Source organism: Jatropha curcas, chromosome 4 (assembly GCF_041381405.1).
Source record: "Jatropha curcas cultivar XTBG-Jc1 chromosome 4, XTBG_Jcur_1.0, whole genome shotgun sequence".
Taxonomy (NCBI): Eukaryota; Viridiplantae; Streptophyta; class Magnoliopsida; order Malpighiales; family Euphorbiaceae; genus Jatropha; species Jatropha curcas.
Genome location: NC_143154.1, coordinates 24,483,511 through 24,555,599, shown reverse-complemented (window position 1 = coordinate 24,555,599; position 72,089 = coordinate 24,483,511). Strand labels below are relative to the sequence as shown.

Genomic DNA, 72,089 nt, shown 5'->3' with positions numbered 1-72,089 from the left:
AATATTTAATAGGATTCATAGAAAACAAGAACAAGAGGAAGAAGTCATGTGTGTATAACGTTTATATATTTTGAAAAATGAGCTGCAGAGACGTCCAGATTCATGGTCGGTTCGGTTATTATTATTTATGTCGGCCCGTCTGAGAGTTGAGTCTGCTTACATTTGAATTTTATAAGGTAGGTACTTCCTTTTGTTTCCACATCAGTGGAATATAAAGTTAATTTTTTTTTTAAAATAATAATGATAATTAATACGAAAACACTAGCAATATTCGTGAACTGTAATGAAATGTAATGCAATATATGTCAATGGTGTTTTTTTCTTAGAGTAATATTATTTATATAATAAATGTTTATGTAAATTATATTTTATTATGACGGATCAAACATTACTAAATAGTTTGATTTGAAAAGACCTACCAATTTTTTTTATTTTTTATTTGTAATTTAATTGAACCAAATATCAGAATTTCATGTCCGTTTTTCTAATTAATATATATATATATATATATATATATATATATCAATTGTTTATCTTTATTTTTTAAGTACATTATCATTATATAATTTTATTTGTATAATAATATCTCAAAATATATCACATTAATTGTATATTTTTTTTTATTAATTAAGATATATTTTATTCATCAGTTTTAATCTTTAGATGGATTATATTGTTAGGTTTTGTTAAAATCTAAGTAAAGAAAATTATTGTATATTTCTTAGTAACATCAAATTTTTTATTCTATAATACTATTGCAATATTAAAGTTATGTTTCAAATATTAAAAGATACTTTATATAATAATACTATAAATAGGGTTTATCATTTGTCGTTTTTTTTTTTTTTTTTCAGGAAACACAAATTATTTTTTATAAATTATTTTTTTATATACAAATTAAATATTTGAGAATCAAACAAAATTGCATATAACAACAACAAATAGCCTTGATTCCAAACTTCATAGTTTATATTAATTCATATATATTTAAAGGAGAGCAACCTAACATGAAACACAACAACATGGTACCAATTAATTGAAGCCCCACAAAGGTTATTAACAAGTTAGGTATATCACGTACATATATATATACATATACGTATGAGAATACCACAAACAAGATTTTTATTTTGGATCTGGTTTAATTTGCTGACCTTAAATTATGTATACCAAGAAAAAGACTACGACGTTTCCCTTTTTTGTTTGTGAGGTGGTGTGGTGTCCACTCCCAAAGAAGTGATGGATTGGCCAATGGGCAATTTGTTTATCTTGTGGCTAGTAAACTTAGGGCACCACTTCATATCCACTAGTATTTCATAACAAACACGCATGATTGGATGTTTTCTTTTGTTTTCTCTCTTGTCACTTTTCTTGATTTGATTTATCAAATAGTAACATTTCTTTATAACTTGTCATTTTCTTTTCTTTCTTTCGGTTTGTTTCTGTTAAGATTATCTTCGAGTAGGTTATATATTATTATGAAGTTACCTTTTTGAGCAGATTTAAAAATAAAATTTTAATTTGTTTTATATATGTTTAGAAACTATTTCTTGAATGTTGTAAACAAAATTCTAAATTATTCAAATTTTTTCTACTGTCGTATTTTGTGACAATTGTGGGTATGGATGGACCATTGCAAATGGATCCAACTTGTGATTATGGATTGAGTTGAAGAAGATGCGTAGAAACTCCTCAAAGTATCTTTTTTGAATTTGAAACGGCAATATTGTCTTATATAATGTTTCGCAAATGCAAACAATTTATCTAATAATAGAAATACACTTCCATTAAGAAATTCTAGATATTTTCCTCTGTTTTGTTTGTTTTAATGTAAACACCCAAAACTTGAGAGCAAGGATCATGCTTTACTGTCTTATTTTATTTATTTATTTATTTATTAAGCTAAGATATTAACTTTTTTTTTTTTTTATGTACGTGGTTTTATATTTGGATCGAGAGAGTGATAGTAAGTAAAACCTTTTACCAATGGGGACTGAATTTCTAACTGAGTTTCTAATATTAGTAGAGAACTCAATTTCTTACAGGCTTTTGTGGATACATGTGGTAGATTGGTGAGTTCCTTCACCCGATCCCTGATCTCTTCCTGTAGCTCCCACACTTGTGTCTCCCCCAAATAATTATAATTTAAAAAAAAAAAATGAAGCCCATAATTTCATGGGCCAAGAAAGTAACTAATTTACGAGCCCATGCCCTTGAACACAGATAAACCCAGATGATTGCAAAACGTGGAATGACGCTTTTGAACTTATTTTGTTTGGATAGGGTTTTAAAAATAAAATAAGCTAAATTAAATTATTAAATTGTTTCGCAAAAAGGTTTAGAGAATGGGAGGTATTTTCATGGTTATTTTGGGGGGTAAAAAAAATCGTCAACACCCCCCATTTCTTAATCCACCAAATATTTATATTTCTTCTTAATAAATATTTTTATTTTAATGTTATTGAGAATTTAATTTAAGAAAATTATTTTAATATTCAAAAATTAATATTTATCAAAAACAATAGCTCTAACCAATTTATTTATCTCATATATAATCTTAATTTCAAAAATTTCCAAACCAAACAACACAGCATTGTTAAACATTCATTTACTTTAGCTTCTTTCTAAATATGAAAAAACTCTATTGCCTTTATTATAAGTTTTTATTTAATTTTGTTATCAATTATTTAAAGAGCTTTAACTATATTCAAAAAAAAAAAAAAAAAAATGAAGGGCTTCAACCCTTCACTATAAATAAGACATTCGACTATTACACTACTAGTCTAATAATTGTTCCCTTAAATAATTATTAATCAAAGAAGCCAACCAATCACCAATTCAGAGATTTGGAACCCAGATGTTCAATTTTTTTGACTTGAGCACAAGCTCATATAAATCTTAAAGCAAACGCAAAGCTTAGAGATATAAATAATAACCAAACTGACATTACTAACAAGAACAATAACAACAAAGAGATTGAGCTCATTCACTAGCACTTGAATAGTGTGGTACACAATTGTACAATACTTGATATTTGGGTGAAGTTCAATGAAAGCCATACAAATAGCATTTCTGGGCTGATTATGCAATTAGCACAGCCAACTCCACCGCCAAAAAACAATACATTATATGTACACAAAAATAATCAAAGGTTAAACAAAGAGACAAGCATACAACAACAGATTACTGTGCTGAGAAAGCACTGCATTTTAACCATACCCTTAAAATGTTTACTCAGAGTCATCAGAATCATCCTCGGTCGTCACGTCTGAACCTTCCTCTTCGCTATCACATTCATCTATTCTAGCAACAGTTTTGGTAGTCATCTTTGTTAGAGCTGCAGTCTTGCTTGCCCTTTGTGACCTGGTACCTTCAGTACCATTAATGGTCTGAACAACTGTGGTCAGTGAGGTTTCTTCATCAGAAGAAGTATCCTCTTCGTGTCTCACTCGTCTTCTTGAGCGCACTGGTTTAGCTGATCGTGATGGAGCTGGTGTTTGGGGGATGGCAGAAGAGATATCAGCATCCAAGTTAATGTCTAGTTCCAACCTCTCTGCAAATATAATTAGAACCATATCACAAACTGATATACACATTAAAAAGGGTAGGTTACATACTAGCAACTAAAAATAACAGCAGATGCATGGACTTACAATTGAATGGATAATTCATTGAATCATATTATGAAAACCAATTCAATGTTATAACAACTTAGCAGTCTGGCCATTGAAAACCCAATGGAGAATAAGTAGTATGTATAGATTGGACTAAAAAAGCAACTAATGCTTCTTTCTGGAAAATGATTACAATTTTTCTTTTTCAAATTTCCACATTATTATTATGGGTTCAGTTTCACTCAGTGACTGAACTTACCATAGAACCTTGATTGTCACTAAACTTAAATTTGTGTTAAGAAAATAACTCAATCTCAATTTTAATTCAACAAGGTCACTATTGCCAAATTTTTATTAATTTTAGCAAAATATTTTCATACTGATTAGATAAAAACAAGTCAGCCTGTATTTAATTGTAAAATTTGAGTCAACAAAATTTCTTTTTGTAAAACCTTATTACAAATATTTAGTTATTATGTCAGAAATCTGGAAGAAATTCATACAAAATCTAGCAAGAGTGACCTTATTGAAATGAAAGCAAAGTAGATTATGTATGAGATGAAAAGTTCAATATGAAATTAATGCTGCATATATGTTGTCTTTAATCTGAACATAGAAATATGATATAAAGCCAAATGAGGCTAGAGATGCATCCCTCCAAGCTCTTTTCAAGAAAAAGACGACTTTACCCAAGAGAAGATTAGCTTGATCTTGCAACAGTTCCTCATTTGGTTGTTTGTCTAGTGACTTGAGATGTTCAGCCATCTGCTTTAACTCTTTCACAATATCTTTCTCTGCTGATACAGAGTCAGCCACAAGATTCAAAACCCTCCTCATTAACTTTATCGCTCCTTGTTCTGATGGCCGAAAATGAAGCAAGACAATTATTCTGCTTAGCGCTGAGATATATGACTTCTCAGCAGATGTTTTCTTCTTAACATTGAAGCTTGCCACCTCAACAAAGCACAAGAATACCAAATTAACATGTTTGAAGGAAATCAAGCAATATTGAAACAGATTATCCTTAGCAAATAATATCCACAAAAACTAGGATCTTAAATTTTAGTCAGCAAAGGGAAAACAGTAACTGCTAAAATAATCCACGTGAAGAGATCACCATGAATGCAGGTTCTAGACCAGCAAAACATTACATCATTTACTATCCAAATTTAACATAGTAGCTTTAGTTTATTTTTTTATTATTTTAATGATTTTACTTTGTTCTTAGAATGATAATTTCCTAGTTAGTTTAAGTTTAGTTTTCCTGTTTTTAAGTATTTTTTAGGCTTTTTAGATTCCTATTTGGTAGTTTTAGTTATTCCCTATTTAGGTTTCTTTATGACTTTAGAAATAAGCTTGCTATGTAACCGTTAAGGAAACAGTTTATGGATAATGCAGAATTTTTCTTCACTCGTGTTTTCTTAAGTTTCAAGTTAAACTTGTCATCTTAAGATGCAGTCAAGTGCTAGCCTTGTTCATAGGTTTCCATGTTTGACTTTTAAGACACAAAAACATTTGAAGAAATGATATCAAGCTGATTTAGTTCATTGAGGTATAGGAAATCATTTCCTAGTTTACAAAGAGAAGTGTAAAGATATATCCTATTCAGACATTGTTGATACGATTCTTATATTCTCAAGCGCTCTACTCCATCCAAGGACAAAATCAAGGAGGCTACTGCTCAAACTTGATAATGGGTGGGATTGACGCCCATGGAGATAGCTAGCCAGGGAGAATTGGGTCTAAGATAATAACAGCTAGAGATGGCCATAGTTCCCGGAACCGTCAGTTCGAACCGGTCCGGAACCGGGCCGAACTGGAACCGGAGAATTCCGGTTCCAAATTTTCTGGAACCGGAACCGGCGGTTCCAGAGAACAGGTCGGAACCGGACTGGAACCGCCGGTTCCCCGGCCGGTTAGAACCGCCGGTTCGAACCGGCGGTTCTAGCCAAACTGTCAGGTTTTTTTTTTTTTTTATTTTGTTGTGAAATCTCTTAATTATGTTCAAGTCTTTAAAAAAATAAATTTAATTGAAGTATTTTTTAATTTTTTAGGTGTATCTTTTAATTTTTTACGTTCAAATATATTTTTTTTTTAAACCGGTCTTCAAAATTTAAAAATATGTTCAAACTTTTTTAAACAAAAAATAAATTCAGTTGAAAATTTTTTTTAAAAAAAATAATTATGTTCAAGTCTTTAAAAAAAATAAATTTAATTGAAGTATTTTTTTAATTTTTTAGGTGTATCTTTTAATTTTTTATGTTCAAATATATATATTTTTTAAAACCGGTCTTCAAAATTTAAAATTTAAAATTATGCGATTCGCCGGAAAACCGATCGGAACCGTCGGTTTGGTCACCGTACCGGAACCGGAACCGTTCGGTTCCAAACCGGAACCGGAACCGTTCGGTTCCAAACCGGAACCAGAACCGGAACTTTTCGGTTCGGTTCCGGTTCTAGTTTTTTTGGAACCGGAACCGCCGGTTCCGGAACCGTGGCCACCCCTAATAACAGCTTCAGAACATGGAAAAACGAGAAAAACTATATACTTCAAATTTGATCATTTATGATTGTCAGGACTAAATATAGCATATAGGCATCAGTTGAAAAGGTCACCTCAGCAGCAATGCGTATTGCAAGTCCCTCCTCTCCACATTCAAATGAAGGTTGGGAAATGCTTTCTATAACTTCTGGTAGTTCTGTGCTGGCATTTTCATCCCCTATTTCAGTTTGTTTAGCAAACAAGGGGGCCTGCATCATTTGAAGCATAAATCGTGATGCTTGGACTGCCCGCTTACGCATGTTGGATACCACAGAGGAAGCACCACCAGCATTGCCATAGATACCTGGCCACATTGAACGCATGACTGGAAGAAAAGCCTTCGATAGACATTTCTGCATTTTAAGAATTGAATTATTTTATGAAAAAAAAAATGGAATGGTAAAGATTTTTAAGATAATATAACATCACATGTTAAACTCTTGCCTTATGGTTAGCTGAGAGGGAAGGATAATGCTCAAAGAACACTGATAAACACTGCTTCAACCTTGTGAAGTAAAAAAGAAAAGAAGTTAATGGCTATCCATATCAGATGATAATAATGCTACTCATCAAAACCAATTGATGCAACATTCACCTTTGCAGGTCCTTTGTTTCATTGCTGAAATACAAAATAATGAGTTTGGCTAAGAGCAAAGGATGTAAAGAGGTTGATATGCTTGGATAGTTCTCACTAAGAAGAAGAATCTTAGCAAAACCCTCACCAAGAATGGCTTGCACAGTCTCATTTTCATCACCATCTGTAGATTTTTCCAGATCATTTCTGTCAAGACCAGCATATAAGAGATCAAGCAATTCAGTGTCTAAATCTTCATCGGCATCTGAAAAATTTACAGGATTAAATGCTTTTTTGCTATCCTGAAATTGAGACATATGCTCCTTCCCTAGTGCCTTGTCAACTTCTTGGGGCCCATGCCACATGCCAAGATCAATTAAAGCCTTACATGCCATTATGCTAATTGGATCAGGGCCCTTGGCAAAAGAAAGTCTCAGCTGCTTAACCATTTCCTCACTTGGTTTCCTCTCTAACAAGCCAAACAGGCCAAGACACCTGATGGCAACCCTCTGCACATCCAAGTGAGCGTGTTTCGCCTGCATCCATATCTCAGACCACTAGTTAATATCTTCGAGGAGTTTTTAGAAACATTATAGGGACACTAAGAAAGAGTTTTTACAAACATTATAGGGACACTAAGAATTGGACATACTACAACGTCATGCACATGCATAATGGTCTAAATTGGATACCTACCCATCATGCCTATTCGTGAAGACAAACCCAAGGTAAACATCAACAAAAAGCATAAGAGAGAGAGAGAGAGAGAGAGAGAGACTGCATGCCTAACCTGATTTAAATATATATGTAAGACACATGAAGCACCTATATTGCAGACATGGACATAGATGTGTCGATTCTTAAGAAATCAAGACACAACACACCAAGGACTCACTATAGGATCTTAAATAAATTCCAGAGGAAATTAATCTAGAATATCTACTAAAGTGTTTGATATCAATGTTCAAAGCATTCATCCAAAACTAGTTGCTTATTCATGATAAAATTAACAAAGAGAATTACTATTACTCCTAATCATCTCTCTTCATTGTTTACTCTTTTTAGCATGTATATTTTCTTGATTTTATTAATATGCACCAAAAACTATTTATTTTTACTTTTATTTTCTTTATATTAGACGCAATTTGATGTGTCTGAAGCATGTCGAGCAAGTGTCTAACAAAAGCACATTTTAGGTAAGTCTTGGACACTATACCATTCAATAATGGTGTATAGGTGCATCATAGCGAAACAATCAATTCCAAGATCTATCAACAAACAACAGAATTCTAATCAACTAAGCTTTACCCTTAAACAAATTAAGGCCATGACCCAATTGCCAAAAATCTTGAAGAATGTGTATTGGCATATTTAGCTGAAAACAAGGGAGGACAAAAAAAAGGGAAATGCAATATATTCGTACCCCAGGAAGCAATAAAGATTGCAGCAATTCAACAGGCTCAATAGCTTTCCCTTGAAGCCAGTACAATGATTTTGTGTTTTCCAAGAGAAGACCAGTGACCGCCAGGCAGTGCATCCACTGCATGAAGTCTGCTGTCCTCTCCCTGCAAGGTCGAGCCAGCTCTTCTACAACGCCAAGAACCGCTTCTTCAAATTCACCAGAAGCAGCATGGACTTTTCTAGCCAAACTGGACACTGCATCAGCCCAGTCTTTCTCACCACCAAGGTTTATGCCATCTCCTATGACAACCTGGTTTCCTTCATCATCCGCTTCATGATCAAGTGGCTTGTGCAATAGTTCCTGTACAAATGAACTGGCAACTTTCCTGCTTGTAGAATCAGAAAAATCAAGCATAGTACCAAGCAGTAGTAGCTGCCGACATGCAAAATGGTAGTTTGCTCCTAAAAGTATGAAGGTCAAATTAGAATATGCAATAGCATACAAAATACAATTAACATTGGGTACCACCTACCAGCATCTATATGAGCTTTGACCAAAGCTACATAATCTGAAACAGTTGCAGGAAGTATCTTGTCCAGAAGGTCATTGTTATCCGAAGCTTCAGCTGCATATACTGCAGCTTCAGTGCCCATTGTTGCCGCAGCATCAGATCCTTTTTCCTGTTCAAACACATTAATCGGAGGAAAATTCAGAACCATTGAATGATGTCTTTGAGCAATAACTTTGCAACAAGTATATCAACAAATCAAGCAAAAGGCGCAAACACTTAGAAAGTTTATTCGAATTCACAACTAAAGATTGAAATAAATATAATTTTGGCTAAGCTTCAGTAGAATTATTGTAATGGTTTCATGACCAAAAAGGGAAAATGAAACAGGCCAGTCAGCATCCCTGTTTTTTCTGTTTGCCAGGATTCAGAATTCAGATCTAGCTCTATCCACTTAAAATCATCTTAAAGAGGTACTTATATTGTCTTGTCTTCACGATTTATTGATATTTGGGAGTTGATATTTCCAGAATGTTCTAAGAAACTACCAACAAACCAATTTTAGACAAACACTTTGACCTGTCATGTGTGAGGAACAGTCTTCAAGCCAGACCAAGTAATTGGTTAATGCTGGGAAATAACTTTCATCTAAATGTATTGTCTTAATCTCTTACAAAAAAATCTTGCAAAACACCACCTTCAAGACACTGAAGGTTACCTTTCTGAAATTTTGACTAATTTTTCAAAAATATTTGAGAAATAAATGGTTTTCCTTGAATCAAGGAATTCATCCATCATATTGTATCTTCCCTTGCCAGCCTTTATTCTTGCAGTATTATTAGCAGTTCAGCAAAAGATGTTCACTTACTAAGAACTAATAAAACAATGAAAGCCTAGAATCCAAAACAAAAGCCTATTCAGTTAGTAATATATGAATTAGTTTCCCAAAAACTTTGAACTTTTCAATTCACAGTGACATCAATGGTTGAATAAGAGAGCAAATAGAAAGATTAATACTGTAAAATTCAGCCTTCCTCATTGGGGGGGGAACAAAAAAGAAACGTTAGATATGATTCTCTCATGGCCACTCCTCTCCATCCCTCTCCAAACATAAAATGAAAAGAAATCCAGAATGCAAAATATCCAGAAGAAAATGGTGATAGAAACAAAGCAAAACTCACTATAGACTTACTTGTGCTTCTTTCTGCAAGTGCCTGCACACAGTCTTCCAATAAAGAGCAAATTCTGGATCCATTAGACGGATGCTTGTATTGTATGATTCTCCTGTCAACAATATGAGATGCCATTAGGATGTTGGTTAACAATGCAAGCCATTAAAGTGACGATTCCTGAACTTGCAAATGAGTCTATCTAAGAGTAGCTATAGGAATCCAGTGATTCAAATGCTAGAGAAAAATTGATTATTTAAGCCTCTTATGTAACACCAGCTTTGAAATCACTAGCAGGAAAAAAAAGACGCACGAGCAACAAGAAAATAGAACAATAAGGAGTATGCGATGAATAAATAGATGTTGTTAAGACATCAATAGATATTAACATTTCCTATTTTATTGAAATTACTTTAATGACAATATTTAAGTTTAATGGAAATTAAAAGAATTATACCTTCTTCAAGAATATTTGATAACAAGCCATAGGAAACAAAATAAACCTGATTTGAAAATCTATTCCTAAATTTTACAAGAAATTTATAAACAACATAAGAATTTTATTGTGCACCATAAGGTCTGCATTTCAATGACCTCCAGTAATCCGCCTTCCCATTGAACATACTATATTTCATTTCACCCAGCATGGGAAGTGTTTGACCATCAGGAAAACATAAACTGGTTTCTAGATTGTATGTTTAATCAGAGAGAAATTATGGTTTAATAGCTTGATAGGAGTATAACCAAAGTAAAACTGGACAACTCCTCCATAAATCATGCCTCAAAATGCAGTTTGCTTTACATTTATGCGAAATCAACCAATGTTCCACTTTTTATCTGTTAAATTTCAATCGAAAGAAAATCAATGACCAGAGTTGAAGATAGGTTCCTCCTCGATAGATGTCAAAAACTCAAATTTCCATGTTAAGTGTGTTTATGAATAAAACAACAATATTTTCACTCATGTTTAATTTAGCAAAAGATATATAAAACTTTGCAATCTGCAGTCCCCAGCCCACACTCGTATTACGATTGAAAAGGACCAGAAAATAAAAAAAACAAGAACAAAAGAGAAAAAGGTGCTCTTGTGACTATTTGAGCAGAAAAAAAAAATTAAAATCTCCACTAACCTTCATTTTCAGACTGGGTCAATGATATGTACTGCCTAATACTTTGATCATCATGTAACTTCAGTAATCCATCATTTAAAAGAGCAGCCATTACAGATTCCCCAACCGATTCATAGGTTTCAACATCAAGGTATTTGAGAAGTTCTACAGGGTCATTATTGCAGCACTTAGAAAGCCACTCATCTTTCATCAACTTTAAACATTCTTTTGAAACAGCTACAGATCGATCGGCAAGCCCTCTCTGAAGAATTACTGTCCTGAGCTTTATGCTGTAAGAAAGAGGCAGAAAATACAAATGGCATACATTAGATTATGTGATCAAAAAGTCGCCCTCAGTGAATTAGAAATGGAGATAGACCTCTGCTGAAAACCTTGCACTCAAACAATTACTGGATATTAGATCATATAACTATTAGCAGTAAAATGAACCACTGCAAATCACAAAGATTCTACAGTGAAGATATATCTTCATCGACCAGAACAATTGTAACAGCTAAAGAACCCTTGGGAAGTGCTACTGTACATTTCTGAAACTACAACATCAATTCACCTGAGACTTTGGAGGGGAAATTTATCAGCTAGAACACAGTAAGCAGCTTTCCGGACTGACTCACTCACATCCAAGGTGCGATTGATGATAGCTAGAGAGGTAGCATTTGAAGGTGGCAAAGCTAACACAATTGTCTTGCGAACCTCCTGCAAATGTGCCACAGTTAGGCTCCAACTAACAAATTTTCTTTAAAAAGCCAATCAGAAGAAAACATGCAGCGTTTCTACTATGATAGAATATAACAATTCAAAATTTCAAATTGTTTAATTCAAAGCTTTACAAGACAAAATCTTCATAATGTGAAAAAAATTATTTCTCCTTGTTCATAGTTTGGGAAATAGAGGATAACAATCATAAGACTATAAAGTGGTTGATCTACAAAAGACGGAAAAGGCTGAACCTACGACTAAGCCATAGGGAAATGTTTGTCCACCAGGAAAGTCAACCCATCCCCTCGCGCTCACACCAAAAACTTCACTATATCAAAAAAAGACTCAAACAATTTGCAGACAAATATTATCTATGATCTGATTAAAAAAGAAAAAGGTTTGCAATTATGACATGGAAGGCCAGACCAAAATCCATTCATTGAGACACAGTCTACAATGGTCATTTATCTGTTGACTGTTTCGAATATTTGTCCTTTCAAGTTCATATTAGAGAAGAATTGCGAATATTTTATTCACCAAATAAATGAACTAATATCCTGCATTTCCACACAAAAAAAAAAAAAATGATACTTTTCCTTTCACGCAACTTTAATATAGTAAACAAACATAGACACCTCTAGGAATCAAAACAAGTACCGACAGAGAGCAATTAATAATTTCATCTCATGTTGAAAATCACTAACTACCAATCAACCTAACTATATCATACATTATTTCCAATAGTTTAATATGTGGGAAGACCTAAGAAAGCCCATGTATTCTGAGATCAATTGAGACTATTACATGTCATCTTCCACTCGCGTTGCTCTGTCCTCACCCACAAAAACATTGTTGAAGACATGGGCTCTCAAATGATAACCCTCTAAATAAACTCCTGGCATGTAATTCAAATTTAATATGATTGGATATGATTGAATCAATGGGTAGACTCACCGCATTCTGCTCTGAAGTAAGCATCTCAAGGAATAACTCAAGAATGTCACAGTTGTCGGTGTCATTTACAAAGCGTGAAAGTGCTCTAATGGCATATGTACGGATAACAGGAATCCTGTCCCTAACCCTTGACTTCATGCATTCTATAACCTCATCCCAAAGATCATTGCTTACTTCTGCATCATCCGGCAACCTCATTATGATCTACAAAAGCACAAGTGCAATCAAGAAAAAGAAAGGAAAAAACCATTTAAAAAAAAAAAAAACATATTCCCCACAAATTGATGCATAAATTTTCATAAGATCAAAAGTCATTACGGATGCCATTAAAAAGGAAATGTAAAATGCAAAGTAACAAAGGAATGCTAATTAAGAAGCAGAATGAAGAGAGAAACTTCAATTAAAGTGGAAAATTCTGGAGAAAAAAAAGTTGCAATATTACAAGTATAACACAAAAAATTTGAGGGGAAATAAATAAAAATTAAAGTAATACATACCTCGGAGATTATCTGACAAGCCCTAAACCTCGCAGTCTTGTTAGCTGCCATGGCAGCAACTAGTAGAAACTTCAAAAACTCTTCCAGAAATTCATCACAAGCAGAGGCATTGTTCGGGTCGCGAGTGCTTGCAAAGACTGAGACGAAGCGAATGATGCGCTCAGCAGAGGTGATGCGGCGTTGGACATGGAAAATGGGTTTTAGGGTTTTGGAGAAGGCAAAAGTGAATTGAGTCGGAGTTGAAGATTTTGAGCGGAGATTGGAGAGTTCTTTGAACTTTCTGATGTGTATGGCGTTTGAGGCCTTGGTTTCGTCGAGAATTTTGGCGATTTTCTGCATTAGCTGCTTCTCTTCTTCGCTGACCTCCATTTCTCTCTCGGTGTCTTGGCGATAGCCGATAGATCTGTCTGGCGCATAAGCTTCTCGGTTTTGGTTTTTGAATTCGAGCGGGAATTTCCAGAAATTTTATGGTGGGCCAATATTATTAAAAGATCGAAAATCCTTTATTTATTTTACTAAAAATTTTATGCCTTGGTAACAAAAAAAAAAAAAAAAAACAAAACAAAAGTGTCGTGTTATTTCCAGAGCGACTTTTGTTAATTATAGAGTAGACATTTTGTTATACCATCAAAGTGACTTATTTGTCCTTACTAACCTAACAGAGATTCTAACGTTAAACTATTCCTTATGCCGTTAAAACTCCAATCTCTAATCTCTTTCTCTTTCTCCTCCCTCTTCTTTTTTAACTTCAACAGAAACACTTGCTAGGCATAGGCATAGTAATTTTTTTTTTTATATTCAAGGTTTTCTTGCTATGGAAGACAATATCCATATAGAAATTATTATTGACAACAATGTAAATTTTGATTCGCAGAAACCAAGTAAAATTCTAAAAATTGAATTTTTGAGTATTGAATAATTATGATTGGGGGGTTTTGTGTTTAATTTACTAAAAATTTAAAATCTTGTAATTGTAAATAATATAATAACTTGAAGAATTGATGATTCTAAATAAGTGTGTAGTTAAAGTGTTTGATTATTTGCCTAAATATCATGGTGGAAGGTTTGTTACTAAGGAGAACTAGGATGCTTTTGTAGATGGAGGGGGAAATTTTTATGCTATTTATTATTAAGTGCATCGATGGTTCCAGTAATAAAATTGATGTTATGGTATTGGTGTTTTTGATGATGATGATAATCAACAGCATTAATGGTATCAGTAATGATGGTAAATATAATGATAATGGCAATTAACAAGAATCAACAATAGATCAAAATAATTAATTTGGCATCTGTTACTTGTCATATTAAGTGATTTTTGCAAAATAAGAGTTGAAAAGAAAAATGTTAATTTTTTTAAAAAAAGCTCTAAACACTATGATCTTAAGTGCTTAATCAATTATCTTGTGGACAGACGATGCCGTTTTCTTTTTTGAGTAGTGTAGGAGTGGGATTCTACTTAGGAGGTTCTTAGACTTTTTGTTTTTATATACTTTTGTTAATAAATTAGTCTTAGGTAATTGGTTTTATTTTAGTTAATAGATAAACATATATAATTTAACTCTTGTTCTCTTATTTTGGTGAGTGGCCTAGCTATTTTAATCCATTTGCATCAACATATATGTATACTGCCATGAGAAAATGAGCATGACTAAGATTCTAAGTTTGTCTTATTAGATATTCAATAAAATTTGGTTATTTTTCTTTTTTACTCTTGAGCTTTTATAAAAGTTAGAAAACTGTTAATTTTGTCTCGAAATTACTATGAGCTTTATTGATGTTATGATCTGTATTCAAATTTTCATAATGCAAGCTTAGTTTGACTAATATTTAGTGAGTTTTTCCATTGTTTTCATACAAGGATGACATGGTGTTAACATATGGGTCTTGAAATTAACATGATCAGTATTAATGACCTATATATAAATTTTAATCATGGTACCTTAGTTTGATTACTTATTAGTATTAATTTGTTTTCATTGTCACACAAGGATATGACATGTGGGGTTAACGATTCGGATGAACGATCTAATTTCTTAGAATCTAATATTTTTATTTTATCAGGAGTAATGTTGCAGGTTCAAATTTTAAATTATATTTGAACTATTATGATTATTGTTTTCTTACTAATATTTAGTTAATTATTTTTTTAGATGCTACCCAGGATAACTCGCATTTTTAAACTTATTGTGAATGGCAGTTTAAATTGCGACTCGCAAAATTCAGGTAAAAAAAATGTAAACATAGAGTTTATTAAAATTTCTCATTTATGTATTATTCATTAGTAATTTCTCATTTATGTATTATTCATTAGTATTTTTTTATGCTTATAAATTCATTTGTCTATTTTTCTCTACATAGACAACATGGAGGAGAATATAAATAATGAATTTTTTGAGGAAGGAAGCTTAACTTGTGAATTGCAACAAGTAATCTATGAGCATAATAATAAAAGTGATGAACATGAATCAATCGAAGAACTGCTCAACCAGAAATTTCAAACAGACGATGAACTTCTTGATTATGTTTGAACTTTTTTCTCCATGCGAGGATATGTAATGTCCATCAAAAGTTCTAGGAAAGTTAGTTATGTGTCTATTGGTTGTGATTTGGGAGGCTATTATCTAATAGAAATAATGTTCCAATTGAGTTTCGAGAAAGAAAAACCTCAAGTCGTCTTATAAATTTTCCTTTCGAAATTAAAGGAAAAAGACAAGATGAAGGTATTTGGAAAGTTGAAGTGAAAAATTTATCCCATAATCATGAGTCTTCTGAAGATATGTCTGGACATCCTTCTAGTTGTCGTTTATCTAAAAAAGAAAAGTGTTGAAAAAATGATTAAATCAGGTATACCTCCACGCCATATTTTATCATCTCTTACACAAAAAAAATCAAAGTCTCTTGGCAATTTCTAGAACTGTGTACAATGTGAAGATTAAAATTTGTAAAGAAGATCTAGGTTCCTATACTATGCTTCAAGCATTATTTGAAGAACTTGGAAAAAGGTGATTTTGTGTACAATGTGCAATGCAATGAAAATGGCCAAGTAATCCATTTATTTTTTGCTCACCCAGCATTAATTACTTTAATTAGAAATTATGCAAATGTGTTTCTGATGGACTGTACTTATAAGACCAATAGATATAAGATGTCATTATTTGATATAATTCGAATTTCTATTTCCAATACTTCTTGTTATTCTTTTTTTGCATTTTGGGAGAAAGAAAGAGAAGACGATTATGTGTGGGCTTTGAACATATTTAAAGAGATACTTGGTGGTATTTGTCTACCTTCTGTGATTGTAACTGATAGAGAATTAGCTTTGATGAATGCTATTATAGTTGTTTTTCCAACAAGTGTAAATTTGTTATGCATATGGCACATAGAGAATAATATCTTAGCAAACTGTAAAAAATATTTTAAAGAAGGAGATGATTGGAAATATCTTTTGTCCTTCTGGAATATAGTGATATAGTCTCAAATGATTTAATTATGAAGAAAATTGGAAACAGTTCCAAGTATTATATAAGGAGAGGAAAGATGCTTTAAGTTATATCTAAGAGACATGGATTGGATTGGGGAGCATTTTATTAGTGCTTGGACTGAAATTATTTACATTTTGGAAATCGTGTCTCCTCAAGAGCAGAAGCTGCACATACAAAACTTAAACGATATTTGCTAGTTTCTACAGGTGATTTTCGTCAAGTAAAAGATAAACTTTATCTTGCCATTAAGAACGAATTTCAAGAGATCAACGCTCAAATTTCAAGTGAAAGACTTCGAATGCCCCATTATTGTAGTTTTGTTTTCTTCAAGGAAGTGTAATTATTCGCGTGTCAATATTTGCAATGCGAGAACTATATAAGCAATTTGCGATGATGAAATATGGAAAAATGCAACCTTTTTCCATTGGTAACTTCATGGCAACTATGGGTCTTCCATGTGCTCATCATAAGAAGATAGATTGAAAAGATGGATTGATTCCTCTTGATGTCATACATTCACAGTGGAGGATTGACACAAGATTGCTTTCTTGCATTATTGAGGGATAATAATAAAGAAGACGAGTTCAAAGAAATACTTGATGAGTTTCAATGTAAATATCAACAACGGCCTCTTATTCAAAAAGAACATGCTTGAGAAACTTTATCTCAACTAATAAGTGTAACAACTCTTCCATATTTGGAACCGGAAATTCATTCTCATAATGGTCGACCCTTAGGTTCAAAAAAAACATTTGGATCAAGCTCTACAAAACGCAATCCTTCAAGTTTTGAAAGGATCGAGAATGCAAGAAAATATAGTATATGCAAGGCTACTGGTCATAACAGTCGTACTTGTAAACAAGCAAAAGAAACTATGATGGTGAAAAAGAAACTCATATCCTAAATGAGGTAATTTAATTTTTCATTCTTTAACTTTATGCCAATGTAGTAATATATAATTATTTCCTAAAATTGTTTTGAAGTACCATAGTTTATATAATTTATTTCGTATTTACAGAAAGATTAAAATGACTTTTGGTAGAAGGACAAACATGGGTTGGAGATTCTCGTGAACTTTTTGTAAGTTTTTTTTAATAAAAAAAAATTTCCTATATAAAATTTTGTCCTTTTCTTTTGAATTGTCTTTTCATATTTTTTTTTCTTTTTGCATATTTTGCTTGCAATTATGGGTCTTTGACAAGCCATAATTTTATATTTATCTTTAACTTTTAGAATTTTGAGTAAGTAATTTTTTTATGTTATTGCTAAACAAAACATTATTAGTGTTAATCCCGTAAAACTATGGGCTGCTATCAGCTTTTGCCTTAATAATTTTGCCAAATGATGTACCATATTGACAACATTGGGTTAATTTGTTTATTAACTTAGAGTTGTTTTGACAATGAAATGAATACATTTAGTTATTGATTCTATAACTACCATTGGAGTTTACCAATTCATTTTAAGTATCAGGCAAATTGAATTCTATTTTTCCTCTTTTATTGTTATTTATTGATTTATGTTTTGTTGCTTGTTTCATTGTGGTTTGGTTGTTTAGTGCTGGATATCAGTTTTATTTTGATTTTGGTTACTTTGTTTGATTCTAATGTATTGGGATTGAGAATTTCATTTTGTTATGCATATTATAGTGGTCAGCACTTGTTTATTCAACATTTCAGCTTCATTAGTTGTCTATCCTGGTGAGATGATAATTAAGCTTTTAAGCTCTTAGGTACTTGTGCATATATTACACAAGTTGAGTTTTTAGTTCTTGCAGCTAAATTAGATGCTCTCTGTTCATTTCTGATAAACTATAAAAAAAAAAAAATTTATGATAATTGTTGTTAGCATTAGTAGGCAACCCAAATACCCAATAATTCAAGTGTTTCTTGATTATGATAAATGCAAAAGAAAATAGATTGAACTTTCATTTGGAGTTCAACAATTTGTGGTTAGCTGTGCTGTTTATCCATAATCTCATTTTCCTTTTTAAAAAATATTTTGGGTCTTTGGCTGCTATCAGTAGATTCCATTACAATGACATTCAATTCTTGCTTAAAGCATCCCTAGCATGAGTGGTATCAACTATCTCCAGTCTATCTATTTGTCTTAATTTCTTTCAGCAGCCATTTTATGCAAAAAGATACATCCACTATTAGATTGCTAATGCCAAAACCCTTTTTGTTTTCGTATGTGTGTCTATGCACAAACGTATGTGCTGCTGAAGTGTTTTTGAGTTTCTTTTGTTTTCATTGGGAGGGTTACAATTCATCTAGCTTGAACCCAAAGTCTACTGTGTTTACATGTGAACATTTTCTTGAATTTTCATTTGTTACTACGGCTAGCAAGTGTTTGCATTGAAGTTTGGTTGGAGTTAACGAGGAAGAGAGGGGAGAAAGAGAGAGAGATTAGAGATTGGAGTTTTAACGTTAGAATCTCCGTTAAGTTAGTAAGGGCAAATAAGTCAATTTGATGGTATAAAAAATTGATTGCTCTGTAATTAATAAAAATCACTTTGAAAATAACACCACCCAAAAAAAAATTATGCCTTGATAATACAAACATTATTATAATTAATTATTTTAAAGTTTTACTTAGATTTCAATAATTATCATTGCAATAAACTCGATTCCAATATTATACTATATGAATCATCCATTCAATGAATCACTTATTTTGCATTAAATTGTATTATTATTTTTACTTTTGAATTAATCATATATTAATAGTGTTAATATTTGAAATAATAAGTTTTTGATCGGTTTATAATTTTGAATTTATAAGACAAAAGTTAATTTTTTTTCAATTCATACACAACAGTTGTGTAATCCTCCCATTGAGGCACCAAATTGATAAAAACAATTGTAATCGAGAAGACTCGAACTCAAGACCTTTTATTCCTCAAATAAGTGAAAAGACCAATCAAACCACCTAATTGGCATAAAGGGCCCAATTATAACATATAATTTATAGAATAATATACACAAAATAAAAATAAGTGAGGAGAATTTCTTAAAAAAGAAAAATAAACTGTTACAATTAAATTACAATAATAATAGCCTATTTTTCATTTACTGAATCTACTTATAATAATTTTATTGTCAATATTTATAAATATATATCTTTTAATGTAAATCACCGAACAATCATCGATAGGTCATTGATTTTTTAATAGTAAGCTCTAAAAGCCTTCTTCTTACTTGATTTCCAATATTAGGTAGATATTAGTTTGTTATGTTATACCTAAGGGTGTAAATGCGCCGAGCCGAGCTCGATCCTATCAGGCTTAAAAATAAATGAGCTTGAAAATTTAAGCTTGAGCTCGACTTGAACTCGATAAAAGCTCGACTTGAGGCTCGAGTTCAACTCATAAAATTTTAAATTCGAGCTCGACTCAAGGCTTGATGCTCGAGTAACCTAAAATAACATTATATATAAATATACATAAAAGCTTGATAAGGCTTAATGAGCTTTTAATCTGAACATCTTTAGGCTCGGGCTGAACTTTTTTGAACTCTTTTTGAGCCAAGGTCAAATAGTTTGCGAGTCAACTCAACTGATTTACACCCTTAATTATACCACACCTCTTATATTAGAATGAATATTTTATATATAAGTTCAAAATTTTCAACAATGACTTATTTGGGAGGTACTAGATGAACAAACTGAATAGTTTAAACGATTAATAATTATAATGATTATATAATGGTTAGTTTTCTTTTAAAGTATTGTTTCATAACTATAATAATAATAAATTGTAATTACATAAAATTAAAAATTCACGTTTTCTATGGCAAAATTAATTAAATACTACAATTAGGTTAAATATAATATACAATTATGTTGAATATGTAATCCAAAATTAATTTACTAAACTCCCTACATTGTAAGTGTAGAAACAAATAATTATTAAATCAATAATTAATAGGCTCGAGACTAATTTAATATATATTTTTTAATAATTACGTTTTTTTGTTTTAGTTTTCAGTAGACTGGATGTAGTTTTTGATAAGCTTTGTTGCTCCTAAATCCTACCTGCATTTAAGCTTTATCAGAGTCTGCAGGCCAGAAAAATAAACTTTCCATTGGGCCTAAATGGAGTTTATGTAAGTTTCAAACTTCCAATAGGGCGATATTATATTAAAATTTTAATTTCATTTTCGTGCAAAATAACTGATTGTCATTGACATGTTTAATTCAAATTAAATATTAAATTTATTTTATTTATTTATTAATTTACTTTATATCTTTATAAATTTCGAATGCCTTTTTATAATTTTTTTTTTTTTTGAGATTTTATTTTCCAAGTACTCCTTTAGATTTCTTATTGGCCTTTTAAGATCAAAAGTCTAGCTCTGCCATTATTCTCCTTAAGTAATTTCTAATTTGTTCTCAATAATATTTTTTTTTTTTTGCATTAATTTCATAAGCGAAGGGAAGGATTATTATTGTTATATAGCTCATAATGTTATTTCGACTAATTAATTTCTCCATGAATAAAAAAATCTATTATTTTTAAATTTATATTGAAACTATTAGATATGCTTCTCCAGATTTTTTTCTGAATAAATGTAAAAAAAAAAAAAAAAAAATTCCTGTAGACCTTGGAAAAAATTGATCTAAAATAGTTTATCCATTGACGATCTTTTATTTTTATTCCTTTAATATCTGGGGAGAGGATTGGAATGTACATGCATTGTGTGTCCCTTAACTTATATTAAATACCATATGGAAGCTGCATAGTATTATTTAGGAAATGGATTTAACTTACAAAAAGTTTACAGTAGTTTGGTTAGTGAAATTATACATATTAAAATTTTATCTCATGATATATACATATACAAGGGATTCAATATTTCACGTCCTTTTTAGAAACATTGCTAATGGGGAAAATAATTAGAAAGAGAATAAATGAGTTAGAAAGTAAATTAAATATTAAATCATAGAATATTCAATTAAATTAAAGTATTTGAAAATTAATTGTCATACAAAAAAAGTCAATTTATTCCTTATCATATGAAGAATGAGAAAATGAAAAATTTTATTAATATGATTAAAAATAGGATTTGTTTAATTAGTTTGGCTTCATTAGTTGATTATCTTGCTTATGTTGCGATGTAAATTAATGAGTGGTTGATAACATTTTTTTTTTTTTTGAGAAATTGATTATAAATAATAATGATTTCTTTTTTTAATACATTGATATAATGAATCAATTTTAGTACATAGAATAATATATTTTTTATTCTTAATAATAATGAATTGTTATTTTAATTGAAAAATTGATTAGAAAACAATTTTAATATGTTATAGTAAGTCCATTTTTCTATTTCAGTTAAGACAATAGTTTATTTTCTTTTGAATAAAAGCATGTTTATGTCAAATTCAATTTATTTGCATAAAAAGAAAAAATAGTTCATTTATAATCTAGTCCAATCCAAAAATAGTATTTATGATGAATACATTATATTAATATAGAAAAGTATTAGCAGTACAAGTTGAAAGGGTCCTATATTATGTAGAGAATGATGTCAAACAAAGATTACTTTACATATTCCTATACGCTTTTTTTTTTTTCACTTCACAATCTCTGTATTTCTTATACGTATTAATATTGATTGAGATGGAACAATTGAAACTCATTCTCCATTAATCAAAGGTTTTAGATTCGAAACTCAAATATGAAAATTGTTACGTTGAGAGTGTTACCCCTATATAGGCTTTAGAGTACTCGAACTGAATGTTGTTAGTGTAAATATTCAATTTTACTGTAACCATCGATCCCTCGAAGAATTGGCCTTAATGCTTAATAAAGAATAGATAAGAAAGCTTGAAATATAGGTCACTAGACTTACTACATGATGGCCTTAATGGTTGATGCGTGGCCATGAGTTGAGAATGTCCGGAAAAAGTCCTACCTATAAGGAGCATTTTCCTTTACAACCATTGGTTTAAAGTCCATGCAGAGTAGGAGAGCATCATGCAATTAAGCGATTGCTTCAAGAGGAAACTCTCTATCTTTACGCACCAAATATCCTACAACATTGGTTTTGGATAAAAGATATTGTGCAATAGAATATGTTCTTTGGGCTAATTGTAATCTATGCGAGTATCATCATCCCCCCCAATGAGGTGTTGAGAGAATCAAAGACCACGCCTGCTAATTTGGCACCAGATGCCACCAATAACTGCCCTAGAGAAAAGACAAGTTGAGTTGCAATTGGCCATCAATCACCACTAAATTACTCTTGTTTAATAATGCTATGCTATGTAATATATCTCCAAATGGTTGCCCAACAATGACAAGACCCTATGCTTTTCTTTGTTCATCAAACAAGGTCAAGGCAAGAGTTTTTAGTGCTTATCGTTCATTGTCCATATCTAAGTCCAGCAAACTATTATTCTTAATTAAAAAAAAAAAACAGAAAAAAAAAGAAGAAAATTAGGTTTGAGCATTTGTTGAGGCTTTTGAGTATTGAAATTAATGACTCAATAATTTTGAGTTCATATATTGTATCAAATTAATCTATTTAATATGCTGATAACTTAATTTATAAATTTAACCTTGAATTTTAACCGATTATTATTGTGGCTCTTTAAACTTTGCAATGGTTCAATCGCGACTCTATAATTTTACATTTCAATAATAATTATACCCTTCGCCAAAATAAAATATCTTTATAGGACTCAATCGTGACCCTACATTTTCACATTTTATTTTGTCAAATGACATAATTATTATTAAAATGTGAAATGCAAATTACGATGGAGTATTTGCAAAATTTAGGAACACAAATATAATTATTGAAAATACATGATCTGATTGTCAAATTTATATATTAGTTCATATATATATATTCAAATGAGACAGTGACAATGTTAACCTATGCATGGGATGTTGATGGGGTGATGCTTCCATTGAAGCCACAAAATTGGAAAGGTCTTCCTGGCCATTTATGTGCCTTAGAAGTATAGCAATTAGTAAAAGACAACTTAGAGAAATTACCTTCCAACTTCATCAATGGACAGCTCAACCAAGGGATCATTTTCAATTCACTTCTCTAACAACAATAAGAACAACATTAAACACCTAATTAATTAATTAGGGATTAAAGTAAGATTTTAATTATATATATATATATATATATATATATATAAGGTGAGGAGGACGGTTCCGGAAGCTGTGATGCCAGGATTAGACATAGCAAACTGTTAATAAACTTTTAATTTATTTGAATCAAGTTGATAGTTAACAGTGACATGTTATAGGTATTAATATACGAATTAATTGGCTGAATAAAAAATTTACGTCTGAAATTTGTTATTTTAATTTCGTGGTACTCTCAATTTTTATTTTGACTTATCAAATACTTCAATTTATAAGATTACACTTGTTGAATACTTCAACTTGCAAAATCACTTTATCAAACATTTTAACTTGTAAAATTATATCAATTAAACACATATAATTAAAAAATATGAATCATACATTTAATCAACATTTTTCATATAAAAACTAAACACCGTAAAAACGATTATTGTTAGTATAAAAATGTATGCAATATTACCAAGATTCATAATTTTAGGGGCATAAATGAGTTTACTTTAAAATTAAAGGTGCCAAACTGCTACAGTAATAAAATTTAAAAGTGAATTTATGTTAATTTGGTCAAAGTTAAAAGAAGTGATCTAATGTGGTTTCAAGTGTAAAAATTACAATTCTCTTCTAACACGTTAAGAATTATATAATCAAATGTTACAATTAATAGGTAAGAATTATAAAATAAGAAAATTATATTTGTTACATACTCGTAAAATAATTTTAAAATTTAGGCACAAGTTGGAGTATACGAGTCTTTTAAATGAGAACATTCAGAGGATGTGATGCCAGGATTAGACATGGTTTAGTTCCAAGTTTTTTATTTATAGATATAATTATATTTAACAAGATAAATTACAATCGTAAACATACATTAACGACCTATCGAATCAAATAAAAGTCAACTTTCCAAGTTGCCCTTTCAAGCTTGTCTAATGACTTTGTGGCCTTAAAAAATTAATATATTTGAAACAATGACTGCCCGTTGGTTCTGCCCATGCTATTATTTTTATTATTAATTATAATTTTCAAGTTTATATTTATAAATATGTTATTTATTAATTATTTGTAAGAATGAAGGGTCATTGACCTATTAATTTCAATCGCTTTCTAGCAATCTCCAAGGGAGATGTTTGACAATTTTTCTCAAACTTAAATATAATTTAGTTTATTTAATTTATTAAAATAAATTATAAATTTGAAAAATATATCTTATACATGTTAAAAGCAATAACTAATTACTAATTAATAATAATTATTAATTGTATTAAATAGCTAAAGCAAATAGATAATGAACTAATAGTTAGTAGAAAAGTAAATTATGTTTATCAAGTGAACTATAGACTAATAATCAAAAATTTAATATTGTGTCAAATTGTCCCATATTATTTAGAGTTTTTTTTTTTCTTTTTATAATTTTTTTTTAAAAATTGAATATATAATTGTCGATTTAAATAAAAGAAATATTATTAAGCACATTGGAATCTGGTGCATGTGAACAGATAATACAACCGAAGTATCAACAAGTCAATTTTTTAGAACTGAGAATCTGCAGCCACAAGCCTTCAACTCCTCAAATTGTAGCAATTTCAGACTTTAGCCTCTGCTTTTGTCAAAAAGGTATAAAATACTTTTGTTTAAGTAAAAATCATCATTAGTCTAATAAATAATAACATTTATTTTATCTAATAAAATAATTATTTTTTATTTTAAAGTATAAATTAATATCTAATTTGATTTCAGTAAGGGTGAAAATGCTAATTTGATCCTGTAAACTGCACTTACTAGAACAATAAAAAAACTTTACGCTCTACAATTTGAATGATTAGTATCTCATTATTATTATTTTAATTTATAGAAACATATATTGTAAATATCTTTCATCTTCTACTAAGCTCAAGGGGGAAAGGTAGTTGCACGTTTGGTAGGTCTTCTATTTTTTGGTAGTTTTATCTACCACAAGAATGACTGTAAAAAGAAGAAAAAAGAAATGATGGGTCCAGATTCATTCATGCCCCCCAAACACTTGGGTATGTAAAGTCTTTGTTGATTACAAATTAACTTTTTAAGATGATCAAATCACATGTTATAAATTTCAACCAACTTAAAAAAAAAAAAAAAATTGTAGGTCATATAAAGAGAAAGTGCCTTGCAAATTTAACAATAGAAACAAAATTATTGTGAGAGAAACATATTAACCTTGTGAGTATTTTCACTTCTTTTTTACAACTATGGCAAGGTAGAAAAGAAAATGAGAGGAATGAATTTGTTTGGATTTAAAAGAAATAAAAGGAGTGAAAATGAGGGAAAAAACAATAAATGATGATAAATGCAATTTCATTCTTTTCCTTTTTTTTTTTTTTTTAGTATTAAGGGAACATGGAATCGAATTTGAATTTATTGTCAATGTCAAATCTTATATGTACCCAATATTAGCAGGATTGACATTTCTGTTTGATGGATTCGAAGGCAAGTCAATATGTTGCTCCTACTCTTGCAAGAGTATAGTATTTTCATGCTAGCTTTCAAATTTGGAACTTGATTTCACATCTATTATTGAATTTCTATCGGTAATGAAGTTTGGTTTTTATTTTTTATTTTTTTAAAAAAAAAACACTAGCTATGCTTTAGTGTGCCATTTTTTTCCCTTAGTTTGCTTTTGATGTTGAAAACTATTTTCATAAGAGTGATTTTATTATTTAAAAAATTTTCCCAAATCATGGGAAAAGAATTAGTATATGTTAGTGGATCTATAGATGGTTTTTTTTTTTTCACTTTTCAATTCATCCATTTTCCTTTTCCCACACTTGGTCACTTTCCCAAACAAAGCAAAATATTGAAGCATGCAAGACTTAAATAATGAGGAAAAGCAGTAGTTTAGTGCTAGCAAGTATGCAACCATTCATTTTCTATGCTCGATTCCCCACTGGACTTGGCTACCAAACCAATTTCAAATATGTGATATTACTCTTTCCATCAAGGGGGGGAAAAAAAAAAAAAGAGTAAAAACGGGTTGGCGTGTCGAGTTCGATATAGATTTGCCTAACACGTTACACAATTATGATCAACATGAACATAACCCATTTAATAATTATGAAATTTGTCGACACGAACACGACACAAAAATTAGGCATGTGACACGAACACGACATGTGTAACCTGCTTAATATCATAAACATGTTAAATAAATCGTGTTAATCTGTATATGACCAATTTAACCTGCATATAATATTTTTAAATTTTAACCTATCTAACTCAAATTATATTTAAAAATAACTTTTCATATATAAAATGCATAGATTCTTCAAGATTCATGACTAAAATAAAAAAATTAATACAACAATAAAGTTTAAATAGGTTTTAGTTGGAGTATCTATATTTAACACTAAAATTATCTATTTACTCTTAAATAAATGGGTCACTCGCTAAATTCTCGTATCAACCCCCAACACTACACATTTATATTCGTGTTATAAATAAATGACTCATTTATGACACGAACTTGTTTAAGCTCAACCCAAACTTGTTTATTTTGCACGTTAGGCAAATCCTGTTAGAGTGTCAAACCATTTTGACACCCCTAAAAAAAAAGAGTTGCTTGAATATATGGTTTTTAAAATTAAATGGATGATAACCTTATATCTCTTCTCAACATATACAAAGGAGAATCAATCTTTTGGGCCATGGAACATTGTATCTTTTCTTTCCTTTTGTTCAATGCATATAGAGCTAATGGAAAATTTTAACAAGCTGAGAAAATAAATCAACTTTAAAGACCTGAATTTTCATAAATGAGGTAAAAAAAAAAGTCAATAAAAAAAAAAAAAGAGAGAGAGATTTGGTTGTTAACATAAAAGGAACAATTTATAAAATTATAAGGTCAAATTCCAATAAGTCAATAACACTCCTCCTCTTAAAGTTACACGTCATTATAAAATGGAGATTTTTTTTATTCATTGAGAAGGTCAATCAACCCAAAGAACATTGCAAACTACATAATAAAAGGTAATCATCTTCTTTGTTTATTAAAGTTTCACACTCGAAATTGAACCCTCTTACTCCCTACAAGTAGAAAGATCAATCAGATCACACCTAATTGGTTTGAAAGATATATATTTAGTTGGTAAAGTATAGAAGGAAAAATATAAAAAAAATTATGAGGTTAGATTTTGACGAGCGGCCCTCTCTCTAGTAATTATAAGTCTATTTTGTCAAGTTTTTTAGAGAGAGTTGTCTCGCACTCTTTAAGTAGTTTTTTACATGCCCATCTATAACTTACCTTGATCTCTAGTATATAAATTGAGGTAAAAATTAATGAAAAATAGAGATTTAGTTGTTAAGGATAAAAGGAAAAATATAGAAAATTTATGAAGTCCGATTCCAACAACCATCCCTTCTCCTAAAGTCATAAGGCTATTTTGTCCAATTGTTTAGCGTTAATTATCTTGCGCTAATAGATATTCTTCACGTACCCATTTATGACTAGTGCCGGTTTCTAGCTTAGGAGTTGGTAAAAAAATAATAAAAAATGGAGATTCATTGTTAAAGCTCAAAAGGAAAAATACAAAAAATTATGAGGTCAGATTCCAATAGACAACCCCCCCTTATTCCAAAGTTAAGGTTTATCTTGTACTCTAGGTATACTTTACCTACCCACTTGTGACTTGTGTCAATTTTTGGTATAGAAATTAGGGTAAAAAGTTAATGAACAATGGAGATTTAATTGTTAAAGTATAAAGAAAAATACATAAGATCAAATTTCGATAGTCATCGTTTTGCCCGAAATTACAAGGTTACTGTATCAAGTTCTTTAGTAGATTTATCTCATGTTCTCGAGTGTTTTCTACCTATCCATCCGTAACCTTGTCGATTTTTGATATATGAATTAGATAAAAAATAAATGAAAATTGGATATTTAGTTGTTAAAACATAATAGGAAAATACCCAAAATTATGATGTTTGATTCCAATAGGCATCCATTCTCCTAAAGCTTCAAGATCATTTTATGAGCTCTTTAGGACAGTTGTATGTTACCTCGTAAGGTGATTATTTCATTAAAGGTCGTTGGAGTTTTATTTATTGGTATTTGAAATTTATTCATTGTTAATTGATTTAGAACTGTTAACGTTTAGCTGTTTTATAAATTGTTAAAAAGTTAAATTTTATATAAATTAATTTTTTAAAAAATATTATTTTAATCTCTAAAAATTAATTTAAATATTATTTACTGATTACTGTCAAAATAATATTTAATATTTTACTTAAAAAGTCGTTTCAGAAGCATTGGCTGCCAGCACTTCTCTACCATTTCTTACCTTGAAAAGGTATATACATCGTAGGTCCTTGATAGTAATTTAACTTTTGTCCTTGAAAACCCATAAAAAGGAGTATAAAAATATTCGCATGACAATTTTAGAAGTAACGAATTGTAAGGAATAACTAATTTCATAATACTAATAATTCATTAAATTAAAATCCAAAACGAAGAAACGATGTAAAAGAATGTACTCAGCAAAAGGAGAGAGAAATAGACAGAGTGGTAGCATTTGTCAGTAGTAATCAACAAAAGTCAAAAATTCAAAACGTTAAAGCCAGTCTTCACGTCTTATTGTGGGATCTTCTGTTAGCGCTTACGTTAAAGCATCATGATTTTGCCGCGTGTAAGGATTGATCGTCCTGAAAAGCCAACTTAATGCTTTAGGCGTTTGAAGCGTTACCGAGTTAATGAGCAGTGGCAATTTGCTAATCAATCAAATAGTAAATCCACGGGTAGGCATGTCCGGTTGATCGAAACACCGATTTCGATTCACGAAATCAACGGTTTAAAAATTTTAAAATATTAAACTTTAACTGGTTTTTAAACTGTCAATTTCAGTCCAATTTTGGTTTCGACCGATTTTGATGCGGTTTTGATCACGATTTCTGGCTATATATATATATATATATATATATATATATATATATATATATATATATATTTAAAAAAATCGCTCTAACGTTACATCTTTCTTTCGAAAATATTAATATGAGTTTAAAAAATATTAGTAAATTTTATTTTACATAAATTTTAGAATGTTCATATTCATATAAGAATAAAATTAATTAATTTTATAAAATAATCAAATAAATTATCACTTTATTTTGTTTAAATGTTATTAATTAAATAAATTATAATTAAATTTTTGGTTCGAATCGAACCGAAACGGTTAGTTAACCGACGGTTAGTTAACCGACGGTTTATGATCGGTTCAAGTTTATATTTTAACATTCACGTGAACCTTAACCAGTCATTGAATTGCTGGTTTCATTTAAAAATTTTGAACTGACTATTTCAATCCGATTCCAATTAATTTATAATACGATTCAGTTTCAGTTTGATTCCAGTTCAAAATAAACCGGTGGCATGCCTAAGTACAGGGATTTACAATTAGCAAATCCCTCAATCTATCTATTCTAAAAAAAAAAAAAAGTAAAACCACGCGCTAATTTAGCACGTGTCATAGAGTGTCGCTAAGGTTACGGATAGTAAATTATTAATTAGCAAAAAAATAAATTTTTATCCCTGAACACTCGCAAAAATTGATCTCATTGGGAGTTTCGAGGTGGCAGTGGGTCCCGTCTAATAGGGAACTCGAGGACAATTCGCATGCGACGACACGTGGCGGTTAATGCGATGCCGCAAATTAAAAAAAGGACCACACGTCCTTCACCGTACGACAGCATGCCAGGTTCAGTGTCACCGGCTAAGCAGGTACTAGGTTGTGTTTTTCTTAAGTAAATTATTTTCCAATCCCCAACTACCCACCCATTCTTGCCTGACACTTTAGATACTTTTGCTTTTTTTGTTTACTTTAAACATTACTGTAGCAAAATAGCATTAATGATGCCAAAAATTAAAATTATGATAACTGTAGATATTATTACGGTAAAATTTCATATTTCATATATTAAATTATATCAGGTTCATTTTATTTAGCTTATTTAAAATTACAATAATTTTTTTTAATACTGTAGGAAAAAAAAATTCATTGCTTTAGTATATAGGATGTGTGACTGGAATAATTTTTCTAATATCCACTAGAATAAATCATTTAAAAATAATTTTATGCTTGTATGAAGTGAAATTCTCATTCCAAACCATCATTATTATACTTCACAAACTTTCAACACTTAGAATGTCAAAGTAATTTTTTTTTTTTTTGAAAAAAGAAAAACAATGGGACAACATATCTTCTATTTCCAGATGATATAAGAAACAGTCACAGTCCAATTTAAAGGGGCAAGAATTTTGATCACTGACTTTTGACAATTCCAAGTCATCTGAACCTGTAAAATCAATTTTTTTTTAATTTTCCATCTAACGAAAAATAAAATAAAAAGAGGTTTGGATGAAAAATAACTTTTATTATTTGAGTAAGAAATGAGAATCAATAAACCAGTCTAAAGCGTGTTGAATGGATTTTTAAGAAGGAAATGTTTGGATAGGATACATGTGGGATTTCCACTATCTTACAAAGTTTTATTTGTTTGTTTCTTTTTTACAAGAAAAGTATTGTCTTAGAGAAAATGGCCTGGATTGGACACCTTAACTTAACATTACGATTGCTTTTTCCATGCTAGTAACACCGTTCATTTTTCACACTAATATAATTCTCAATTTAATGAATGGACTGTGACTATCCATTAAGAGATAAAACGGCAGTGTTATATATTTATCTTTCTAAGTGGATCAAATTTTCAACATCATTTAAGGGAAAATAGCGTAAAATTACGGTAAAAATTTTTTAAAATGTTATAAATATGCATTTGGTTGATCTAACAAAAAAGAAGAGTGAAACGTCGACAAAATCTTCAAACGACATCAGTTTCAGTTAATCATTTACAAGAAGTCAATCTGTTAGAAAAAGATCTAATAAAAAGCCTTTTTTTCGTAAGAAACAAACAAAGACCCAATTATTTGACAAGTTGGCTGTGTAAGAGGGACGGAGAATTTTACAAGTTGATTACGGTATCTGTCAAGTCATGAGGAGGTTTGATTGGTAATAAAGAAACGGATACAACCGGTAAAAACAAGTACCCGGTAAAATGATTGTGGTCCCTCCGATTAGATTCCCTCCACGACCGAAGCAATAAAATCGGAATCCTAGCTCTCTTCAGAAAAAAAAAAAAAAAAGAATCCTAACTTCGCTGCACCTGCCAACCTTAATTCATTTCCTTTATTTTTTTATAAATATTATATTTTTATATAATTATAAAAACTCACTAATTATTAGCAGATTTCAACTATTAGCTTTTATTATTTTTTAAAAATTATTTTTGCTGAGTTATTTTACATCTTCAACACTGGGAACCTCGCTATAAAAGCTGACCTATACCTCCCTTTTATCACGTCTCTTTGTATTGCATAGTTCTTCTTCAAGCTCAAACAGATAGCAAGAAGAAGAATAAGAAGGAGATTTTAGTCCTGTAGTTGATATGTCGCTTCTTTCAGATCTCATCAACCTTAATCTCTCTGAGACCACTGACAAGATCATCGCGGAGTACATATGGTGCGTTTCCTTTTAATACTTTACTGTGCTTACTCAACCATAAACGCTTATACATGTACATAGATATTTTTGAATTTATGTGGTTAACTATGTATTTGAGTCAATAGGTATACGTTATTTTGATTTTTTTTTTTTTTTTTTTTTTATGATCCGTTCTCCTGTTAGTGTTTTGTGATTTCTACTTCTCTTGAAGTATAAAGAAGATTTTTTTTTCTTGTTAATGATATTGGTTTTTGGGATTTAGAGAAGTTTTTCATTTTCCTGTTTCAGATTTTTTTTCTGTTGTTCTAGTTGTTCTTTTATAAGATCCAAGTTTTCTTTTTATGTAGTTTTAAGTGGTGATTGTGGACAGAATTTTCTTTGTACTTCAAAAAGATTTTGCCAATTAGAATTTTATTTTCAATCTAATTTTTCTTCTGGAAAGAAAACAGGGCATTTTGTGGAGGTTGAATTAGATTTTAGTTGAGTTTTTATAGTTATTCTTTGTTTTGGAACTTATTGGGAATTGTTTGGTACTGTTATCGTGGCTTTTTGCACTTAATTGCAAATATCCAATTTATCATTGCTTTTCTTTAATTGCTTATCTTGTTTTGTCGAATTCTTGAACAGGATCGGTGGATCTGGCATGGACTTGAGGAGCAAAGCAAGGGTAAGCAATCTGTGCATAAAAAGAAATTGGTTTACTATTTACTATTATTAAGGTTGTTTTAATTGTTCTAATTTAAATTAATTTGTTGTCTTCTGTAAAGACCCTCTCTGGACCAGTCAGTGATCCTTCAAAGCTTCCAAAGTGGAACTACGATGGTTCCAGCACAGGCCAGGCTCCTGGAGAAGATAGTGAAGTGATCCTCTAGTAAGGATTTTATCTTTATTGATTTTTTTACCCTTTTCCTTTTTGTTCTTGTCCAAATCCTTATTGGTTTACTTTCCTTGATGTAATGCAACAGTCCTCAAGCTATTTTTAGGGATCCATTTAGAAGGGGCAACAACATCCTTGTGAGTTCTAATTTGCCACTATATTATGTTTGTTACAGCTGGGGTTTATCTTGAACTTTCATAGCTCAAGACTTCATTTTTTTTACATGGGTTGAATTAGGTCATTTGTGATGCTTACACCCCAGCCGGTGAGCCAATTCCAACAAACAAGAGACATGCCGCCGCTAAGATTTTCAGCCATCCTGATGTGGTTGCTGAAGTGCCTTGGTACACTATTCAACAGTATTTAATTGTTTACATCCTTTTATATAGCCTCCATAAGAAGGCCAAATGATTGTGAGCACTATAATAGGAATAGCGGAAGATGCTTGATTGCATATGGCAATTACATCTTCGTTATACTCTAATTTTGTTTCTTGCTTTATAATCCTGTGGGTTAACTTTTAAATCTGATTTTGTGAAAAACAGGTATGGCATTGAGCAAGAATACACCTTGTTGCAGAAAGACATTAAATGGCCTATTGGCTGGCCCATTGGGGGCTTCCCTGGCCCTCAGGTATTTAAACTCATTGCCATGCTTTAGAATTTTTGAGCCCTTTTCCTTTTTCTTTACTTCAACAAACCGTTATGTACTTGTTTTAATGTACGACCACAGAGTTTCTGAATTCTTTGGTGCTACCAATCACCGTTTGGTGTACCACCACTAATTAGGTTACATTTATTACCTACCTATCATAGGGACCATACTATTGTGGTGTTGGTGCTGACAAGTCATTTGGAAGAGACATTGTTGATGCACATTACAAGGCTTGTTTATATGCTGGTGTCAACATTAGTGGTATTAATGGAGAAGTTATGCCTGGCCAGGTATGAATATGGAACTTGTTTTCAATTATTACGACCAGTTTTTAATCTTTAGGTTGTTTCCAATACTGAAATATTTTCATGTTATTTAGTGGGAGTTTCAAGTTGGACCTGCAGTTGGTATCTCAGCCGGAGATGAATTGTGGGTTGCTCGCTACATTTTGGAGGTAATATGATTTTGAGTACTTGATTACATAAATTTATACTATTATTGCAGTTTGCATTGTTGGCTCAAATACCCTACATTTTGTTTTACAGAGGATTACAGAGATTGCTGGAGTTGTGCTTTCTTTTGATCCTAAGCCAATTCAGGTAACTTTTTGCTAATCTGGTTTTTAGGGCTTAATGCATAGCTTATTTAGCTGTTCTTGGTTTGTGTATACTTATATTTCTGTTTGGTTTTATAGGGTGACTGGAATGGAGCAGGTGCACATACAAATTACAGGTATGGACCTATGCCATTTTATAATATGTTTCTTTGAATCTGTTATAATTGGACACCCAATTACTCTTCAATGTTTGTTCCTTCTTGTGTCTTTAGTACAAAGTCAATGAGAAATGATGGAGGCTATGAGGTCATCAAGAAAGCAATTGAAAAGCTGGGGTTGAGGCACAAAAAACACATTGCTGCATATGGTGAAGGCAATGAGCGCCGACTCACGGGGCGACATGAAACAGCTGACATCAACACTTTCAAATGGGTAATGGAAATGAACATTGCAGCACATTCATTGTATATGATAATACATTTCTAAAACCAAAAGTTTTTACAATGAACTGGCCTAATAGACACAAATTCTTGTCATTGGACAGGGTGTTGCAGACCGTGGAGCATCTGTTCGCGTTGGCCGGGATACAGAAAAGGAAGGAAAAGGGTATTTTGAGGACAGAAGGCCTGCATCAAACATGGATCCATATGTTGTTACTTCCATGATTGCAGAAACCACCATCCTGTGGAAACCATGAGCGAAACTCTGTCTGGAATCAAGCCATTTTACATTTCAAACATTGTTATTTCTAGCCTTTTGTGGGAGTATAGGAAGAAATGTCTCAGTGGGGAACTTTTAGTCCAATGTGATTTTAATTTATTTCCTAATTTTTCCTGCTGTTTCGCCCTTTGTATGGGGAGATTTAGCAAGGTTGTTTGTTTGCTTCCTCGCTTAGTCCATTCAGCGTTGTATTGTTGAATAATTAAACGCTTTAATACCAATAACATTATTAAAGGTATTATGTTTGTTATTTATTTTAATTTAATTAAAATAATATTTTTTTGGAGTTATATGAAAAAAGAAAAGGGAAAAAAGATGTTAGACTTGTACATAAGGCCCACGACTCTATTCAAATCAGTATGTCGAGGAAAAAAAACTGAAATTAGAGAATTTCAAAACAATAAAACTAATAAAATTGTTGAGATTAAGGTTTTATTAGCTCATATAGCAAGTATAAGAGTCATATGTATATGTACTGTAATCATATTAGGTATTTAAGCTTTGCTAATTAGTGTGTGACAAACAATTGTATTATTTTTATATACTAAATTAAAAATTTTTTTGAAAGTTTCTTATTTTTAATTGGACCCTCTACTAAATATAAAATTATATATTAACCGAAAATATTAACTATCTTAACCAAGTATATACAACGAACTTTGTTATTTTAACCTCTTCAAAGTTTACTTCTTTACGGTGTAAATCTCCATTTTGGGCTTGTAAATCTCCATCAATAGGTTTAAAACATATTGTTTACCCAGTTTGAAACGGACTTTATCTCAAGGTGACATTCCACCTCTTACTTTATATGATGGTCTTTCTTCATTTTTTCCCAATGTGGGATTTTTGTTCCTTCATTCTCCAATATATCTATTATCATCAAAATGACAAAGAAGCTTTAAACAATATGATAAACAAATTTAAAATGTCTACTTTCCAGTTATGTCAAGCTTCATAACACCTGGAAATGAGATTCCATAGCCATCGAAGAGCTTAATGCATGCTCGTTCTTCACGGCTTTAGCTAAAAAAAATTTTCAGTTATAATCTTTAAAATAACAAGGAAAAAGTGATAAAATAATATTATACTGAACTAGCAAAATATGGAAGAGAAAAAAAGAAACATTAAATGCCAATTTCTATTAAAGCTTACTAAGTCGAAAACTCTCCCAAATTCATTAAGAAAAATATTCTTTTTAAATAAATCCTTATGAATAACATATGATCATATAAAATGAATTGTATTATTCTCAATCATTTGGAAGTTTACGCCTTTTTTTTAAACTTTATTCTCCTCTGTTGGATATTTGATTATGGGCCCATGGGCTCGAATGAGCTTGAGCGTTCAAATGATTTGTTGGGCTTTGAGTCCATTATGGGCTTTGTAAATCTATATCAATGAGCTTGTGATATATTATTGATCTTCTTCGAATTGATGGACTTGTTTTAAAATACCTAATTCATCCTGGCTTTTCCACCTTATTTTATATGGCCTTTTTTTCCTTCGTCTGCTTCCGACGTGGGACTTTGTCCTTCATTCTCCAATGCTCCCCCTTAAGTGCAATTGGGAAGTATTTTCTCTTTGAGAGGCCTGGTTGTGCTCATGGTTTAAGTGAGCTTAGCCTTCAGATGGATATGTTGGGCTTATAAGTGAACATAAACCTAGTTCTAAAAGATTATAACAAAGAAATAGCTTGATTGTGCAAATCCTAAATTAGTCAAGAAATATGGCAGACCCTAAAATAGCCTTAATCTTCCAAACACCCCAAATTCAAATTATGTAAATAAAAAATAGAAATTTTAGGTCTCGCATCTGCACATTAGGTTAATTTAACTCTAAGTATTGATTAAGTAAAATATTGCATTTCATAAACTTTTTCTGCGAAGCGTTTTGCTTTATTATGAACTTTATCTCCTCTTGATTATTTTTTTTTAGTAATGTCCTATCAAAATAAGATAAAATTTGAATTTGGAGTGAAATTATAATTGAATTTAGGGTGCAATTATCATAGTATATTTGATATAATTTAAATTTGGGGTGCAAATGTGATAAAAAGTTAAAATTAAGGTATATGAGAGATTAAGATTATTTTACAGTCAATGTTACAACTGCAAAAAGTTTGAGATAGCTTAGCTAGCTTCTTCCTTCGTTCAAGTTAACTCAATTATTAGACGTGGGCTCACATTTAATATGTTTTATTTATTAACTAGATGAAGGCTCACGCATTTGCACGAGTGTCTTTTTATAATCCATTCAAAATTAAAATAAAGAATAAAGAACTGTACCTTGATCATATTGATAAAAGTTAACAAGAGATAAAAGCAAGAGAACATATTCTTAGATAGCAGCACATGATTCGTTAAAACAATCAATCCATAATTAAGCATCCTTTTAAAAAATCTCGGTAATTATTGATCATGGACTGCACAATTCATTTTCCTTCATTCTTGGCAGTAAACTTACTCACCTTAACTTTGTTTGGGTATTTCTTCTCAATATTTTAAGTGTGATTTTATATATGTCATATTTTAAAACTCATGATTAGAGAATATTAGTTTGACTTTTCAATTAAAATTATTTTCAGTTTGAATTTGTTTTTACTTTTATACCCTTTATTTTGTTAGGTGTGTGTTTGTTAGTAAATCAGGATTTTAATTGCTTTATGTTTCTTTTTCTATTAATTTCCTATTTTAATTATTAGTTAATAATTCCTTAGTGTTTCCTTTTATAATAATTTCCTAGTTTAATGCTCATTTTTTTTTTTTTTAGTTTCTTTTCTTTTTTGCTGCTGTTTTTTTTAGCTAGCTCTCGTATTCTATTTTTCATTTCTCCGTTTTCTATCGGCATTTTTTTTTTCTATTCATTTCCTATTTGTCGTCGTCCTCGGTTGTCATCCTTATTGTTGAATCACATAAGTTGTATAGGATTTGCTCTTACAGATTTTGTGTTTCTGATGTTTTTTTTTAGGGTTCAATTTTTTTCAGCATTTACTTTTTTCAACGTTTCTTTTTTTTTTTTAGCATTTTTTTTTCAGTATTTTAATGTTTGAGATTATTTTGGGTATTTTTGTTTTATTTTTAACCAAATCTGTTAGTTTTTTAATGTTTTATATTTTATGACATTTAGTTAAAAGTGAAATATGACATTTGCTTAAAAACTCCATATTTTAATAAGACCAATAGTAACAGTATGATGTATGTCCCTAACAAAAAATCAAACCCAATGGAGGATACTCGAGAAGGTTTCCACCATCAATGACTTATTAGGAATTATCTTCGTGAACCCAATATCATCGTTCTTCACGATTTCACCATATTTAGCCTTGGAGTATTTGAGTGTTGTAGCAACTGTATATGTAAATATGAAAAAAAAATTGAATACACGTAATGGTCTAACGAATTGAATTGAAAGAAAAAAAAACCATTATGAAATAAATAAATAAAAGATACATAGAATGACCATTGTAAATGAAAAAAAAAAAAAAAAACATATAGAAAACTGATACTCAACCAAGAGAATATATATAGCTAGATAAATTTAAATTTCAAAATTTAAAAAATATTTTATTTTTATTTTTATATTTAAAAAATATTTTAGTGGCCAATCAAATTATAAAAATGATAGTAAAAAAAGTTTTAATCATATAAGTTTAAATTTCAAAATTATTGATTAATATCATAAAATATTAAAATTTTAATTTAAAAATATTTTAGTGGCCAATCATACAATAAAAATAACAGCAAAAAGAAAGAAAAAAAGCTTAAAAAATTGTAAAAAAAGAAAAATAGGAATACTCAAAGAGTAGAATGATCCGTCAGTATTTTAAAATATTTTTTACTTCAGAATAATATATATATATAATTTTCAAATTAGGATATTAATTGTGATAAAAAGTAAGTTGGATATAATTTTCAGTATTTTAATTTTATTTAATTTTTATTTTTATTTTTTTTATATCTTAGCCGTTTAAGGGTAAAGGGTTTAAGCCTTAATGTAAGGAAGCTAAAGCCCCCCGAATCCCCAAACTAAAAGCTGAAACAAACCATTCTCTCCTAGTTACGTTGGAAGAGATGTATCTACGACAAATCGCAGCAAATGTTCTAAAGAGGGTCCGAAATTCAACTCAAAGCATCAATCATAGAAAATCGATTAATTCATTTTCCAATTTGCTCTCCAGTACGTAACTTTTGTCTTTCTTCAATCATAGTTCTTGCCTTATTTCAACCATCTCTGTTACCTTTACTTCTTAGCCTCTTTTATTTTTGGTGATATAAATGAGTATTATCATTATTTGTTAGTGCATTATAGATAGATTTGTCATTTTATTTTGTCATTTTGGTATTAAATAATATTGCACTCATAATCTGTATTGTTTGTTTTTTTCAGGTAAAACAAGTTTTTCCTATAAATATGGTTATGGGAAGTCTAGTTCGAGGGTGAATCATAAAGATCATTATCTGTGGAGTATTATAGTTGGACCAGCTGGTATATTTCTGTTCCATTGGGTGCGTGGATATTCAATTGTAATTTCGAATTATCAAAATATTATTATCATCTTTTTTTTTTTTTTTTTTTTTTTTTGGTGTTTTTTAGCTGTCTATGGTAGCCTTTCTAGTTGATTTTTCTAGGACTTTTTTTTTTTTTCGCAATGGTCAGTTATTAGGTGAATTCTCAGACCTGGAATGGTAACAAGCCGTTTAGGAACCCAAAATTGAAGGAATTCATTCAATTAATTTCTTTCTTGGCAATTCTCTTGTTTGGAATGAAAAAATTAATGGAATTCTATTCTGTTAATTAAAAAAAAAAAAGAAATCATTATAAAGGAAATAGAAATGTTTTTACAGAATTTTAAAAGAATTTATCAACTGCTTGGGTCTATAGTTAAATGACATCAATACTCTCACAATAAGCACTAACCTTAAACAAATAAGCTAACTAAGGAAATATTATATATTGAATTCATTGTTTATTATTCCAAACAATAGAGTTCATAAAAGCAAGGAATTATTTCATAAATTGAATCAATTTTGTATTTGGATTTATGCATTTGATTTGAAATCTAGGATTTCAAATATTGGATTTGAAATTTAGAATTTGAAAGTCATGAGTTTTAAAATCTTTGTTTTGCGAATAAGAAGAATTTCAAATCCTGAATTTGAAATTTGTTGTTGGATAATTAATTAACCAATGTATAGAATGCATAAAGTTGTCATCATATGATCTTGTTTTAGAAATTTCAACATAATAAATTAAAGCAATTAATTCATCAGTTTTCTGCAAAACACCGCCACCGACAAATTAATTCTAATAGCCAACTGACTTCAAATGTCTTTCACCAGGACTGCATGAAATATAGCATGAATCACCATTTATCTAAATTCAATACAATTAAAACTAAGTGAGTACAAAGTGCTCTCATTGTTAAGAAGAAACTCTATCCAATCTATTTTCTCATGATCAGGGAGAGACTTGGCCAAAAAATTTCGTCTGCATTGCCTCTCATAAGCTTTCGAACTGTAGAAAAGATATTCACTTGATTAAGTCCAGGAATTTGTGAGAATACAGCATAAATTTCCACTCCAGTAGGTTATGGGCATTCACAATTCTTCTTACTTTCCAAATATTCTTTGAATGGGTGAGCTATTTCCATAATTGCATCATCTTTTGATCCATTTTTCTGTGGCTAGGGAGTGTTACGCTTTGGTTTTCTCTTTAGTTTCGATAAAGGGGGGGCTGCCTGACACGGTTGTCTAGTCATCTGACAGTTGGCAATTACAATTTATGAAGAGATCGGATAACTTTTCAGTGTGGTGCCTACGGTTGTCTAGTCATCTGACAGCATTCCTGTGCTGTGTGGTGCCTATGGTTGGAACAAAATATCTGTTTATGGTAGAACCCTATTAGATCATGAGTTGCAATCCATTCTTAAATGCTTTATCTTTCTCTGGTTTATTATTAGAGTCAAAGGGATGACGTTTCCATATTTCTACAAATGTTTTCAGCTGTTTTAATCCAGGAATTGAATATCACTATTTTATTATTTACTTGTTTATTTTCTTTTTGTCCCCTAATGTCCATATTCTGTGTACTTAGCCAAATCATCGTTTTTTTATGTAAAATTTCATTAACTGCCAATAAAATAAAATTCTGAGAACAGTTGTTCAGCACTCTAAAGTTTGATGATCAAGAATGGTATGAAGAACTAAGAGAATTTTAAAAAGTGGCCATGACAATATTTTAGTCAGTTAAGCTTGTAGGTTGTTTTCATAGTAGTGACATGAGTTGCTAATCATGTTATTGCAACAGATTGCAGTCACCACAACAGTCTACTGTGAAGGGTATTCTGATATGTATTCTTTCTGTTTCGTTGTCTCTTTATTTTCTTGTGCTCTTTATTAACTGCTTTGATTTGATTGATCTTAGAGGCTTAATTCATTATTAGGTTTTAGTCTATTTAAAGTGTTATCTCCTGTCTTAGCAGTTGAATATTTATTAGTAGAAAACTTATATTGTTTCCTATTGTTTGAAATCATGAGAGTTTAAACATTAGAGTGCACTAGTTTTTTATACAATCATGAGTATTTTCTTCTGCTCTTCCCCACGGCACCCTTGCTTGAGTGCTTTAGCCTTTGGGCACAAGTCCTAGTGCACTAGTTTTTGACACACACTATACTTTCCTAATCATATTTTTCACTAGATTTCCTGTGCACAATAAACTTAGGTGTAAGGTTTAGGCTTTCTTCTTAAAGTTATGATTGCAGATTAACTCTTACTGCACTGATATTTTGGAGATAGTAATACTGCAATTATATGATAGAATCTAGGTCGTCTTCTATGAAGGAAAACGTTGTTCAGTCTCATATATTGGATAACATATCATTTCAATTCTGTTGGGACAAACATTACTGCAAAATAACCAACTAATGATTTTCAAATGGTTCATGCTTTTTCTTTCTTTCTTTCTTTCTTTTTTTTAAATGTTAAATGACTAGCTTCTTATACTCTAGGAGAAGAAGCAACAACTTTATTTGCTTAGTTTCCATTTCCAAGATCTGAATTCTTGGCCCTTATCATTTGAACTTTGAATGTACTTTTGTTCTAAAGTTACATATGGGCAATGGAATGGTCTTAAGAAAGGGACACTGTATCCATGTCTTTTATACAATTGTTAGTTTCATTGGGGATCAGCTTCTCAGTTGATTAGGTGCTCTCTGACTTCTTTTGTGGTTTGTACTGCCAATGATAAATTGCTGATGTCTGTTTTTGGAATGGCGCTAATGGTTTGCAGCGATCATTCTTGGGGAGAATGACAACGCTGTCTTCGCTAGTGCATCAAATGACAGTGGTACTGAAACGGAATCAGAAGGTACTAACACAAATGGATTACGCAAAATTGAGGATGGTTCTGTAATTTCAAATGAGCATACTTCTAAATGGAGAATATTTACTGATAACGGGAGGGAATACTTTGTGCAGGTAAGCATGTTGCCCTTTCCCTCAGTTCTCTCTCTCTCTCTCTCTCTCTCTCTGTGGATATATGTTCTTTAATTTGCTGTTACAATTTTGTACTTCTACTCAAAATTTAGCCTCCATTTCTTTGATAGGGAAAATTGGAACAAGCTGAAAAGTTCTTCTTTTCTGCCCTAGAAGAAGCTAAAAAGGGTTTTGGTGATAGGGATCCTCATGTTGCTTCTGCCTGCAACAATTTGGTTGGTCTACTGCTCAGTAATTTGCTGATAGTTTTAATGCATACTTTTTCTTTTCTTAACTCTAGTTTAAAATTGTTGTATTAGAAAAAAACTTTAGCGATGCAACTATATAAACATGTACTTCTTTCTTTTTTTCTTTTTTGGAGATCACTGAGTGATTACTATTAGAATTAGATTTGCTCATCCAGATTTATTCAATAGATGAATTTGTATGGCAAATTTATCGGCATATGAAGATTTTTCCAGTGTTTTATATTTAGGGTAAAGAGATGGAGAGTGTGTTGCTTTTGGAGAATGTCTGGTGTGAGGACTAGATCCCGATGGATATTTTTTTGTGACCCTTCTACTATAGCTAGATTTGGCAATCTCTCAATTGCAGTCCCGGCTTAATTTTATTCGCAATTTTAGCAGCTGAGATTTGAATTCTGTCAGAAGAAAAAGTTGTGGTGGAGGCAGTAGATGGCGGAGGTTTAGTGGCTAATTATATTATATAGACTGATTGAGTTCTTTATGTATATATTGGATCATGCCGAGAATAGGAACAATCTAGATAAATATTTTAGCATGTTCAATGGGGCAGAGTGCAGGACTGTGACTTGAGAGATTACCTTGTTTTGTGTAGATTTTGTAGGTGAGAAACAGTATGACATATGAAGGGTTTGGTTATACTTTTGCAAAACTGAGGGTGGAAGTTGTGGAGCTTAAGCTTCTGTTGAATTTGTTTTCCCATATCGTTTGTGAGCACCTTTGCTTCCTTGAACTCTAATTCATGGTTCTTTTTCTTTTTATAGCTCTTGCATGTTATTCAACCTGTGTGCTTCAACGCATAGCCTCTGGATTTTTTAATTTAATTGAATTTATTTCTTATAAAGAGGAAAATATTTTATGTTCTATGCATTATCCGCCATTAAATGTACAAGTAGCCAATACTGAGGATTAGTTGTGTTCTCTCTCAAGCAAATTGTGATTTGGAAACATGTTTTATAGGAGGCAACTAAAATCTCTTGTCAAACATTGCCAAATGAAAAGTAATTGTTACATCATTCTCTTCTTCCAGGCAGAGTTGTATAGAGTCAAGAAGGCATTTGGTGAAGCAGAACCTTTGTATTTGGAGGCCATCAACATACTGGAGGAATCGTTTGGTCCAGAGGATATACGGTTAGTAGTATTATTAGGACAAATAGTTTCATAATCATCAAATCATTTTGAATCTAAGTTCACAACTCAGTCCCTTATGGTTTGAGTTTATTTTATTTTTATTTTAGTTTGTTAACCAATTATTAGTTGTATTTAATCGACTTTTATAAGGAATATGCATCCTATTGAATATCATTAACTTGGTTTGCACAGGGTTTTGTCTACTTTAGGATGAGAAAATGGGTTTCGCTCTTACTATATTCTCTCAAATCTCTAGAATAAATGACATTGGAGGCATGCTTTACAGAAGTAGCAATAGCATTTTTGGGGAGAGATGGTAAGTATTATTCTGGCAGAAATGGTGGTTGTGTGCTAGAAAGGGTGACCATGCTCTTTAGAGTGATTTTCTAGAACATTATAAGGTTTGAGAGGATATACTATTTAAATTATAGTTCAAGCTATTTGGTGGCTATAGAAAGGTGCATAATCATTTTCCAAGGGCATTTCAAGATTGTGATATCAATTTGAGTTTGGGAACTTTGGAAAATAGCCCAAGTTGACTTGTGGATGTGCACAAGTGATACTTGAGTTCATGTATCTTAGAGTAAGGAAACAATTACATTACATGACCTCTATTAGAGAGTCATGCTTTTCCTTTTTCTGCTGGGATTTAGAATTTTGGTGAGGAAATTCCAAACAACTACCAAAATGGAACTTTGGATTCAAAAAATAAATTAAGAACTTTTAGAACGTCCTATGAGGCTTGAGTTGCAAACATAACCTTTTGCCCTCTGCATAAGAAAATGCCATCACTCAAAATAGAACACTTAATAAAAATTACTTTTACCTAAAAATTTTCTATAACGATCTATCAATTGTCACACCCTTTGTGAAATTTCTTGAGTAATTATTCGCTTTGGATCAAGTCAAAGGTTTTGTCCTATAGGTGGAATGGATAACTTCTCAAGAGGTCACTTGTTAATGAGCACTAAAACTTAAGATGAACAAAAGGATTGAAAAAAGAGAATGGTGGATGTATTGTTGTTGAAACTGTCCTGTTCAAGATGGACAAATCTCCAGTACAAATTGGAATTCAAAATAATTTTCCAGATGATGTCCAAAAGGAAATATCCTAGGTCTATTTATAATAAAAATTCGTAGGTTTATGGGATAACAACTTAAATTGAAATGCTGAAATGTAGGAAGCATAACCACTCCTCAAGCCACTCATTCAACAGAAACGCTGACCTATTCTTGTGCTAACTGAATCAACAAATCAGCAGGACCAATTAGAGATAAGAATTGGTCAGCAACTAACTCTTCTTCTCTCTCACTTGCATGTTGATGTTTATGTCTTATTTCATAGACCTGTAAGGGTTGTGGGTTTGTATCATCAACCATCCTAGGATTTCCCTTAAGCGAACATACGTAACCCCAGAGTTCTTCTAACTCTTCAGGCTATTTCAATAAAAGGTGCTTCTAATGATTAGTTTTCTCTATTTCAATATATGATTGATTTGTTCCTGAGCCCCGCATTCTACTACCTTAGTTAACCTGGCATCCTAGAAGCTTACTAGGAGTTTTGCTCGCGCAGGTGGAATGGGAAACTTCTAGATGATCACCCATCATAGGATTTCTCTTTAGCAACCACATTTAACCCAATAGTTCTTCCAACTCTCCAGGCTATTCCATTAAAAGGCGTCTATAGTGATTAATTTCCTCCGTCCCAATGTATGATTGATTTATTCCTGTGTCCCGCATGCTACTACCCTAGCTAGCTTGTCACTTAGAAGCTTGCCAAGAGATTTGTTCTGCCTGCCCTCTTCGGACCATTTGCCGGGTCGGGATGTCACTCAAATGATGTGAAAAAGTTCTACTGAATGTCACATAAGAGACCCACGCGAAATGAACCTAAAGTTGCACAATTTAGAAGTCAGGTGAAATTAACTAGCAATATCCTTTTCCCATGGCCGGATAACTATTATTCCTGGGGGTATAGTTTTATTTGGTGTATTTCATTCTAAAATTGAAGTTTTAATTTGGAATGTAATTTTGAAATATGGAATTCATAGTGGAATGTATTGATTAGTATATGTGGAATGGAACGGAATTGTAATTAAAAATTTCACATTCCAAATTTATATTTACCTTTTTTATTATATTTGAAATATAATTAAATATAAATAATTTATAAGGGAACACCAATCCTACCTCGTTTAAAAATAGATGTTTTTTTTGTCAATAATTAAATTGTCCTTTTAATATTTTAAACTAAATTTGGATAAATAAAGCAGCTAATTATAGAGTTTGAGAATTTTTATTTATTTATTAAAGTAGGAGATTTTTCCAAAATTCCAAACCGTATTTCATTCCAAACAAAAAAACTATTGGAATAGAATGAAATGCATTTTTAAATTCCAAAATATTTTGGAATGGGGTCATTCCAATCCATTTTAGTTGAAGCAATTGTTGGCGTTAAATTTTGAGTAATTGAAATTTAATGTTTTGAACTATATTCATATGTTAGTTAATAGTCTCCCAGTGTATGAATTATTAAAATGTAGGATCAACGTTTCTCCTTCCACTTGCATTGCTTCAAGAAGCTCATCCATAATTTTACTACTCCTTTGTTAAGTTGTTAAGAAGGATGGTGTTAGATGGTTTTGTAATCTGATATGAAAGTTTATATTTCTTAACTCAAGAATTTTTCTTTCTATCAGTTTCTTTAGATTTGATGTACTTCAGTCCTGGTTTTTTTAACTTAACATTCTTTGGCTAAGTTGGATGTATTGGGAGGCTTATTAGTCTGGTTTTAGTTGCTAAGATTTGTTAAGTTTTTTCCTGGAATTATTATTAATAAAATAAAAATTTGTTGATAAAAAAAACAAATTTACTACTCCTTTAGTACCAAACGGTTGCCACCTTATTTTTTTCACAATGTTCAAGGAATATAGCAAATGCTATGCCAACTCATATTTTATACACAATTCTTTGTTTTGTACCCCTTAATCATCCTTTATGTCATAATAAATGAGCTTTTGAATTGAAGAATTAATAAGGGGTAAATTAGAAAAATTAATTCCAAAAATCTGACTTTGTGGAAATAGGCATGTTTATTTGGGACCTCCAAAAAGGGAATAGTGGAAAAAATTTTGTGATGGAGGGAGTATATCTTTGCTTCAACCTATGACATTTGTATTGGTTTATATAACTAAACAGTTAGTAGTCTCCATCATTTTCATCATCGTTACTCATGTAAGCATTCATGTTATTCTCAGTGTGGGGGCTGCATATCACAACCTTGGACAGTTTTATCTTGTGCAGCGGAAACTAGAAGAAGCTCGTAAATGCTACGAGGTGATTGTGATTTCATATCTTGTGCTTATTATGCTTAAGAGTTATACCTCTTATGATTAAGAGGTGTAGAGACTTGTTTCAACTTTTTTTTTTCTCTGTTGGTTGCATTTGTGGGTTAAATTCCATATTCTTGTGTTGTTGAAAACTTTTCTCAGCCATGGACATGTTATTTTCCACCCTAAAACATTTTCTTGTCGTAGTATAGCAAGGAGCAGAATAAAATTTTCAGCAGCTCATTGTACAATTCATTTGTGGAGTGGTTGTACTGTGTATTTTTACTTCTTCACTTCTCTAAATTCTTCTCATTTTCCTTCTAGTATGCCATTTTTATCATCCACCTTACCAGGTTCCACACGCCTTTGCAATATGGAATTTTCAGATGCTTAAACGCCAGCAACAATTACATGTAATTTCATATTTTCATTAAGAAGATAGACATCTCTTTGTATGTGCTTTTTATGGTTATTTCTATTACTTGGTTTCTCTTCTTGCATTTTTGGCTTTTAAATGCAAACAAAAATATTACTATCAAGACATTATCTTTTCAGTCTGTGTCTAAAATGGTACAGGATAAGTCTAATGATTAATCCTACTATTTTACTATCACTTTGTACTGATCTGGGTTTTTGTTCTTGTTGATTTTTCTTTCGGCAGCATGCTTTAAAGGTATGAACAACTTCTTTACATATATATATTTTCCCTCAATGGCAAGAAAATTTTCTTGTTTGTTGTTAACTTATATTTGATTTGCAGCTCGTTTTTGTAGCTTGAAATTTGAACTTATAACAACCAATACCACCTTGTAATCTTTCAGATAAAGGGGCGTGTTCTGGGACTTGGCCACGCAGATTATGCAGATACGATGTATCATCTTGGAACAGTAAAACTCTTTGCCATTCATTATATTTTTCTTTCAGCTTTATTATTTTTATTTTTTTTATCAAGGTTTCTATTTATGCTCATGTTATTTTTTTTTTTATCAAGGTTTTTATTTTTATTTTTATTTTTATTTTTATGCTCATGTTATTATCCAGAATAGTTTGAGAAACTATCAGAAAGCTTAAAAGATTTTGCAAATAACTGAATGTCAATTTGAATTCATAGCAAAATCCCAAATCCAAGCTGTAGGCAAAGTTGCTTTGTGTATCACTTGGGCCTTTATTTAAATAGGAAAGAAGACAAAAAAAAAAAAAAAAAAAAAATCAAAGATTGTAAATACATTAAATTCTATGGTAACTTCGAAAATAAAATCTTAATTACAATTTGATATCCATGCCTGGAAATAACTTTGTTTATTATCTTCTGGTGGTCTTCCTCATTGCTTCCCAGTTTAAATGAACTAGGCTCTAGAGAGTGATACTGTAGATACAATTCGGCAACTATGTCCCACAATATAAAATCACCTTCCATAAGCTATATTGCATCAGATTTAGGATTGCCTTTCTATCACAAGTAACTGCAGAAATCCACCATGAGATGTAGCAACATGCTCATTAATAGAATGGGTCTTCTCCACATTTCATGAAAGTGTCCTTGAGTTCTTATCTAGTTTGTTGTTTAACATGGCAGCTAAAGTTTGGTAACTTCATATTAATAGATTGGGAAAAAATAAATTCGCTTTATATAATTTTATGAGTACATGCTTTGTTCTTTATTGTTCCTTCTTTTTCATTCCCCTCCCTCTCTCTCTCTCTCTCTCTCTCTCTCTCTCTCTCTCTCTCTTCATTTTCAGTTGACTTATCAATTGTCATATAATTACAATTAAGGTTCTATACCTGCAAGGAAAAGAACAGGATGCTGAAGTCCTTATCCAGGAGTCTATTCGAATATTAGAGGTACATGAATTACTCAAAACTAGGGCTGGTTTTGGGTTTTCTTCTACTTTTGATATAACTTGACAGTGTGGCTGCCATATCTTGTTTGTTTATGTAGGAAGCTGGCCAAGGGGAGTCAGGTATATGCACGATGAGGTTGCGCAATCTTGCTCAGGTTGTACCTTGACATGTTCCATTACACATATGATACAATTTTTATCCGTGATGATTACAGCTATCTAAACATACATTCTTAAGTTCTTTAAATGCTATATGTACTATTTATTTCTCATGCAGAACACAATATCTATATTCTTTGTATCCATCTCCCAAGTCTGTCTGGTTGCTACATTTCTCAATCTTACTCCTTAAGTTTAGGGTAGTTAAAAAGGGGGCAGTTTTGATGTCTTCAGACTGTGTTAATTCATTTTGGTGGGAGAATTGTTCTTACCTTTATAAATATTCATCGTGACTCCTATTTATCTTTTATGTTAATTGCATGATGTTATCTATGTATAACCTCTGGTACAAACCAGAGTAGAGAAGAACAAAGCAGGGAACAATGAAGAAAATATCAGAGAGAGAAAGAGTGGATTATATGAGAATAACTTTATACTTTTATGATAGTGAATTAAGAAAGTCCTTTGAATGACATGGGATTCAATAAACTAAATGAAAATTGCTTATGGTAACCTATTAAGCTGCATTTTTTTGGAACTGCAACTTTATTTTGTCTTTCCTAGGTGAGGAAAGGAAGATACTAGGAATAAGATAGCATACATCCAAATGAATTTTTTGTTTTCTTGTGAATGTTATTGATATTGTTATCACATAAAATACTAGTATGTTGTTCCATGGATAACTTTAGTTTTATTCTTGGTCTCATTCAGATGTATCTAAAATCCAATAATCTTGAAGAAGCCGAGAAATTACAGAGAAAGATCCTGCATATTATGGAAGTATCAAAGGTTTGACTTATTTTCTTTATCTGATTTTTTGGTTTTACTTCTACTGCAAACTGGTTCTATCTGAGAATGTGACTGATCTTCTGTGTTTTCCAACCTTCTTCTATTTGGCATGCGCACGCTTTATAATTGAGACTTTTGCATTTAAAATAGTATTTCTTGCCCTATGGTCTCTGATTTTGTATTCTTTGTTTCAAGATCATGCTTTCCATTGCAGACTCTTCTGTCAAGCTAGGCAAGTACTCAGCACTGACTCTATCAAGTACTTAACCCCCCAGCATAAAAAAAAAATTGGAAAGAAAAAGAAAGAAAAACTAAGGGTGTGTTTACTTATAGAAAATAGTTTTATGTATTCTATTTTTTGTTCTTAGAAAACAATTTCCTTAAAAGATAAAAACTAGAAAATAGAAAATGGAAAATGCGTTCACTTGGTAACAATAAAAAGTCATATTTTAATTTAAATACTTCATAAACATTATTCATAACTTTCATAATTAAAAGAAATAAAATATTATAAAATAAATTTAAAATTTTTTGAATCTTTATTATTGATTATTTATAATAATAATATCAATTTTTATCATTTTCTAAATTTTTTCAGAAATAAAGGATATAATATATTTGTAATAATAAAATTAATTATATATTAAAGCATAATATAATCTTTTTATGTTATTTAAATATTTTTATTTTTTCAATGAAAATATTCTATAGAAAATTTTTTCATAGATATTATAATTTTAATTATGAAAATGTCATTTTCTAAAAATAAAAAACAATTGGAAAATATGTCTTTTATTATAAAGGAAAATTGTGGAAAACAAATTAAAACTGTTTTTCAAATCTTAGTTAAATTTTGGAAAATTGTTTTCTAGTTTTCCAAATAGAAAACTGACTGGAAGCCTTGCAACTATGATAGAAAGCCGTTTGCTTCTTGCCAAAGCCTTCGCCTTTCTTTTGAATCAAAGTAGGTTAGGTCGCAGTGATTTGTACACAAAACTCTATTTTTCAGTTTTCTTGGAAAACTTTTCTAGAAAGCTACTCCAGTTCTCTACAAGGAAACACACCCTAGTATTCTTATGTTTATTATTCCACTAGGCTCATACAATGGAGTGTTTTTTTTTTTTTTTTTGTTTATCTTTTGTCTTGTTTCACTTATTTTTCCTTCCAGCAGACATTTTGTAAACTCCTTCAATTAGATTTGGTTCTTTTGTGTAGGTTTTGGATGCATTACCTTTCAGGCTTAAGTTTCTGATTCTCTTCCCTTATTTTCTTGATTTTATTTTATTGGGAGTTTTGGCTCTTATATATGCTCCTCATTCTTGGGTTCCTATGAACATAAATTTTATCATAAAATAAGTATGTAAGCTATCAATGTAAAAGTGTTATAAATTAAGTTAAGAAAACAAATGGCTATTGGCTTGTTGATGTGTCATATTGAAAAGGAAAGTATTAATGTATTTATATGTGCAACATATTCTCGTAGTGGAATTGCATTATGGAAATTTAAAATTTTAAAACAAAACGCTCTTGTGGCATTTAAAATATCTTTAATAATTGGTCCTTATCTAATTGGTAGCACCATAAGATTTCATGATCTCCTAACTTTATAATTATTTAATGCCAGCATCAGTTCTTTAAGTACCTATCTTGTGAGACAGGGATGGAATTCAATGGACACTGTAATTGCAGCTGAAAGATTAGCCTTAACTCTACAATCAGCTGGGAGCTTAAAGGAAGCACAAGAGCTTCTTCAAAGGTAAACAGTCATAGAGTAATTCTGTAGAATGAAAGAAGTTATCATCCAAGAGTTAATAATATTTTGTTTTTTCTTTAAGGTGTCTTGAGACTCGGAAAACCTTACTTCCCGATGATCACATTCAGGTTTGATGTATCATCAGCACATAAATTATTTACAAAGACGGGGTTGATATCATTTTGATTATGAATTGTGATATAGGGATACTATTTCATTTGATATTTGCTGCTTTCTTGGTAAAAAAAATGTGTTCACTGCTACTAATAGGAATGAGTTAAAACCACATAGACCATGATTGAAATGAAACTTGTTTTCGTTTCCATGTACAGATTGGTGCTAACATGCTTCACATTGCGAGGGTGGCAATGCTGAATGCAAATCGACTAAGAAGGATTCATGTTTCTGAAGCAATTTCTGAGCTTGACAAGGCAAAAGAGCTTTTGTGCAATTCAACAAGGTTTGTTATTTGTTATCTTAAATTTCCTTGCAAATCAACTTTTAAGCATAAGGAAAAAAAAATTGAAATTCTCTATTCATTAAATACATATGTAGATGTCTTAATGTCTTCTATCATAATCCTTTCATGTGTTTTTAAATTTGCCTTTTTGATTTAAATTCTAACCATTAGTTACATGTACACCTTGTTCATTTTCCATGTAACGCATTAGCCTTTGTTTATATGCAATAGCAAATACTGTTATTTGAATGTAAGTTACTTATCTATTAGATATTTACTGTTGAGAAAATGCAACAAAGAAAAAGCATCTTGCTAGTTTCAATGAGAACAATAAGAGTATGCTCTGTTTGATTTAGACCACCAATCCGAACCAAATTTTGGTGGTTTGGTTGGATTTTACTTTCTAAATAGTTTGGTTTGGTTTAAGAAAATAAAAAATTTTGGTTTATATTTTGGTGTGATTTTTAGACTTATATAGTTTATAAATAAATATTTTATATGTTATTTATGAGATTACCTTTTTAATTTTTTCAGAATTTATTTTAAGTAACAATTGCTCAAGTAATGTGACCCTTTTCTTTTCATTATTTTCTAATAAAATAGGGACATTCTTGAATTTTCTGGGGTGACTTAAGTTATGTCTTTTTAGTGGAGTGATGAATTGATTGCTCATGGGATGAAGAGGAGGAGAGAAGAGAAAGAAATAAAAGCGAGAAGGGGGGGGGGGTGTTTATATGAATGGGGTTTAACTTTCATATGACTGAGGTTTTAGGCTTAATTAGAAATCTCTTTTTGTGAAAGACTTTCTGAATTTTTGGAGTTGGCATGGAATAGGTTTGGAAGATGGTGTACTTGAGGTTATTGTTTTGTCAGTTTGTGTTCTTTACCTTTCATTCCTTGCTAGTTATGTCCGTCTAAATTTGGGTTCCTAGAATTTTAGGGTCCAACTTTTACTATAGCAATTCCTTCATGACTTGCTGTGAATATGTTATGCTAGTTCTGAGTATCTTTTGTCTCATTCTTATTAATTAAAAAGGAGGGGCGATGTCACTGTATTTTACTAATTCCCTGATATTTAATCATAGAAGATTCAATATTAATTTTGTACCGATGCTTTAAAGGAAGAATTTTATAGAAGAGTCAATTTATTTATTTTTTCTATTAGAACCATATTCCTACTGGTATAGATTCTTACAGATTATTCATATGCAGTTCTCTTTGCATGATAGGATAGCACAGCAAGTTTTAAAAAAATTGAGAAACCAATCATGGAGCAGGCAGAAGGCTGAGGTATCTGAAGAAACTAGGAGGCATGGACGTGCAGCATTGGTCATATTGGTCAGTTCCTTTTATTTTGTGAAACTTGGTGACATATTTCAATATACGAAAAAGAGCTCTATCTTAAAAAGTCCAATGATTTTTCTTTTACCTTTGTGTAAAATGCTTCTTTTTCTTTTAATTTTGTATTTCTTCTCATTTAATTTTGTCAAAGTATCATTTTTTTTTTTTTTTCAAATTTCAAGCCCCAATGTTTTTGTTGCTAAACCTTGTGCAATATACTGTTCTTGCATTAACTTGATGAATCATGGAGAGTGAAAAACTTGGTCCATGAGAGGAATTATATGTAAGTTTCAGCCAAGGCATTATGAGGATAGCTGATTGTAGGTCATTAAATTACACTCACTCTATTACTATACTGTAATTCCATGGCAGGAATAGAGGTTCTTGAAATTTCATTAAATTCTCATAAATCATTGTAAATGTGTGGTTAGGCCAACGTTTCAACATTAAGTTGGTTGTGAAGTTGGGAAACTGTGGTCTTGTTGCAGATAAATCATATGTGAAGGGATGGTTGATCGCTGTTATTGTTCCTTCCAGTGCTGTTAACTTCATCTTCATTGTCTTCTCACCTGTTTTCTCATGTTTCTTGCCTATCAAGAGCAAGCATTAAAATGTGCATACGTGCGTCATCAGATTAGCATATAACAGAATTAGATTGTGATCAAATGTCAATTATACCCTTTATTGCTTGTTGAAACTATCACATATCACGAATCTTGTTATGATCTGTGGGTTCGTATGCCTAAAAATGTATAATTAACACTGAGCTAGTAATTTTGGATGCTTAATATGTGCCGATCTATTTTATGACATGGTATAAATTGATGGAAATTCTGTTGTTGCAGATGCAATCACTTGAGACTGTTGGGCTTGTGGAGCTTGCAAAACAAGAGCTACAGGAGTCAATGGTGAGTAACTTAATATTAAAGAAGATGATTAATTAATGATAAAATTTTGTATGTTTTCACCTGTAGTCTCACAGTAGAAAATAACTTTGCTTTGACTTGGTGGACATTATTGCAATGTCAAAAATGGTTTTACCTCATTTGAGAACATGTGCACAGGTATAATTATTAGGGGGGATCAGTTCACCAATTTGGGTCAAATCTTTAATCAAGTTATTTTTCAAATTAACCGAATTTACTGAACTACATATTTAACGGAATTTAACCAAATTAAATTGGCTGAATTAATTTTTGTATTAACTACACCGAAATAAATGGAAATGAAAACCAAATTAACCGACCAATTTTATCCAAAATGTCTCATTAACCGATTTTATATATTAACCCTAATATTTGTTTTTTAATTCTAATCACTAAGACAATGTTGTTCATTCTTTGGTCAATTTGATTGATATGGTTAGATTCAGTTTTAATCGAACCGAAAATCAATTACCCATTCACTGAACCAAATTGGCTGATTTAACCAAATTTGCCGGATCATTTGCTCATCCCTTTTATGCAGAAATTATTTATTTGGTTAGGATGTGTTAAATGTAAAATTGTATTTTAAAGTGACGGCATAGGCATGCTCAAATACATCATGAATATTCTTTATTAGGGTCTTGTTCTCATGAGATCTGTTTACTTTTCCTGAAGTACCTATTACTGTGAAAATCCATTTTGACCAAACATTCCCTACCACCCCACCCTGCCCTGTTTTTTTTTTTTTTTTTTTTTTTTTTTTTTTTTTTTTTTTTTTTCTATTTTAAGTGCTTGTCTCGTATATCTTCTGTAGTTTGGTGTCAATATCACTAATATTTCCACAAAGGCCGCCGTTTCTGTTTGGCATGCATCTGCAGTAGATACCACTACTTAGATATGCCAGATACATTTCTGATACCTCTAAACATCCTCAAATTATTATGTTTGCACTAACTTGGCGGTTTGTCCAAAATTTCCAAGATTTTCATGTTACATTATTCTTATAGGCTTTAGGGTATATCATCTCTTTTCATATAGGATTTACTGGATTGTGCTAGAGATGGAAGTGGGATAGGTGCCCACTAATTTTGAATGCCCATATGCAAACCGGTTTAAATTTTTATTACTCATACCCGTTCCAAAACTCATTTAAAATCCCTTTTGAAATACCCATACCTAAACCTATTTAAAATTTTAATATCATGCATTGGTCTCAAGCCCATTTAATATACCCCTTTCACTATCCTTACCTGTTCTAAACCTATTAGTACTAGTTCTCTATCTAACATAAATCCATTTAATATAAAATAAAACTTGCGCAAATATTAGAAATAGTAAAGTACATTTCAAATGTATAATAATAAAATCCATAGATAAACAAAGAAAATATGGAAAAAAAAAACATTTAAGTTTATCTTAACAACATCGGCCAAATACATCATTTAACCCTTGAACTTTGACAAAAAAAACTTTATGGCACCTTGAACTATAAAATCGACCTTGTGACATCCTGAACTTATTTTTTGTGATAAATTTCACACCTCCTTGTATTAAAAATGGTAAATTTTTAGGGTTTTTGATTTTTATATGCAAAATATTGATTTGATATGTGGTTAATACAACTTTTGGAACAATAATTTTATATTTTCTAAAATTTTAATAAGTGATAATCGATCTAATTTTATAAGTTGAGGTGTTCAATTGATCAAATAAAGTGTTTAATAAGTACAAGTTTATAAGTTGAAGTGTTCAATTGGTCAAAACAAAAGGTGAAAATGCCATAAGGTTTTTTGTGAAAAGTACAGGGTTGAATTTATGTATTCAACCTAACAACAACAATTGAGATAAAAATTCATTGTATACCATCCACATATGAATTAAAAATTCATTTATATAACATTTGTAGATGAATTAAAAATTCATTATTATATTAACATATAAATTAAAAATGCGTCACTACAACCATTAACAAATAACAACATAATCTTCCACATACAACCAAAGTCTAAATAGGTTTTCGGAAGCGGAAACCCAAGGCCTTAAACCCAAACCCGACCCAAATATGTGATTAGTAATCAATTTAATATCCATATCCGTTCCAAAAATACCCAAACCTGCTTTAATTTAATATCCCTATTTTGTGGCCCTTGTTTGTACCTTTGAAATTTTTAGATAGATCTGGACTTTGTCTTCTCATAGTATTGCCTTAACTTATAGGCAAACAAAATTATGCTTGCAGCGCCCTGTTTAATCATAAACAGCGGTTCTTTGTTAATAACCATCAGAATTTCTTATTAATATCCTTATCTCAGCTATCATCTGGGACGGTACTACTCATTGAATTCACACTTCATCTGTGGGGTTATACATTGATAGTGCCGGTTGGTAATTTCATAAGTGGATAATGATTTTTATAAGCATCTTCAGAACTAGCAACTCCTTTTTTAAATCAGCATCTCTCTGGATCTCAAGTTGGTGGCAGCCTTCTTCTGATTAGCAAAAAAGCAAATACCCATAAATAGCTGCTAAGATAAAAGAAACATAACTTGTCTAGTGAAGGCAACATGAGAACCTATATATTCCTCTAAAAAACTTGATTTTGTGTTATATTTATGCTTTAATGACATATTCTCCCCTTCAGACATCAGCAGTCATCACCAGTACTAAAGCCCCACCTTGTTAAAAGAGTGTCCCGTCTAACCACACAACTTGATCTGTACAGAGCCATGGATTTTTGGTCCAGCATTTCCAGTATGATTAAATATATTTTTTTTGAGCATGTGTACTTGTAGGATGCACTAATGCACGTACACTGCTCTTATAGGTCTTCAAACGCAAAAGCAAATAGTTGTGTGAATTTTCTCAAAATTTCTATACCCCTCAAGTAATACTGTAAAAATTTTTTGTCCTTGTTCTGCTAGTATATAACACTTTGATAACACTATTTGATGCTTGATTTGTCAATCAGCAAGAGCATCCATCTACTGTTGAGACTGCTAGTGCACTTTTTCAATGCATTTCTGCTTACAAAGAGGTATGCCTATAGCTATGGCAAGTTGAACTTTTTGGTTAATTGTATGGTGAAATTTGATTTATGCTTTGAAACTGTTTGTCCTGCTTGGTTGTTGCCAATGTGTTCTACTAGTTTCATTTGATCCTTGTTTTTTTTTCTATCTTTTGGACTTGCTCTTACCCAGTGGTTAGCCTTTTACTTTGGTTACATTGGCAAATGAAAGGAAAATATTGGATTTTCACTTAGTTTTCGATTTTAGTTTTTTGAACAGTTGAAAATAAATTAACTCAATGTTGCAAGAGTGAAGCTATGTAGGGGCAAAGGGATAAGCCGACTAGTCCCTAGTCGCTGCTCCCCATGTGCTAATAAACCCCCAATCCCCATTCCCTTAATACATTTTTTATTTGAGTTTTTGTGAATCATATTTTATGCACAACATTCTTATGAAATATGTTTTCATGTAGTCAGAAAAACTTGGGCTATTTTGTTTGAAATAAAATTTTAAGAGGTAGAATAGTCTGTGATCTTTTCTTCTACACTTAACTTTGAGAAAAGAAAAGTTGTAATCTAGGAATTGGAGTTAGTAGCTTATCTATAAAATGAAATAACATACACCAATAAATGTTTCACTAACAATAAAATATGGTTGAATAGAAACTTTTGTAATATCTAACTAGTTTGGAGTAGACTTCATGATGCAGAAGCATACAAGACTAATTAAGAAGTTTTCTTTTAGTTTCCCTCTTTATTTAGGATTAGCTAAATGGGAATACTTTTCAGTCTAGGAGTATTAGCTCATCAGGAATACTTTTCAATATAGAATTAGGATTTATCCTGTCTAATATAAATACGACAGCAACAATTAGTAATCTTTATTGTATTGTTTTTTTCTCTATGAATTCAGAATTTTAATTCGAAGGGTTTCTTTAAAAGCAATTATTGTTCCAACCAAAATCACCTTACTCTAGCCTAATTGTTGAGAATTAATTGCTCTAAATTCTTCCCATGTCACTTCATTTTATGAAACAGTTTCACAATAAGAAAACATGAATGTTTCTGATTGATTTTGTTTAAAAGAGTTGTTGTGCAGAAGCAAAAGCTTAAAACTTGATTTTTGAAAGTTACTATTCATGTTGCTGTAGCAATTGCTAGTCCTATTACTTTTAAGCAGATTGGTTTCGAGATGGTATGGGTATTATTTTCTTTAGGCAGATTGATTTTGTGTTTTACAAAAGTTGCCCCATACCCAACTCAATCCTATTCACATTTAAACTGAAGAATCTGATACACTCACACAAGTAGTTGTTATTACAAGGGAATTTAAGTAATGCCTGGTTCAGTATATTGTCTTACAACTCTAGTTCCCATCCCGACCCAAACCCCTAAATACATACACATAGTGTCTAGCTTTGCCCCAGGAAAAAGAATTTCATAACACCATTAGTTAAACCAAATGTGATGATTCATAACATATCTTCTCAAGTTTGTGTGTTTAGATAAAATTATAACTACAGAACAATATATAATGTCGTCATATCAGACATCTTGAGATTTTTCTTTTTTCCAGTTAAATTCCCAATTTGATTTGAACATCTGAAAAATTAGAAAAATGCAATCTGACCATATCAGTTTAGGGAAAAACTTATCTGGACCAGGTCCATGGCCCCACATATGGACCAAACCAATAAAAAAGTTGATTCTTATTGAAAGGAGAGTATTTCTGAACATATACTAGGAAAAAAAAAAGGATAACCTCGAAATACTTTTTAAAAAATCTTTAGCTTCATTTGTTTGGTCTACATGTGGGGCGGTGTAGACAAGTTTTTTCCATTTGTTTAACCTTAGATAGATAGATATCATCTTCCTCTGTGACGTCAGATTTTATGTTTTCAAATTTGCTTGTCTGCATCTCATTGTACTTGCCTGCATATAGTGTGTTTCTTTTGTAGCAGTGCTTATATTACAATGGACAAAATGAATAATTTGCAAGTATTATTTGATTTGACCATTATTTGGTAGAAAATAACATTTGTCGTCTCATTATAAGTTTGATCTTTGTTTATGGACGTTGAAACATGAAAAATAATAAAGGTCATTTACTTTGCTGCAGTTTGAATCTGAGAGGTCAATTTCTGATTCACCTGAAGTAAAGGTGGAGTATCTTTCATGTTTGAAGCATCTCTTGAGCTTGATTAGTGATAAAGCTATCAGAGAGACGCAACTCTCTGGAAAAGTTACCTCGCAAGAGCTCAATGATGAAATAAAGCGCATTGAAGGTGAAATATCAAATTATAGAAAACGTAAAACTCTAAGGTAGCAATCCTTGATTGCGCTGTACACTATCAAGAAAATATTCATCTACTTTTAGTAGAAGGGAAATAAGTATACAGGCTCCGTTTGGGATTGAGTTTGAACCTTGTCAAATTACATTTTGCTTTTCTGTTACTCATTATATATTTTTTGTTTTTTTTGTATTTTCCTGAACTGAATTAGGAAAACTTTGACTTAAATCTAGCTTTTACCAAACCGTAGTTCATAAAGTTTTAAATATTACGAATGCAGCTTACCAAACGTAATTTAAACTTGGGGTTTACTTTCTCTGTCCTATACCCAAGTATTCATGTTAGGTATCTTAAATTAATTGTCCACTTTATTATTTTAGTTAAAAGTTAACAGGTAAAAAATTTTATTGTTTTAATTTTTTTTTTTTTTTTTAGTATTGAGGAAGGGGATTCGAACCTGGATTTATAGTTAGATTATATTTGTATTTACTGCTAGACTGTGCCTTGGTATGCTTTAATTAATGTTATTTGACTTGTCAATGTATGTGAATAAAAAGAAACTTTGCTGTATATAGATGCTCTTTTTTTTTTTTTTTTTGAAAAAAGGAAAATACTATAGCATTGAACATTTGGATAGAATCCATACAAACAATCAGGGATAACTTTTCAAATCTTAAAATAAGCATATCGATTAGAGACTCTAGCAAGAGAGTGAGTCTCCAAATTAGCTTGTTTACGAATCCAAGCAATAAGAATATGTGCGACGGTCCAAGGTAGTCTTGCAATCTTGAAACGAAACTCAGAGTAAACATCCAAGGAGGAACAGAGTGCATGAACCAGAAGCTGCCAATCTGTGAAGAAACAGCAGAATTAGCTTGCCGCCAATCCAAAAATACAGTCCAATGCATCAAAACATACAGAGTTAGAAGACGAAATCACATTTTCCCATATAGATTTGTTTGGTGCACTCCACATTTTCCACGCTAACACAGACAGTTCCTCTTAACTTTTCTTGATTATGAGAATGTGCAACCTGCAAGAACAACGAGTACATACACTTGCTTTGCAGCGAGTATTTTTTGTTTTTCTTTTTGTTTCCTATTCGAGTACATACATGGGTTTGACAGCGAATCCTGGTAAATCGAGGGGAGGTTGTAGTTGCACAACCACTATGAGCTTAAAAAAAGGTCCCTGCAAAGAAATCGGTGAATCTAAAATCCAATGCAAATTGAGAATTATGGTTTTTTCACTATGAATAGACGTTCATTTAGGCTCCATTAAAATATTTTCCACAATTTTATATTATCTGGGGCATTTAGAAAAATAAGTAAACGGAAAATATTTTCCTAATGAAAGGAAAATTAAGTCATTTTTAAGAAAAATGACTTCTTATTTTTACAATCGTAAAATATTTTCCAGACTTTAACAAACTTATTTTGACTTTATAAATTCATATTTTTTTTAATCATCGGTATCTACTACCACTAGTCACTATTCACCACCACCACCGGCCATCACTACCACTAATCATTGTTTATCACTAGTCACCACCACCACCGGCTATCACCGCCATCGGTCATCGACGACTTTCATAATTCACCATTTTTTTTATATTATTCTCATCTTTAACAATAAAATTTTGGAAAAATAAAATTTATATTATTATTATTATTATTTTATTTTTATGGTCTTATGAGTTGAAAATTTAATATTTTACTAATTTTCAATATTACGACCAAATAACGGAAAAACATTTTCCAAATATAAGTTATTTTACCTTTTCCAAAAACAAATGGAGTCTCGTTTGACATTTAACTTCAGAGAAGACTTACTTACACCTAGGAGTGGAAGCTGGACGAGTTTTCATGGGTGTCCAACCGTAAAAATCCATTTAAAACACTGTAGATTTGAGTACTAACTCTATGAGTTTGGGATGAGTCATGAGGATGAGTATCAAATTTAATTATTCACGTGGATTTAGATTGAGTGTGAGTTTAAAGTTAAGGATACCCACTGTCCAGCAATACCCATTATATAATTAAAAAATATTGATATAATGAAATATTGAGTATAGGGATGAAAGCCGGTTGTGTCTTCCCGGTACTCTAGTACCCCGATCCATTTGTCTATGAATTATGATATTTTATGAATTTAAAATTTATTTCCTTTTTTTTTTTTTATAATTTTCACTAGTTTTGTTTTATACACAGTGGAGTTGATAAGTTACTATACATATGGTTTTTGTGGATGCCCTACTCGCCCCAATCCATTTAAAGCAAGGTTTAGATATTAGTTAAATATGTATGAAATGGGTGTGGGTATTAAAATTTTAAATGGATTTGGATAATAGATAAAAAGAATTTTACACAGATGTGAAATGAATATGGATATCAAAATTTTAAGCAGGTTAAGGTGTATATAATGTAAAATTCACGGTACATGTTCCACTTTTAGTTCCTACTTATACCTAATACATCGGGTGGTTCTATCCACCAAATTGATCCATGATGGATTTTTCAAAAAATATTACTCACTTCGCCCTATTTTGTTTGCTTGTTATTTCTTTTTTTTTTTATGTTCCGAAATGTTTGGAAAGTTTCTAAATTTCTATATTTAAACAATTACTTGTCCTATAATAACATTTATGATTGTTCATTAAATGAATGACTTTAATTAATGTTTTAATGACTTAAGGGTAAAATAGGCAAAATAATTTTTATTAACTAAATTCTTAATATGCATATTTTATCAAATCATGCAAACAAAATGAGACGGAGAGAGTATTACTATTTTATTCTCTTTTTTTTTTCTCACCGAATGATTAGAAGTATCATCGGCCAAAATTTTATTTGTAATTGATTTGGTGTATAAATAATTCATACACTTAGAGAGAGTAAGGTAGTCCTGCCCTTTCCCTTTCCCTTTAATTCCACCAATACACTGTTCACTTAGACAGTCGTGTGCACATATAAAGCATGGAAATCTTTTTTGCATATATCACCCCACTCTGTCTCATATATGTGGTGGTTTGTATGTCACAAATCAAGAAAACAAGATGCGACTATCCAATCCAGTCCATTCCTTCTAATTAATCCTAAGAAACCAGAATGACAATGACAAATTACAAATTACAAATTGAGGAAACACTTGATCTTGATCCCTAAACAATTCAACAATATAACACCTTCACAGCCATGGGATTGGGACCCAACTCCCACCTAACAAAAGTTTCTACTAGCCCCATTTTCCATTTTCCAATTAAATGATGCTATTCAATTCTAACAACACAACCCACCAAATCATAGCCAAATATACAGAAACCTCTTCAATCCCTTCATGGGATCATATACCTTTTTTTAACAAAAAGAACATCGACACATAAAACACTATATAACGTAACCTACCTTTTATCCATAGCGTGGACCTCCAGATTTCCACATATTTCAACTTCCCTCCCTCTCAAATTCCCTATGCTTTCCTCTACTCCCTTCAAAATTTTCATGGACAAAAAAAATAAAAACCCTAAAAGAAATAGCAGCATTCATGATGATAATGATATCTCCATCGTTAAAGCAGCAGCATGGGCTTGGTATCAACATGGTTCGGGTTCCGATGAAGAGAAGCTGATGCGCGAATTCGATGTCTATAGAACTCCTCAAGCTCCTAAGCCATCCAGATACAAGCTAGAAGCTATGGATAAAAAGATCAAAGAAAGTACAACCCATACTAATAATTCTCTTCTTGATGCGTATGAGATTGCGAGTATATCCAAGCGACTTGACGATCTTATTATAGAATCTAGAAATAGTAGTATACGATTTTATGATAGAACCTTTAATGGAGACCAAGAAAGTATTGTATCGATGTCATCACCATCACCAGACGGTTCCTATAGTAGTAATAGTGCAATGAAGAGTAAAAAGAAGAAGAAGAGGTTCTTGAAAGGATTATGGCTTAGACATCCAGTTGTTTGTGGTACAACAAAAGATGTGGATACAAAAGCTTTTGTTAGGAGGACGTCACTGGCCGCCGGAAATTTACCAGGCTCCGGTAATGTATAATGGTTGTTTGTAGGCTAGAGATTGCCCATGCCTAGTGAATTTGCCAGCTATGTACATCAATTTAATGTAACTTTTTAGAAAAAGAAAAGAAAATTTTCGTTAATTTTTTTTTATTTTACACTGGTTATTGTTATTGATTATTAAGTTTATTAGACTCGGTGTAGGTCTATCTTTGATCTTAATCACTAGAATTAAACACATGAGTGAGTATATGCAAAACAGTATACTTATTGCTGATATATGTTTTGTTGATGTAGATGTGTAAGAGAAATTCTCTTAAATTTGAATATTTTACATCATATTATAAAATAAATGGAAAAATCATATATATATATATATATATATATATATTCTTCTCAAGGCATCAACAAGTAAAATCCAAAAACTAAAATCCAACAGAAGCAACTTGGAATATGTCCATTGGAGGCCTAAAACATAATATTCCATCCACCTCATACATCCACTATCCATAAGATAGGCCCATATCTTTCATTCAACATTTTGGTTGGTTCGGTTATTCAGTCTTTTGTTTCTGACTTGGGTTGCTAATCTTTTATAACTTCGGTTTTCCATCTTTAGATTGGCTATTGCAAACAATTATTTTCTAAGTAAAATCAAACGAAATGGACCAAAGCAAATTGACTAGTTCAGTTTGGTTTCCAAACTTACTTTAGTGTGGTTCAATTTCAAGAAAGAGCTAACTTTGATTTTTGATTTTTGCAGTTTGATTCAGTTTGAAACCGCAATGCCTATTCGCACACTCTTAACTGATAAAAGTCCAAAACAGTTGCTAAATGATTTAAATATTATTTTATTTGCATTTGATTAACCTCAGAAAAATAACTACAAATAAAATTTTTAAATTGATATTCTTTATGGTGGTTTTATCAATAGTTATTTAAAATAACAAATTTCATTAAATATTATTAAAATTTTAATTAATATTTATTATATAACTCCTTAAAAAATTTAGAATATATATGTATATTATACATCAAAACATATAAAAATAATCATATTCTTAATAGTCGTTTTATATTTTAGCAGTAACTACTATAAAATATAATCAAATATCAATATTCATTAGTTAACCTATATCGGTCGCCAATCATCAACTACCAATAACCAATATCAGTTATCTGTTAGTATGAACAGTTAAACTAAACAGACTTTGTCTTCAATGTTTATTCATAAGGAGAAATTGTAAATTAGTTTTTCATTATTTTGTTTTAACAAGTTGAAGTATTGAAGAGTTATAATTTTATAAACGGAGGAATTTAATAGATTAATTTAAAAGTTAAAAAATGCTACTAGGTTATTTTTATAAAGAAATTTGGGACTCTTCACTTTCTACGGGCCAGAGCCCAGCCCAAGTCCAAATCTCACCGCAAAATTAATATTTTAGCTTATTGGCGGGAGAATGGGCATTTAATAGCGAGGTTCACCGCTTTGCTATCCGTTAATACAGTTTCACTCAAGTACAAGCCAAAATGGCAGCTGCAGCGAGTGATCAAGAAATTGATTCTCTTCTTTTAACTTTTGATCAGATCTACGAGGTAATCTTCTTATACAACTTTCTAGTTTTCATGTTTGGTTGCCAAAAAAATTATAGAAGCTAAAAGAAACTTGAGAATTATTTATTGATTTGCATGTAGATCTCTAAAACAGATAGTAAAGCAAAAAATTGTGTTTGGATAATTTATATTTGCGTCGATTTTGATCAGTTCTGCTCAAAAACTGAGTGTGAAAATCGATTCGCATGAAACAAACAATTAAAAGTAGAATTATCTTTTTAGTTTATTTTTCTTCATTATTTTCTCGTAGACCAAACAGAGGATAGACAATTACTTCCCAAAAAATAAAAAATAAAAAACTAAAATTAGGTATTTTAGGATTTCAAGAGTGGAATAAAGGAAATCCAATTGCTGAAATCAAATTGGAGTGCAGAAATTAAAAATAGAGAGGCTCTTGAACTCACCTGCCGAAGTTTGAAACAAGGTATTTATTTTTATATATATCCATTACTAAATCTCTTAGGATTTTTTTCATTGCCTTTTTCTTTTGATTGTTTCTATTTTTTTCTCTTTTTCCACTTTTCTTTTAATTTTCCAGAAAATGAGCGGTTGACGAAATTGTACACAGAAAATTTTCACAATATAGCTGAGCAGGTTTGCTGTTTCTGAAAGAATCTAAACTTGGGTGTTCTTTTTAATTTACTTACCTATTCTTTTTTTTACCCCTCTTTTATTTTGCTTATTTTTATTGGTTTGTTTATGACATACAGCTTGAATTCCGTGTCAAGTTTCAAAGCCAAAAGGAGGAAATGAAAAGACTGAGTGAACAGAATCTCAGTAAAGAAGAAGTAAGTTTATTATATGTTGAAAAATATGGCAATAGAGTTGGTTAATATTTTCAATTAGAGATATTTTCCTATCGAGATTAGAGTAATTTCGAAAATAAAGTTTAGAGTGATTTTCTTATTGATTCTGATGACTCATGGTCGGAATGTTTTTTGTACTTTGACCCCTTATTTGGTATAAATAAATTTGAAGTATTTAAAATTTATTTATGGATGATAGGATCTGGTTTAGTTATGTTGAATTCTATAAAAATTAGTTTCTAATAATGAAATCAATATTTTCATTTCTACTAAATAGGGCCTTAGACTTTAACAAGTGGATAAACAGGAACACAGAAAGGCCATGGAATTGCTTAAGCAAGAGTATGCAACTAAGATTGGAGACTTGGAAGTTCAAGTCAGGTGATTTACCATTAGTACGAGTACATGTTTTCCATATATGTTTAATTTAGTTCTCCTTTGACCATTGATTTTCTCACATTATATTAGAGGCTTACAACTTGAGAAAGCAACAAGTGAAGCAACAGTAAATCATCTTCGCCAAGATTTAGCAGCGCATAAAGCCCATATGCAAACTCTAGCAAACAGATTGGAAAGAATCCATTTTGATGTGGAATCAAAATGTGATGTTTTTAGTTTGAAATTAAAGAATTCTTAAATTTTTATAACCAGATCTACTCTATTAGAACATGGATAAGCTTATTAGTAACCTTTATGTGACAGATAATCTCGAGACTCAAGATTTGAAGGATTGTCTCATGGTCGAACAGGAAGAGAAAAATGAATTGAATAGAAAGCTACAGGATTTGGAAAAGCAGAGTGAGTTTGTAGCCTCTTAATGCTTAATGTATTTAACCGGTTCTGCCCATCTTTTTGCTTTGATGGAAATGAAATTGGTTTGAAACAATGTTACTAGAAGTTTATGCAGACAATGAAGCAATTTTTATTTATTTATTTATTTTTAGAATCATCAATGGTTGTAGTGGAGCTTTTACTCTCTTTACTTTTGGTTCTCTGGTGCATTGCAGTGGTAGTTATCAGAACAAAGCTGGTTGAACAGCAACAAGATATGGCTTCACATCGACTCGTCGAAACACTTAAATCGAAGATTATGAAACTGCGGAAGGAGAATGAAATTTTGAAAAGGAAGCTTTCTCATTCAGAAGAGGCTTAGAAGGTAGAATCTGAAGCTGTTGACTATGGTGACTAGATGCTTTGTTGTTGTGGGTTTAACTCCATATATGTATGACTATTGATTTAAGAAGATCAATGCATAAATTGACAGTGAACTTCATAGGAAAAACTAATTGTGCTCAACTTTTAGGTTAATCCAATAAACTTGTCGACTGTAAAATTACACCTATAAGATAATTCAAATTCTAAAATCACACTTATCGAATATAATTCAATTACTGAATAAATATTTAATAAGTGCAATAATTTATGCATCTTTTGATATAAATTGTTGAACAATGATTTCCATAATGTAATCATCAAATAAGTATTCAATAACTATAGTTTTATAAATTAAATATTCAGTGAATGCAATTTAATAAGTTAAAGTATTTAATAAATAAATTTTACAATTAAACTATTTAATAGGTCAATATAAAAATTGAGGGTTCCATTAAGATTTTCTTCCAAAGGTGTGTCAATTTATGTACTTGATTAGAATTTGACTCAAAATCACATGTATTTAAAAAGATTTGTTATATTTGTATTTGAGAAATAATCGCATGAGCTATTCTTTATTTGGTACAATATTATTTTGTAGGAACTCCTCATTTAGAGTCATTCTTGATATTGATTATAAACTCTAATTGAGGTAAAATTGGAGAAATCAATCTCTCTCTCATAGTTAGCTTTAGCCTATGGTGTAGTTAATGTTAAAGTAGCAAATAGTTCAATTATGTTTAGAAGAGAATGAGAGAGACAAATTATTCTATTCACAATTAGTAGTATGTATTATATTTGTTTCATAGGTTCATATGAATTTTGATCATTATGATGTAATTCTGTTTATAAGTATTATAGTAGATGACGAGGGTAAACTATATAAATATTGTCATTGTTATTGTTAGTTGTAACATCAATTAGAAGTTTTTCATGTTAAAATTACACAGGAAAAATAATTGGCAACAATTGATTATCTAAATTCTAAAGAGCAGTTTGCTTAGTTTTACCTAAATATACAGCCTGACAACAGTTCTTAGCTTTTTAAATATCATTACATTAATGCATCTCTGTTTTTATTTGGCTCCTGAAAACAAGAAGTTGAGTTAGAAATGATAATTAGTTCAATAAATTAAGTTATATTCTTAATTTCTTCAAAACATTATTATGTCTTAACAAGAAGTAAAGTCAAAGACATTGTAACCAAATTGGTTTATGTTTTCTCCCTCTTTTGTGTCTAATGATGCACTTATACATATAAAGAGGGAGAAACATAAAAGAGAGAGCCCTTCTTCAAGGGGAAAAAAAAAAGAGAAATTACAGGAATTGTGTGAAAACGAACAAGAATTTATAATTTTGTCCATTAAAAACTCCCCCAATAAAAAATTAATTCATCCATGGAAAAGTATAAGTTTCATATAAAGAACAATTATGAAGACAAGAGTTGTTGGTCTACTGTGATTCAAGTGCTTCTATATCCTATCTTACTTATTTCTTTAATATGTATCTTTTATTCTATAGCTTTAGTTTTTATTCTAGCACCTGTTTAAGGATAGTGTCCTTGAAAGCTTCAAACATTAGCAACATCAGTGTTATTGTATCAGCAGAAATTACAGCTGGGTTTAAATTTCAGAATCCAAACGACGACTGTCGTGTTCATGTCCATTTTATAGAGCGTGATCTTATGTTCAAATCTGAAAATATGACAGTTCCAATGCAACCTTTTGTGCTAAAAGAAAAGGAAATAGCGGAGACTTTTGTGAAATACCAGATGAAGCTCCAAGGAGAAATAGATGATGAGAAGCAATAACCAGGTCAAGAATCTCTTCTTAAACGCAAAGCCATGAGATTATTTATTGGATTTAAAGTAAAGGGTTTTTTCATTTCTAAACTTGGATGGAAAATTCATTTTAAAATGCTTGGTGGATGTGGTGGTTTGAATGTCAGAATTCTTGGGAAGAATGGCGTAATGGAAAAAGAAACTACATGCAGATTACTTCATACTAAATTAACTCCCTTTAGTTCTTAATAATATTTTGTCCGTAAATTACTTTCATAATTTTTTTCCCTTTCTGTTTGTTTCGTGGAAAATAGAAGAAGCCTTTCCTTCAACATTGTTTCTTTCGCAATTTCGTTGTTGAAGTTATAGATGTATATTTTCAATGATAGATTTTCAAACATTTTTAGCCATTTATAGGACTTTATAGATGAATTAGTTTAAACAGTGACGGACTATTAAATATTTACAAAATTTATTTTACTTTTAGCGACGAGACATTTACTATTTTGCAAAATAAATTAGAAAATAGAAAATATATATAATCGAATATTTCATACACACATAGTGCCCTTCAATAAATTATTTTTTTCCAAATTTTGAGAAGAGTAAGTGATACGGATCCACCATCAATCATCCAAGGAGTTCAAGAGCACAACATGGGGAATCCATTAGTACTTCCTAGTGGACCAATTACAAGGAGTTGTGCAAAGAAATATGGAGCAATCATGTCTTTATATATCCAGGAACATGTTACACAAGAGCTCCATGACCTTGCTTTCAACAAGTGCTATGAAGAACTTAAAGGCACACCTAAGTTTCTCACATTGATGGAAGCACATGCTGAGATGGAATCTGAAATTCCAGCATATGTCACACCCAGACCGTGCTAGATTAGCATGCTTGTGCAAGGTAGCACGCCCAGGCCGTGCTAGAGTCTGACTTGCAGAGGAAGATCATGTAACATGAAACATGCCTGTGCCAAATAGCACGCCCAGGCCGTGCCAGAGTCTGACTTGCGAAGGCAAACAACCACCATGAAGCACGTCCGTGCGAATTGGCACGCCCAAGCTGTGCTAGGGTCTGCCTCTAGCGAGATTAGTTAGTCTAATTATGCTTATTTTGAGTTGTATCAATAAAATAGGTTGGGCCTCCTATAACTCGGCCCCCCCTTGGATTTTATCCTTGATTTGTTTAGATTTAGTTAGTTTTTAATGGATTTGGATTAGTTAATCCAAATCCTTAAGTTGTTAAGATTTTGTTAGTCTTATCCTTAATTGGTTTAGATTACCTAAATCCTTATCCTTAGCTGATTTAGATTAATTATTTTAAATCCTTTAAGGATCAGGACCTCTTGGATTTAGTATAAATAGCTTGTTATATTGTACAACAAAACACAATTCATTGAAATAAGAAATCTACAGATTTTGTTTATGCTTAGACGTGTTCCATTGATTAGAGTGATTGTGAGATTTCCTCTAATTGCATCAAGAATCAAGGTAAATTTATCAATTTATCTGTAGCGTTTATCTTATTTTTTTACTCTATTATTGGTGTTCTTGCTTCTTTAAGCTTTGGGTTCCATAGAGGGGAGTTTAGTTTGATATTTGATCTATTCCAAATCTTGTCATAGAGTTCTTGGAATTAATTTTCATAGGGTTCTGCGTCAGTTTGGTATCAGAGCTAAAGATTGAGGTAAATTCTTATTTATCTTAGTTCTAGGGTTTGTGATTTTTCTTGTTTTCTTAAATTCCTGTGTTTTTCTTATTGTTTTGTTTAGTTTTAATTCTGAGTTTGCGTCATTGTGCTTTCTTAATCTTGTTCTTGTTTCGTTAAAAAAAAAAAAATCTGGAAGTTGTGATCTTAGATCTTGCTAATTAGATCTGTTTAAAAAAAAAAAGGAAGAAAAAAAATTCGTCCACCATTAAAGCTTGATTGTTTTGAGTGGATTTTGTTCCTAATTCATAGGGATTTTGTTCCTAATTCATAAGGATTTGATCCTAATTCATAGGGATTTTGACATTATTTTGTGGAGATTCAGTTTATCCATTATAATCTTTGATAAAATCTAATCTTAACTACTTTGTGGATAAAGTAACAAGAATTATTTGTCCATATCTTTTTGAGATTTAGTTTATCCACTATAATCCTTGTCAAAATCTAATCCTAACTAAATTGGGTTATATTGAAAGGATAAGGGAGGATACAAGTCAGCACGCACATGCTTCACAACAAGCACACCCGTGCTAGGCTCTGACTCTCAATTGTCAGACCAAGCTATACACGCACGCCCATGCTCGGTTTTGACCTTATAAAAAAAAAATTTTTTTGAATTTTTGGATTTTCTTTGATTGCTTACTTTGTTTGGGGTAGAATTAACTAGGTCCATATTTGGTTTGCTTTGTAGTAAACTAAATTCATACATTATATCCAGAAATTGTCTTTTAAACTCTAGTTTCTTTATTCTTGTTTTGAGCTTTTCTTTTGCTTCTATACATTGTTAGGGTGTGTTTGCTTGTTTACTACACTCTAATTGATAATTAAGTAGTACATTGTATTGTTCTTATGCTGCTATCCATTACGTTTTGAGTCTTCTTTCTAGAATTTGTGCTTACTTTTATTGTTAAGTTTTATTCCTTGTTTCTAAACGTGCTTTTGAGTTGATTGGTTGACCTGAGATTCTAAAGTACAATTGGAGGAATTGCAATGAGTGATTAAAGAGTGTAAACACGTGAGGGAGTGTTTATTATTAACTCAGTCTATTCTTGTTTTTTTTTTCTGTTTCTTTCTTAACAATGAGTTTAAGCAAGTCTGAAGATGGTAATGGGGATGGAAATCAAATTAAAGATCCTCAATTGAAACTTTTCATGGAATCAATCCAAGGACAGTTTAGAACCTTCAACAATTTATTTCAAGATATGAGGGAGGAGTTACAAGAAATAAAAGCA

The 72,089-nt window shown here is 31.1% G+C and overlaps 5 protein-coding genes across 5 annotated transcripts; 4 read left to right on the top strand and 1 right to left on the bottom strand.

The window, feature by feature from the left end:
* Positions 1 to 2,962: 2,962 nt before the first annotated feature.
* On the bottom strand, positions 2,963 to 13,553 carry EMB2656 (ARM repeat superfamily protein). Its single transcript, XM_089720608.1, has 12 exons — positions 13,090 to 13,553; positions 12,593 to 12,796; positions 11,490 to 11,635; positions 10,940 to 11,208; positions 9,833 to 9,924; positions 8,665 to 8,812; positions 8,154 to 8,593; positions 6,752 to 7,266; positions 6,601 to 6,661; positions 6,231 to 6,509; positions 4,304 to 4,568; positions 2,963 to 3,553 (listed from the first exon to the last, which is right to left on the bottom strand). The coding sequence occupies exons 1-12, from the start codon at positions 13,456 to 13,458 to the stop codon at positions 3,231 to 3,233; spliced, it is 3,111 nt and encodes a 1,036-aa protein (XP_089576734.1). The 5' UTR covers positions 13,459 to 13,553; the 3' UTR covers positions 2,963 to 3,230.
* An 18,496-nt stretch (positions 13,554 to 32,049) lies between these two features.
* On the top strand, positions 32,050 to 35,249 carry LOC105645431 (glutamine synthetase cytosolic isozyme). The gene is made up of 12 exons (XM_012231036.4): positions 32,050 to 32,222; positions 32,832 to 32,871; positions 32,972 to 33,075; positions 33,170 to 33,218; positions 33,319 to 33,425; positions 33,627 to 33,714; positions 33,897 to 34,025; positions 34,115 to 34,189; positions 34,281 to 34,334; positions 34,430 to 34,467; positions 34,564 to 34,723; positions 34,836 to 35,249. Exons 1-12 carry the CDS (start codon positions 32,149 to 32,151, stop codon positions 34,986 to 34,988), a joined length of 1,071 nt encoding a protein of 356 aa, XP_012086426.1. The 5' UTR covers positions 32,050 to 32,148; the 3' UTR covers positions 34,989 to 35,249.
* Positions 35,250 to 38,991: 3,742 nt separating this feature from the next.
* Positions 38,992 to 60,065, top strand: LOC105645432 (Tetratricopeptide repeat (TPR)-like superfamily protein). The gene is made up of 17 exons (XM_089720588.1): positions 38,992 to 39,187; positions 39,398 to 39,496; positions 42,300 to 42,487; positions 42,616 to 42,720; positions 43,778 to 43,878; positions 47,136 to 47,214; positions 48,029 to 48,094; positions 48,981 to 49,049; positions 49,147 to 49,203; positions 49,919 to 49,996; positions 51,655 to 51,752; positions 51,832 to 51,877; positions 52,082 to 52,209; positions 53,439 to 53,547; positions 54,396 to 54,458; positions 57,445 to 57,510; positions 59,600 to 60,065. The coding sequence occupies exons 1-17, from the start codon at positions 39,082 to 39,084 to the stop codon at positions 59,804 to 59,806; spliced, it is 1,665 nt and encodes a 554-aa protein (XP_089576714.1). The 5' UTR covers positions 38,992 to 39,081; the 3' UTR covers positions 59,807 to 60,065.
* A 2,904-nt stretch (positions 60,066 to 62,969) lies between these two features.
* On the top strand, positions 62,970 to 63,945 carry LOC105645433 (uncharacterized). Its single transcript, XM_012231038.4, has one exon. It carries the CDS (start codon positions 63,242 to 63,244, stop codon positions 63,830 to 63,832), a length of 591 nt encoding a protein of 196 aa, XP_012086428.1. The 5' UTR covers positions 62,970 to 63,241; the 3' UTR covers positions 63,833 to 63,945.
* Positions 63,946 to 65,276: 1,331 nt separating this feature from the next.
* Positions 65,277 to 67,545, top strand: LOC105645434 (4/1 protein short form protein). The gene is made up of 8 exons (XM_012231039.4): positions 65,277 to 65,388; positions 65,725 to 65,830; positions 65,945 to 66,000; positions 66,117 to 66,194; positions 66,520 to 66,593; positions 66,681 to 66,814; positions 66,915 to 67,010; positions 67,220 to 67,545. The coding sequence occupies exons 1-8, from the start codon at positions 65,323 to 65,325 to the stop codon at positions 67,363 to 67,365; spliced, it is 756 nt and encodes a 251-aa protein (XP_012086429.1). The 5' UTR covers positions 65,277 to 65,322; the 3' UTR covers positions 67,366 to 67,545.
* Positions 67,546 to 72,089: the final 4,544 nt, after the last annotated feature.

Bases quoted from the DNA above. Each gene is read 5' to 3' on its own strand.
- EMB2656 (XM_089720608.1), bottom strand. From the start codon at position 13,458: ATGGAGGTCAGCGAAGAAGAGAAGCAGCTAATGCAGAAAATCGCCAAA. The intron at 7,267-8,153 runs GTACGAATATAT...ATATGGATGCAG, and splicing joins AATCTTTATTGCTTCCTGGG to GCGAAACACGCTCACTTGGA. The intron at 6,510-6,600 runs GCAAGAGTTTAA...CTTAAAATGCAG, and splicing joins CCCTCTCAGCTAACCATAAG to AAATGTCTATCGAAGGCTTT.
- LOC105645431 (XM_012231036.4), top strand. From the start codon at position 32,149: ATGTCGCTTCTTTCAGATCTCATCAACCTTAATCTCTCTGAGACCACT. The intron at 34,190-34,280 runs GTAATATGATTT...TTTGTTTTACAG, and splicing joins TTGCTCGCTACATTTTGGAG to AGGATTACAGAGATTGCTGG. The intron at 34,468-34,563 runs GTATGGACCTAT...TTGTGTCTTTAG, and splicing joins GGTGCACATACAAATTACAG to TACAAAGTCAATGAGAAATG.
- LOC105645432 (XM_089720588.1), top strand. From the start codon at position 39,082: ATGTATCTACGACAAATCGCAGCAAATGTTCTAAAGAGGGTCCGAAAT. The intron at 43,879-47,135 runs GTTAGTAGTATT...TGTTATTCTCAG, and splicing joins TTTGGTCCAGAGGATATACG to TGTGGGGGCTGCATATCACA. The intron at 54,459-57,444 runs GTGAGTAACTTA...TTTGTCAATCAG, and splicing joins AAGAGCTACAGGAGTCAATG to CAAGAGCATCCATCTACTGT.
- LOC105645433 (XM_012231038.4), top strand. From the start codon at position 63,242: ATGCTTTCCTCTACTCCCTTCAAAATTTTCATGGACAAAAAAAATAAA.
- LOC105645434 (XM_012231039.4), top strand. From the start codon at position 65,323: ATGGCAGCTGCAGCGAGTGATCAAGAAATTGATTCTCTTCTTTTAACT. The intron at 66,001-66,116 runs GTTTGCTGTTTC...TATGACATACAG, and splicing joins TTCACAATATAGCTGAGCAG to CTTGAATTCCGTGTCAAGTT. The intron at 66,594-66,680 runs GTGATTTACCAT...ACATTATATTAG, and splicing joins GACTTGGAAGTTCAAGTCAG to AGGCTTACAACTTGAGAAAG.